Raw genomic sequence first — 71058 nt, 5'->3', positions numbered from 1 at the left:
CGGTGGGCGTTGTTCTTTTCCCGGTTCCAGTTCCGGATCCGCTATATCCCTAGCTCTCAGAACCAGAAGGCAGATGCCCTGTCCCGGAAACCTGAAGACAACGCAGACACGGTACAGCAAGCAGAACCCACCACGATCCTACCTCCAGCTGCGTTCCTGGCCACCCAGGAGGCGGAACCACTGCAGGCTCGGGTGCGGGAACAGCAGCGGGTCGACGCTTGGGCCCAGGAACGACTCCGGGAGCTGGCTGAAGGGTCCAGCCCACAGTATCCGGGGCTGGTCCTGCATCAGGGCCTTCTGCTGCACCACGGCCGTCTGTACATCCCGCCAGGGCCACTGCGGCTGGAGGTTCTCCGGATGGCCCATGATGCCCCAGCAGCGGGGCACTTTGGACGGTATCGGACCACCCATCTGGTCAGTCGTGAGTTTTGGTGGCCCCGCCTGAAGGCCGACGTGGCTCGCTACGTTGCTGGTTGTGATGTCTGCCGGCGCGCCAAGGGTCCTACCGGGCGACCCCCCGGCCTACTTCAGCCATTGCCAGTTCCACCGCGCCCTTGGCACACGGTTTCGTTGGACTTTGTAGTGGACTTACCCCCGTCTCGTGGCTGTACCTGCCTTCTAGTGTTCTCCGACCATTTCACCAAGATGGTGCACTGCACCCCCTGCCCATCTGTACCCACAGCCAAGGAAACCGCTCAGCTGTACCTTCAGCATGTCTTCCGCCTGCATGGCCTACCAGAGCGCGTGGTGTCCGACCGGGGCGTTCAGTTCACATCCCGGTTCTGGCGAGCATTACACCAGACCCTCGGGACAGAGGTCTGCCTCTCGTCAGCCTACCACCCACAGACCGATGGCCAGACGGAACGGGCGAACGCGGTGCTGGAGCAGTACCTCCGGTGTTACTGCAGCTACCAGCAGGATGACTGGGTCGACCACCTGGCATTGGCGGAGTTCGCCTACAACAACGCGGTGAATGCATCCACCCAGCAGACCCCGTTCCAGGCCAGTTACGGTTATCATCCACGGCTGTTTCCAGATGTGCTGCCGGCATCCGCGGTCCCGGCGGTGACGGAGTGGCTTCAAGAGCTCCAGTCCCAGCAACAGCTTTTGGTGGAGCAACTGCACCAGGCCAAGGAAGCGTACAAAGCCCAGGCCGACCGCCACCGCCAGGTGGGGCCGGAACTTCGCGTCGGTGACCTGGTTTGGCTCTCCACTCGCCACCTCCACCCCTCTCGACCTTCGCGGAAGTTGGACGCCCGCTTCACCGGCCCGTTCCCTATCGTGGACCAAGTCTCTCCTGTAGCATTCCGTCTCCGGTTACCCGCAACCCTGAAGGTTCACCCGGTCTTCCACAGGTCCCTGCTGAGTCCGGTGGCCCCACCCGACGAGTTCCACCCGAACCGTCCCCGTCCGCAGCCAGTGTTGGTTCAGGGAGAGCCTGAGTATGAGGTGGAACGCATCCTGGACTCCTGATACCGCAGGGGAAAGCTGCAGTATCTCATTGACTGGAAGGGGTATGGACCGGAGGACCGTTCCTGGGAACCAGCGGCCAACGTCCACGCACCTGCCTGCCTCCGAGAGTTCCATGCGACGTACCCCGGCAAGCCGGGTCCGGACCCTCGGTTGAGGGGGGGGCCTGGGAGGGGGGATGGTGTGATGGCCTGGGATTCCGATTCAGAGGATGAACCAGAGGAATCCCAGCCTGCACAGGAGTCCCCGCCTCCAGGGCCGGCTGAACTGGGGCAAGGCCTAGATGCTGAAGAGCCTGCACCTGTGACAGAGCATCAGGAGCTGGCCCCAGGTGAAGCCCTTCTGGCCCCAGAGGGGCTTGACGACTCAGTGGCCACAGGTGAGCCTCCTCCAGGGCCCAGTAACCCTTCGGCCTCTCCTGATCTGCAGAGGCTTAGGGCAGAGAGGCGAAGGGAACTGGTTGCCCCCAGGAGGAGTGCTCGCCTTAAGGCCAGAGGAGGCGGGGCTCCTGGGGGTCGGGACCGCCCCCGGCCTTAGAAGAGGATAAAAGCCCAGTCAGCCTGGCTCCAGGTTGCGGGAGCAACGTCGTTGTTGGCTTTGGACCTTCCTGTGTTCCTGATCCCTGCTTGGCCTCCTGTTCCTGACTATCCGGTGTTCCAGTTCCCAGCTCGGCCTCCTGTTCCAGCGTACCTGTTCCCCGCCTGGCTCCCCGTCTTGGACCTCGCCCCTCTTCGTGTGGACTCTGCTTACACCCACGGTACCTTCCCCCGGGACCAGCACAGCGCTTGGAACCTCGCGTGCGCGCGCCCCATCAATTTCCATTGGCACCACGTCATCGGAAGGCTGCTTTGGCATCTCAGGAATGCGGTAGTCAGGGCAACGCTCTCCTCTCCCTTCCCGCCTTTCCAAAGCGCACGCTTCCTGGCGAGCACCTATCGCCATAGCAGCTTTTGTCAGCTGATCCATAGTCTCCGGGCGGGGCGCGCGGGAGAGCTCATCTTTAACGGTTGGGGACAACCCCTCCTCAAACAGCATCCGTATGGGGGGGCTATCTAGATCCCATTCGAGCCTGTGTATTAACATCGCAAAGCGGGACCAGTAGTCTCTAACGGAAAGATCCCCCTGTTTGCATCTCATCAGCTCCCTCTGGGTCAGACTCTCCCCCAATTGGCTTGAATACATAGCGTCCATCGCCTGAAGAAACTTCCGGACGTCCTTCATGGCGGGGTTCTGCCATGGGTTCTGCGGGGTTCTGCCATTAGGGGTCTAACCCATTCCCTCGCGCTGCCCTCAAGATGCCCCACAATATACGCCACCTGCGCTGCCTCGTCAGCAAAGTCATCATGCTGCAGCTGCAAGGCGTACTCTATTTCTGTTCGGAATCCATTATATTCCTGGGGCTTCCCCCCAAATTTGTGTACCAGTCCGGGCACCTTTTTTGCTACAGGGGTGGGTCTAACCTGCGCGTCCTGGGTGCGCCTCTCATCCAGCCGCGCCATCAGCAGTGCTGCATGCCGTTCCAGCTCCTGGTTCCTCTTCACTAGGTCCTGCGCCCCCGCAGCTTGCTCCGCTGCCCCGGCGCCTCCAGTCTGGCTCATGTTTCCACTGCTTGCGCACAAGTAACAGCAGGGACTGACGGATTGCTGTAATGGTTGTGAGAGGGTTACTTGTGCGTAAATTGCCTTCAGTTTAGTCAGTTTGTTTGCTCAACCATGTTTAGGGTTAGAGCTCGCCCTCCGTGACCTGTTAGTCACTTGCAGAATCCGTCAGTGGGCGTTTCTTGAACCTCTTCCAGCATAAAAGCTGTTTGACCCCAAGTCTCCTCCTATGTTCCCTGCGTGGAACGTGTCTGCGCAAGTAAGGGGAAGGCAGGGGCGTGCCAGCACTCTCTCCGCTAGATTCGGGTGAAGGGTCTTGGAGCCCTGTCACCGATTCCTCCATCTCCCTCTCTTCTCTATTGGTGTCACGCTGAATTCCTTCCCCCCTGCTGGTCCCCTCTCCGGCATCGCTCTGGAGCCCTGCCTCCGCCTCTCGCTCTGCTCGCTCTGATGTCAGTTCCCTGACACATACACTTCAGGTTACACTCCACCAACCTAGAAATAGTGCTTCAGGTTAAGAACTTTGCTTCAGGATAAGAACAGACATTGGGCTCCGGCAGCGCGGCGGCAGCAGGAGGCCCCATTAGCTAAAGTGGTGCTTCAGGTTAAGAACAGTTTCAGGTTAAGAACGGACCTCTGGAACGAATTAAGTACTTAACCCGAGGTACCACTGTACTGCAACCAGTCATTGACGTGTTCTCAAATCTCTTCACAATCTTTCAATTTTAATTTCCCTTCTATTTCTGGTAAGCCATTTTTCTCTCCTATTTATTTTTTTAATTGATGTTGCTTCTCTTGGTGACAACCACCACAGGGTCTTTTGTTCTAATAAATCTTTATATCTTTCCCAGACTTTTAGAAGGGATCTCCTAATTATATGATTGTAAAATTCTTTATACACTTTCCCTTTATCATACCACAAATAAGCATGCCACCCAAATCTGTTATGTCTTTCGAAGTCTAACAGATCTGTATTTTCTAATTTAATCCAGTCCCAGATCCAAGCAATTCAAGCAGCTTCGTAATATAAGTTAAAATCTGAAAGAGAGAAACCTCCTCCATTTTTGATATCCGTAAGTAATTTATATTTTATACTTGGTTTCTTCCCTTTCCAGATAAATTTTGTAATATCTCTTTGCCATTTCTTGAAGCATGCTGCATTACTTATAACCGGTACTGACTGAAATAAAAATAACATTTTTGGCAATACGTTCATCTTGATCACTGCAATTCTTCCTAACAATGATAAATTCATTCTCCCCCATATTTCTAAATTCCTTTTTATTTCATCCCAATTTTTTTCATAATTGTCTTTAATAATGTTAATGTTTTTGGTTGTCAACCAAATTCCTAAATATTTTGCTTTTTTGTGGATCTCTATTTCTATATTCTGCTGTAGTTCTTTATTATCCTTTTCTGATAGATTTTTCACCAACAGCTTTGTCTTATTTTTATTCAACTTAAAACCTGTTACTTGCCCAATTTTCTGTATTTTTTCTAAAACTTTTGGAAGAGAATTATTAGGGTCCTCAACTGTAATTCCAAGGTCATCTGCATATTCCTCTATGTCTTTTTCCCCACCGTAATTCCTCTAATGGTTTCATCTGCCCTGATGTTTCTTGTCAGGACTTCTAGAATCAAAATAAATTATAAAGGTGATAATGGACATTCCTGTCTTGTTCCTTTCTGTATCTTACAATTATCTGTTACCACCTGATTTACAATTAGTTTGGCTTTTTGATCAGAGTAAATTGCTTGAATCCCTTTCCTAAAGTTTTCTCCAAAATTCATTTCTTCAGGGACATTTTTTCATAAATTCCCATGAAACATTATCAAACACTTTTTCAGCATCTATAAACATCAACGCTGCCTGTTTTTCATTTCTTACTTCCAGGTATTCTATCACATCTATGATATTTCTTATATTATCCTTCATTTGTCTCCCCGGAAGAAAACCTGCCTGATCGTGATGTATAAATTCCTTCAATATTGTTTTCATCCTATTAGCCAATATATTGGCAAACAGTTTATAATCGTTATTTAATAGAGAAGGCGGTCTATAATTTTTTATTGAGGTCAAGTCTGTCTCTTGTTTTGGGATTAGGGTTATATACTCCTCTCTCTTTCATTCAAAACGAATGAAAATTTCATTCATTGTAGCTTGTAATGGTGCTAATAATTGTTTATTTATTTTTAAATAATATTTGGCTGATATTCCATCCAGTCCTGGCGATTTCCCTGTTTTTGTCCAATGAATTACTTCCAATACCTCTGAAGTTGTTATTGGGGCATTTAGAATTACTAATTTCTCATCTGTGATTTTTGGTAATTTGCTTGCTCTCATATATTCCTCTATTTCAATCTTCTTTTCTAGTCCTGTCCTATATAGATCTGTGAAATTTTTGAAAAATTATTTCCTAATCTCCTTTGAGTTATCTTTAAGTTTTTCCTTAACTTTAATTTTACTTATAGTATTTTTCATCTCATTTTTATTTAATTGCCATGCCAACAACTTCCCTGGTTTGTTAGTATTCTCAAAATATTTTTGTTTTATTTTTTAAATTTTCCAGTCTAATTCTTTACTAATGATCATTGAATATTGTGTTTGTAATAATTTAATAGCTTGCTTTGTACTCTCTTTATTTGGTTTGTTTATTAACTCTTTCCATTTTTATCAGAGCCTCTAAAATTTCCCTTTTCTTCTGTTCCCTCACCTTCTTTTGGTATGCATTTTGTTGAATAAAAAACCTCTCATCACAGCCTTACTGGCATCCCTAACAATCTGAAGGTCTGTTCCTTTTTTTATTTTTTATTTTTTAAATAATTTTTATTAAGTTTTCTGACACATCACAACAAAAACCAAACAAACAAAACACAGAACAAAGACATATAAAACATGACTTCCCCTTACCTCCCTTTCCCTGCATCCTTATTTCACAATTCTTTAGCAACCCTTTGATCAATTTCCTTATTAATTCTCTTTAGATTTACTTAAAATTATTGTTTACAGCTGTAATTCTCTAATTCATACCCCTTGACATCTTAACGATCCTCAATTTTACAAGAGTCTTTGAGATATATTTTAAATTTCTTCCAGTCCTCTTCCACTGTCTCTCTCCCCTGGTCGCGGATTCTGCTGGTCATCTCTGCCAATCCCATGAATTCTGTCACCTTTGTCTGCCATTCTTCCAGAGTAGGTAGTTCTTGCATCTTCCAATACTTTGCCAAAAGAATTCTTGCTGCTGCAGTTGCATACATAAAGAATGTCCTATCCTTCCTTGGCACCAATTGGCCAACCATGCCCAAGAGAAAAGCCTCCGGTTTCTTTGAAAAGGTCCACTTAAGGACTTTCTTAATTTCATTATAGATCATTTCCCAAAAGGCTTTAATCTTTGGGCAGGTCCACCAAAGGTGGTAGAAGGTTCCTTCAGACTCATTACATTTCCAGCATTTATTATTGGGCAAATGGTAAATTTTTGCGAGCTTGACTGGGGTCATGTACCACCTGTAGATCATTTTCATTATGTTCTCTTTTAAGGCACTACACGCCGTAAACTTAATACCAGTGGTCCATAACTGTTCCCAGTCAGCAAACATAATGTCATGACCTAAGTCCTGAGCCCATTTAATCATAGCTGATTTAACCGTTTCCTCCTGCGTATTCCATTTCAACAGCAAGTTATACATTCTAGACGAGTTCTTAGTATTGGGTTCTAACAGTTCTGTTTCTAACTTTGACCTCTCCTTCTGAAATCCTAATTTCCTGTCTTGCTTAAATGCCTCATTTATCTGATGGTAATGTAACCAATCTCGAACTTTGAGCTTTAGTTTCTCATAACTCTGAAGTTTAAGCTTTTCACCATCTTGTTCTAGGATTTCACAATATTTTGGCCAATTAGAGTCCATATTAAGTTTTTTCACCGCTTTAGCTTCCATTGGTGACAACCACCTAGGGGTTTTACTTTCCAATAGATCTTTGTATCGATTCCAAACATTATACAATGCTTTCCTGACAATATGGTTTTTAAACCCTTTATGCACCTTTACCTTGTCATACCATAAATATGCATGCCATCCAAAATTGTTATCATACCCTTCTAAGTCCAAAATATCTGCATCTTCAAGAAGTAGCCAGTGTTTCAACCAGCAGAAGGCCGCTGATTCATAATAGAGTCTTAAGTCTGGCAGGGCAAAGCCCCCTCTGTCTTTTGCATCGGTTAAAATCTTAAATTTTATTCTGGGCTTTTTGCCCTGCCAGACAAATTTAGAAATATCTTTCTGCCACTTCTTGAAACAGTCCATTTTGTCTAAAATCTGTAAGGTCTGAAATAAAAATAACATTCTAGGCAGTACATTCATCTTAATAACAGCAATTCGGCCTAACAAGGAAAGTCTCAGTCTAGACCATATTTCTAGATCTTTCTTTACTTCTGTCCAACATTTTTATAGTTATCTTTAAATAAGTTCACATTCTTAGATGTTAAGTTCACCCCTAGGTATTTCACTTTTTTCGTTATTTCCAAACCAGTTTCACTCTGAAATCTCTCTTTTTCTTCCATTGTTAAATTTTTTTCCAACACTTTCGTTTTCTGTTTGTTCAATTTAAATCCTGCTACTTGACCAAATATCTCAATTAATTCTAATACTCTTTTAGTGCTGGTGTCTGGCTGTTGCAAAGTTAACACTAAATCATCTGCAAATGCTCTTAATTTGTAATGTTTAGCTCCAACCTGTATTCCTTTAACCAACTGGTCCTTTCTTATCATGTTTAACAAAACCTCCAGGACAGATATAAAAAGCAAAGGGGATATTGGGCATCCCTGTCGTGTACCTTTTTCTATTGGTATTTCCTCCATTACAACATTATTCACAATTAATTTTGCTTTTTGTTCAGAGTATATTGCGCCTATACCATTTTCAAAACCTTGGCCTACCCCCATCCCTTGGAGATTCTTCTTCGTAAAACTCCAGCAAATATTGTCAAAGGCTTTCTCCGCGTCCACAAAAATCAAAACCACCTTTCTATTGATGTCCACCTCCAACAGCTCCAAAATGTCTATAATGTTCCTCACATTGTCCGACATCTGTCTCCCCGGGAGAAAGCCTGTCTGGTCCTTATGAATCTCCTCTAATAGCACTCTCTTAAATCTTTTTGCTAAAATGTCTGCAAAAATTTTATAATCCACATTCAACAATGATATTGGGCGGTAGTTCTTAACCTGACTTTTTTCAGCCTCTGTTTTCGGTATAAGCGAAATAAATGCCTCTTTCCACGATTCAGGAGCCTTTTTCCCCTCCAGGATTTGATTGCATACTTCTTTCAATGGTTGAATTAACCATTCCTTCAACGCTTTGTAGTATCTAGCAGTTAAGCCGTCTGGTCCTGGTGATTTCCCCAATTGCATATTCTGGATGGCACCCTCTATTTCTTGTTCTGTAATTTTCTCACTCAAAATCATTTTACTTTGTTCTGAAATCTTTGGTAGTCCATATTTTTTAATAAAGTCCTCTATTTCTTGTTCCTTTACTGGCCCTTGCGCATATAGTTTCTTAAAAAAACTTTGGAAGCAATTACTTATCTCATTCGGCTTGTGGATGGTTTTACCGTCCACTTCAAGACCTGTGACAGTGTTCAGTTTTTGTCTCTTTTTCAATTGCCATGACAAAAGTTTCCCACATTTGTCTGCCGATTCAAATGTTTTTTGTCTCATTTGCTTTATTTTCCATTCTATTTCTTGATTCATCAGTTCCATGTATTGCGTCTGATAGTACTTTATTTCCCTCAAAATCTCTTGAGACTTTGGTTTAGATCTCAATTTCTTCTCTCCTTCTTTCATTTTCTCCAGGATCTTTTCTTTCCTCTCATTTTGTTTTTTCCTCTTTATAGAGTTCTGCTGAATTAGAAAACCACGCATCACGGCCTTGCTAGCGTCCCAAATTATTCTTCTTTCCACTTCTGTTCTCAGATTTATCTCGAAGTAATCTTTCAATGCTTTTTGGGCCTTCTTGTAAATTTCTTCATCTCTAAATAAGGTGTCATTCATTCTCCATCTAAAGGATCCAGTTGTTGTTAGTTTTATCTCCATCTTTACCGTGGTCTGTTCCTTTTTTAAAATTTAGCTCAGAATAATCCCCTAATATTTTCTCTGCTTTCTCTAACAGATTCCGATTGTCTAACAAATCTTCATTCAATCTCCATCTCAGAGTGGAATGTTTTTCATTTTGCAATTCTAAAATTAATGGATTGCGTTCCTGGCATTATTTCTTTTTCTTTTCTTTTCTCTTAATTCCAATTCTTTAGAGCAGTGTTTCCCAACCGGTGTTCCGCGGCACACTAGTGTGCCGCAAGACGTTGCCTGGTGTGCCGTGGGAGGGAGGCGGGCGAGTCCGGCGGCGAGAGGCGGGGCGGCGGCGGCGGCCCATGCTCCCTCCCAAATCCCATCGCCGCTCGCTTCGGCCGGCCGCCCCGTGCCGCCGCCCCAAGCCTCGCGCGCCCAGCGGGAGCTCCTGCCGGGCGCGCAAGGCTTGCAGACACTCGCCCGAAGCACGGGGAGCCCTCCGGAGGGCTCCCTGTGCTTCGGGCAACAGGCTGCCGCCCCAAGCCTTGCGCGCCCAGCGGGAGCTCCTGCCGGGCGCGCAAGGCTTGCAGACACTCGCCCGAAGCACGGGGAGCCCTCCGGAGGGCTCCGCGTGCTTCGGGCAACAGGCTGCCGCCCCAAGCCTTGCGCGCCTGGCGGGAGCTCCTGCCGGGCGCGCAAGGCTTGCAGACACTCGCCCGAAGCACGGGGAGCCTTCCGGAGGGCTCCGCGTGCTTCGGGCAACAGGCTGCCGCCCCAAGCCTTGCGCGCCTGGCGGGAGCTCCTGCCAGGCGCTCAAGGCTTGCAGACACTCGCCCGAAGCACGGGGAGCCCTCCGGAGGGCTCCCTGTGCTTCGGGCAACAGGCTGCCGCCCCAAGCCTTGCGCGCCTGGCGGGAGCTCCCGCCGGGCGCGCAAGCCTTGCAGACACTCGCCCGAAGCACGGGGAGCCCTCCGGAGGGCTCCCTGTGCTTCGGGCAACAGGCTGCCGCCCCAAGCCTTGCGCGCTGGGCGGGAGCTCCTGCCGGGCGCGCAAGGCTTGCGGACAGCTTCCTGAAGCTTGGAGAGCAAGAGGGGTCAGTGCACACCGATGCCTCTTGCTCTCCAGGCTTCAGCGAAAGCCTGCATTCGCCCCATAGGACGCACACACATTTCCCCTTTATTTTTGGAGGGGAAAAAGTGTGTCCTATGGGGCGAAAAATACGGTACTTTCTTTGTGTTTATTTGATGCCTATTAAAGAGAGTTACTTTATATATAGTCAATATAGGCACAGAGTTAATTTTTTAAACATTTTCTAATGGTGGTGTGCCTCGAGATTTTTTTCATGAAACAAGTGTGCCTTTGCCCAAAAAAGGTTGGGAAACACTGCTTTAGAGAGCCACATTGCATGACTTCTTGCACTACTTTCATAGACATGTGAAAAGACTGTAAACTCTCTATCTAATGCAGGGGTCGGCAAGGTTTACTGGCCATGGGCCGAATCACTCTCACGGAGATCATCCGTGGGCCAGACTGGCGCAGCACGATGCCAAAAATTGCATTTGCACATGTCCGCGGCAGCAGAAATCAATTCTGCGCATGCCCAGACGCCAAAAAATTGTGCCTGTGCGGAAGCAATTTTTGGTGTCTGGACATGCACAGATGCGATTTCCGGTATCTGTGCATGCACAGGCACAATTTCTGGCGCCGCTTGGTGAGTCCTTGTGCCGCACTGTACAGGTTTAGCGAAGCACGAGGGAGACTCGCCAAGCAGGTGGCTCAGTTCAGGGGTGGCTCATGGGCCGGTAAAATGGTCTTTGTGGGCGGCATCCAGCCCATGGGCTGCATGTTGCTGACCCCTGATCTATTTTTTTCCCCAAATTTTTTTATTGATTTTCCAAAATTTTAAACAGACAAACAAACATAGATCTTAACTGTACTTGATCCATTCTTAGTAACATTGTTAAGTGACTTCCTCAAATCCCCCTGGCTGAATTTCAGTGTACATCATTGTAACAGTTTTACAAAACCAATTTTTCTCATAAAATTAACTTAATCACTTAACATCTTTCTTTTCATTTTAACTTTAAACATATTATTCTCTAACATCACATATTTAAATCCTAAGCCTATCTGATATTTGCAAGTTTTTCCAATTAAATTATCTTAGCATATTTAAGTAAATAGTCTTTGAATTTCATCCATTCCTCCTGGTACTCCTCCTCCTTCGGGTCGCAGATTCTTCTAGTCAGGTCGGCTAGCTCCAAAAAGTCCATCATCTTCATCTGCCATTCCTCTACTGTTGGGACTTCTTGTGATTTCCAATTCTTGGCTAACAAAATTCTAGCTGCAGTTGTGGCATACAAAAACAATCTAACATCTTTTTTGGGCAATTCCATACCTGTTATTCCAATAAGAAAGGCCTCTGGTTTCTTAATAAATGTATATTTCAACATTTTTTTCAATTCATTATAAATCTTCTCCCAGAAATCTTTCACCTTGGTGCAGGTCTACCACATATGATAAAAGGTACCCTCTTTTTCTTTACATTTCCAGCATAGATTATTACTATTATGATATATCTTTGCTAGTTTTACAGGGGTTAAGTACCATCTATACATCATTTTCACAATATTTTCCTTTAACACCGTACATGCAGTGAACTTGACTCCTTTCCTCCACAACCTTTCCCAATTTTCAAACATTATATTATGTCCCACATCTCTTGTCCAATCTATCATCACAGATTTAACTTGTTTATCCTTTGTATGCCACTCCAACAGTAAATTATACATTTTAGACCAATTTTTAACTTTAGAGTCCAACAACTCCGTTTTCAACTTAGTTTTTTCTGAAGCAAAACCATTTTTCTTATCTAATTTGTACAGTTCATTGATCTGGTGGTAGTGTAGCCAATTTATTTTATCTTTAATTTGATCAAATAGTTTTAATTTGTATCCTTTATCTTCCAATAACAGATCAGAGTATCTCAACCACTTGGTTTCCATATTTAACTTTTTCTGGGCCTTTGCCTCCATTGGCGAAAGCCATCTGGGTGTTTTCCTCTCTAAAAGATCTTTGTATTTCATAATAATAATAATAATAATAATAATAATAATAATAATAATAATAAATTTTATTTATATCCCACCCTCCCCAGCCGAAGCCGGGCTCAGGGCGGCTAACAACAATAAAATAGTGCAACATTCTAAAAACATTTCATTATAAAAATTAATTCAAATCAAACTGATGGCAACCATCGCTCCACGAAGATTGCCAAAGGAGGGAGTCAGGCTGTGCCCTGGGCAAAGGCCTGGTGGAACAGCTCTGTCTTGCAGGCCCTGCGGAAAGATGTCAGGTCCCGCAGGGCCCTGGTCTCTTGTGACAGAGCGTTCCACCAGATTGGAGCCACAGCCGAAAAAGCCCTGGCTCTCGTTGAGGCCAGACTAACCTCTCTGTGGCCTGGGACCTTCAGGATGTTTTTATTTGAAGACCGTAAGTTCCTCTGTGGGGCATACCAGGAGAGGCGGTCCCGTAGGTACGAGGGTCCTAGGCTGTATAGGGCTTTGAAGGTTAAAACCAGCACCTTAAACCTGATCCTGTACTCCACCGGGAGCCAGTGCAACTGGTATAGCACCGGATAAATGTGATCTTGCAGCGAAGACCCCGTAAGGAGTCTCGGCGCGGCATTCTGCACCCGCTGGAGTTTCTGGGTCAGTCTCAAGGGCAGCCCCACGTAGTGCGAGTTACAATAATCCAGTCTGGAGGTGACCGTCGCGTAGATCACAGTGGCTAGGTCAGGGCGAGAGAGGTAAGGAGCCAACTGCTTAGCTTGGCGGAGATGAAAAAATGCCGCCTTTGTTATAGCTGTAATCTGTGCCTCCATGGAGAGGGAGGTGTCGAAGATTACACCCAAACTCTTAACGGGTGGTGCTGGCACTAATTGCACCCCCGCAAGAGATGGGAGTTGCCCCCTATCATTCCGTCCCAGCCAGAGGACCTCTGTCTTCAAAGGATTTAACTTCAACCGGCTCTCACGTAACCATCCAGCCACAGCTTCCAAACATCTGATCAGTGTGTCTGGGGCTGAGTCAGGATGGCCATCTATCAACAGATAGAGTTGGGTGTCATCAGCATACTGATGGCAACCCAGCCCAAAACTCCGGACAAACTGGCCGAGGGGGTGCATAAAGATGTTAAAAAGCACCGGGGAGAGTATCACACCCTGAGACACTCCACACACCAAGGAGTGGCGCGATGACAATTCCCCCCCAAGCGCCACCCTCTGTCCCCGACCAGAGAGAAACGAGCGCAGCCATTGAAGGACTGTGCCCTGGATCCCCACGTCGGCAAGGCGGCAAATCTTCGGGGGGGGGGGGGTTGTTAAATTTTCTAATTTATTGCACATTTCTGTGACCATTTTAGTATTTTTTCCCAATTCCACTACCATCATTTCAGACTGTTTTTGCATTTCTTTCAACATGTCTTTTTAAAATTCTGCCAGAAAATCTGCCATTTCTGGAGAGACAGGTCTGTCTGGTGTCTCCTGCATAGATCCCCTTCTGCCTGCAGCAGCCTGTTTTCTGATGTTGTCATTCTAAGTTAGTTTACACTGTTTCTATACTAGCCAGTCTTCTGGTTTATTCTCAAAACAATAATTCTTTCAGCTCAGTCTTATCACTCCTTCAAGGCCACAAGTCACCCCTTGGTTGTTTTCACCACCCAGCCTTAGTTGGGAGCAAGCAAAATAGAAAGCAAAATATGAGACAAAGGGATAGGAGCAATTCGGAAATGGAAATACCCTAAATTAACAAAGACAGTTCCACAAAATAATGACAGAAAATAAAGCTAATGAAGTGGGAAAAGTTAAAAAAATGATACTGTTTACAATGTCTAGATCAGTGTTTCCCAACCTTTGGTCTCCAGCTGTTTTTGGACTACAATTCCCATCATCCCTGACCACTGGTCTTGCTAGCTAGGGATGATGGGAGTTGTAGTCCAAAAACAGCTGGAGACCAAAGGTTGGGAAACATTGGTCTAGATGGTATGCAGTAGTTGTTAATTAGTCCTATCAACATCAATCCAGAACCGTCGGTTGAAGGAAAAGGCCGCAAGGACAAAGAGAAACTTTCCCAAAGTCCAATTAAATGTAGTCTACTTTCTTTTTGTGATCAGTTATTATTTCCTTCCAAAGTTCCAAATACTCTGGTCTTCACCAATCACTTTATTTGGCCTGATTAGTTGCCCAACCTCCAGCTATTTCCAGGCTTTTCCATGGACTTTTTGTCCAAAGTTAGATGAGTGTTCCCCTCCGTAGGTTTGGGTTTGTTTATGAAGTTCCAGGTAGTTCCAAATAATTCCAAATAGTTCAGTAAGGTATTTTCCAAATCAGAAACTGTGCAAGTTTAAGTTAAAGATCAAAATTATATCCAATATTCTATATCACGGTTCAAGTTCAGTGTTCAAGTTCAAGTTAAAGATCAAAGAGTATATCCAGTATTCCAATAAGATAGATATGCTAATGAAGCTCAAAAAAAGGATTTCTTACCAGAGCGATTGAAGTGGCTTGTCAATCTTCCACTTACAAATCTTTCCCCAGCAGTTGGAAAGTAGCCAGAAAATGGAAGTTGACTTCCTTTCTAGTTTCCGTTTTCACTGAATTGAAAGAAAGAAATTTCAAACATTTACAGAAATCTTCTTACTGATATTTTTCGACTTTATAATGTTGGTATGAAAATCCCCTGCTTACAGTGGCAGATTGAGGCTTTGACCCACAGGTTCGCGATGCAGCCATGAGCGCTCTAGACCACTCTTTCCCCGCTACTTGCCTTTCGGTGGTGTTTTTCAGGGGCGGGAGATCAGCGCTCTGCTGGACTTCTCAATGTTCCACAACATAGCGGAATTTGCGGGGGGGGGGCTTGCCTTGGAGCTCTCCCCTCTTTCCCCTGCAGGTCTCAGACTGATCGGACGATCAGATGCACGCTCCCTTCCCGATCGGCAGGAAACCAGAAGAGCAGGTTTTTCATACAGTTCCTAAAAACTTTAGTTCCCCCAAACCATTGCTGGCCACCTCATGCCTAACCCCTTGCCAGCTGGCTGCAAGTTTTTAAGGCTCAGGCAGCACATCTTTAACCCTCCAACCAGGGTTTCTTTGCAGCTGGAACGCACCATAGCTCTGTTCTGGCACCTCTCAGTGGGTTCCATCACCTTCTAGGTGGCCACTATTACCATTCTGAGAGAAAGAGGGAGGTGTTCATGGTGAGTTCTGGCATCTCTTTTTTTGGAAAAATAGCACTGCCTTCAACATTCCTCTGATGAAAATAGGGACATCCTAAGGAAAAGCAGGATATTCCAGGATCAAATCAGAATCCAGGGCAGCTTTTGTAAATCTGGGGCTTTCCCTGGAAAACAGGGACACTTGGAGGGCCTGAGATAGCCCATATGGAATTGCCCAGATGTTGTTAGCTACAGCCAACAGTCAGCAGAGATGGGGTGGTAGTCCTGTGCTGCCGGCCATGGCAGAGCTCAGTGGGGGGAGAAGCCAGCCAACCAGCCGAGTCTCAGGGGAGGGGTTGCCTGACAGCTGAGTCCCTATACAGTGGGACCTTGGTTTAAGAACAGCCCTGTTTATGAACTATTTGGTATATGAACTCCGCAAAACCGGAAGTAGTGTTCCGGTTAGCAAACTTTACCTCAGTCTACGAACGGAAGCCGAACAGTGGAAGGGGCACCTGTGGTGGGAGGCCTCATTAGGGAAAGCACACCTCGGTTTAAGAATGGCTTTGGTTTAAGAACAGACTTCTGGAATGGATTAAGTTCATAAACCGAGGTACCACTGTACAAGGTCCAGTCCAGTCCTAAGTTCAGGAGTATCTCAGTTCACATAGTCAGACGATCCGGGGGTCAAGAAAGCCGAGGGTCCAACGTCACAAGAAGCATAAAGCAGCAAAAGTCTGGTCAGGAATTATGAATGTTGTTTCAGCAACTCACTGAGACTGGAAACCCTGCTTAAGAAAGCTGGAGCCAGCTGGTTCTCATCAAGAGCAAGAAAGTTGATCAGCAGCAGGTAGAGCCACTTCATCTTCTGCTCCTTCAGGCTGCTGCTCAGCAGGTGAAGCCAACTTCTGGCCCATGACAGATGGGAGTTGCATTCCAACAGAATCTGGAGGGCTCCAGGATGGCTGTTCCTGCTCCAAGGCTTTAATTCTGTGCATGTCTTCTTGGAAGCAAGCCCCACAAGGCTCACTGGGATTTACTCCCAGATAAGGGTGTTTAGGATTCTACTCCAAGTCTGTATTAGAATGGTGTGTGCTCCCCTCAATCTGATTTGGGGCCCAATCCAGCACATGAGAGTGGGGACCTGAAATGATCTGGAGCTAACCCAGCCAGGGCCTCAAACCATTGCAGTGGCCTTGTCCAGTGTTCCATAGGGACTTCACACCCACGCTGGCCCACCCATGAGGCAAGGGGAGGCAACCACCGCAGGTGGCAGGATCCACAGGGCCAGCAGATCTGGCCTCCAAGCAATGCATCACCACTGCTGCTGTGGCAGCAACAGCTGCAATGCGCTTGCTGGAGGTCAAATAGAGGTGCTGCTGGTCTCTTCCCACCGTTGTTCCCAACATAGATTTTTATTCCCCGCCCCACTCCCTGTTCCCACTGTAGATCTGCATCACTCACCCCTTCTTCCCTGGTGGAGAGAGGGCATCATCTCGTGGTTTGCCTCAGGTGTCCAAGTGTCTTGGGCCAGTTCAAATTTCTGTGGCCCAAATTTGCATCTCCATCTCCCCCCAAATCACTCTCTCTCTCATCACTTGCACAGGCATTTTTACTATTGAATTTGTTTTAATAAATTGTGGCTTTGCTACATAGATTTTTTTTTTGGGGGGGGGACACACTTTTGCTGTGGCAGATTAATTTGTTCTGCATTAAGTCACTAGACAAGGCAGTATGGAAATATTTTAAACACATAAAACAGACCTCACTCTTTTAAAAGGTCCATGTACACACACACACAAACACACATATTTTTAGAGGGTAAAGGAAGCAGCAAATCAGGAGCAACTGTGTTCCTAAGCGACCATAAAGGTCAAAGGGGGAAACATTCCATTCATTCCATTTGACAGTTGGCCAGAGGAAAGGCTGGTGGTGGTATTGTTCAGTGGTCTCTGAAAGGACGGGATGTTTCTAAGCTCTCTGTTTTTCTCAAGCAGATCTTCCATTGTTTACACCTGCCACAGCTGAATCTCCCATCTGCACATTTGGACAAGATGTCTTCAAGCATCACATTTGTTAGATGAATTCTTACGTAAATACAGGTATGTCCTGTCCTGGGCACCTCTTCAACAAAAGATTACAGGTCACGATTGTTATAATAATAATAATTCAGTCCATAGGAGCCACCTCCTAGGCACTGAGGTCCCTTCAGCCCCCCAAAGTTCATGGGCATTGCCATTCATATGGTGTGGGTGTGCCATGTCATGTGATTGATTATGGGGGGTGGGGCTTACTTGCCCCCCCCCAATATTTTATTCAGGTTGGCACCCCTGATTCAGTCCCTATACTTAAAAACTGGACATTTTAAAGGACATTTCAGATTGCAAGTCAATGCTCAGTCAATGTTCAAGCTGGAAAGTGTGCAAAGGAGGGTGACTAAGGTGATAAAAGGGTCTAGAAGCCAAGCCTGATGAGAAGCAGTTGAGGGAGTTGGGTAGGTTTAGCCTGGAGAAGAGGATATGAAAGCCATCTTCAAATATCTGAAGGGCTGTCACATGGAAGATGGAGCAAACTCATTTTCTGCTGCTCCAGAGGGTGGGATCTGAACTAATAGATTCAGATTACAATAAAGGAGATTCCAACTAAACAGTCTGATTATAAGAGCTGTCCGACAGTGGAACAGGCTCCCATGGAAGGTGGTGGACTCTCCTTCCTTGCAGGTTTTCAACCAGAGGTTGGATGGCCACCTGTCATGAATGCCTTAGCTGAGATTCCTGAATTGAAGGGGGTTGGACTAGATGACCCTTGGAGTCTCTTCCAACTCGACAAAATGATGGTAAATGATGCTCAGTGCAAGCACTAGTGATGGGCAACTCACTTTCCCTTCAGTCTAGGTTGGAGTAGCTCAGAAATCCCCCTCGTCCCAAAAGAAGTTTGGTGTATTTTTGAGTCCAGTCTTCTTTTGGAAGTACATCTTAGGAAAGCTACATTACTCAGGTGCCTTTTTGTGCTATCAGTGCAGTATGATGAATGAAAGATGAATCAGCTGACAATTCTTCCTGGGCGCAGATTTGAATCCAAGCCAGAATTTAGGAACACATGATAGGACTTGATCCCATATAAGTGTGCATATTAATATTATTTAACACTCCTAAAGCACCTTATTTTTTCTATGCACTCTACATATATTAAAAGACAAAGAAAAAGGAATGCAGAGGGAAGAATGCAACCCTGTGCATGCTTTCCTGGGAGTTAGTCCCATTGAATTGAGTGGGACTTACTTCTGAGAAAACAGGCTTGACTTTAGGCCTGAAATCCTACACCCACTACCCCAAGGGTATGTACAACTGACCTCCATGGTAAACACCGAGGAAACATGCATAATTTTGCTTTAAGATTGCAAAGAACTGTGCACTTAATTGACAGTGAAGATCCAAGTATGTGTTATGTTAGCTATGAATCTGTGTCCTAAAGTGCAAGGTTGTTGTTTTTGTTTCCACAAATTGTCAGCAGGAATAGTGGTGCTGATCCAGATTGGGACCCTGATGTGGAGGATGGGTTTTTAAAGTGTTTTTTTAAAAAAGGTTTATGTGTACTGTGTTCCCAAAATGGATCATGGGCAAGGGGGACACACTTGCAATTTGCATTTGGGGAATAGGTACTTTCATATCTCATCATTTCTGAATGTTTTTCCCAATCTACTTCAGCATATCTAAACAAAGGAACCTGAAATGGAGCCTAAAGAGGACAAAAAACCCAACGGGCAGCCCTCAGAGGAGAAGAAGGCTAATGGGCAGCCAGCAGAGGACAAGGCATCCAGTGCCAATTCTGCAGAGAAGCAGCAAGTGGATGGACAAGCAACTGAGGACAAACAAGCTGATGGAAATGCAGTAAGACAACCTCCTTATATTCCATGCATATTCCTTCCTTTAAATCAAAGTTATCCAAGATACCTTTTTATAACATGTCAGCACACTTTCAGAAAACTACTTCTAAACTGCCAGGTCATTCTAGCACTAAGCTCTCTAGATGTTTGATATGAATTGCATTTCACTCCCTCGTGGAAGCCTTTCCTAAATTTCAGATCTGTGCATTCTTGCTCTCTGCTTACTGGGCCAGTTTGAACGGACCTCTCTGCCAAGACAGGCTGCCTGTCACCCGGGCACATGGATCCTATCTCCAAGCTCACAACTGGAGAGCCCTGTGCGGATGTAATGGCAGGAATGCAATGTGGCTCTGAGATGGCTTCATCGCTGCAAGCATTTCTTTGGACTAAACAGAACCATCTCCCCTCTCCTACTCCCTCCCATGCACTGTTTTGGGGGTTCTCTTGACCCCCCAGAGCAGGCCTGGGGAAGACACATGGGACACATGGGAAGGGGGCAGGAGAGTTGCACCAGCAGCAGTCCTTGTGCTGGCTTCCACTAGCAGAACAATGTACCCCAGTAGGTTGTATCCAGCAAAGTGTTACTCAGAGTAGACCAATTGAAATCAATGTACCTGAATAATTTTTATTTAGTTTACATTCTTCCCAAAGGAGCCTACAGTGGCAATTTTGAAATTAGTCATGTTCATTTATTTCAAGGGGTCTGCTCGGAGTACGACTGACTTTGGAAACATCCTAATATTTCTGAAGGATTTGCACACATAACATTCAGTCAGCCTCCCCCCTCAACACACCACTAATGCCCTGCAGATATTTTGAGTACAACCCCCATTTATTTATTTTAACTATTAAATTCATATACTGCCCATCCAAAGATCACAGGGCAGATTACAACATAAAACAAAAATTAAAAACTGTTGTTGTTGGCATCCGTCTGTCTCGGGAGACAATGGAGGACTGCATTTTCAGAGCTAAAGTCAAACCAATGGAGAGTTACGGTGCCTGCTGTGGCTATAGAGGAGGAGACAGGTTTTGTTGCAGCTGGGGAAGAGGAAGGCTGCTGCAGATGCACCTTGGCACTTTTTCTTCTCTCTGCACTCCTCCCAGCGCTCATTCCTCCTCTAGTCCCTGCTGTGGATACGCAGCCTGACCGATTGTCTCCAGGCACTGCGATTAAATCATAACAAAAAAGCAATTCCCCTCCCTGCAAACACATCTTAAAGGCTGTAGATGGTTTAATCAGCCATCAGCTCCAGCTGTTGTCCCAAAACATCTGGAGGGCACCAAGTTGAGGAAGGCTCGTCCTAACAATGCAATTTGTTTCCAAATTGTGTGTCATGAGCTTTGGACTTACATGCATTTGGTGCTGCATGCACAAAACCTTTCCATTGGTTTTCATCCACTGATCTGACCACTTCTGGTCAGGGCAGTGACCTTCTTGCCCCATTGCCTTCTTGAGGTGGCTCAGAAGTGACAGTCCTCACTCAGCCCTGAAAACTGGGAAGATGCCCAGGACAATGCTCAAAAAAGCCTTCTGTGTGCAAGGGAGTCCAGCTTTAAACTGCAGTCCTATGCTCTCACTTGTCCATCAAACCTGACCAATGCATGGTACGATTGCATTGTAAGGCTGCAGTCCTTTCTCAATGGGGCTTGCTTCTGATTAAACACATCTATAATTGCATTGCAAAAGAGGGAGGGGTGATGTGTATTGCTGATTTGTAGTTTTGACCACTGCTGCTTTCAAGGAAACCTTTATTTTGTATCATGAATATTTTTAGTTTTATTATTCTGAAGTGTATATATTTCCACTCTGGAACCTTCAGGTAAAGGGCAGATCATTAATCAACCCTTTTCAGGCTTACTCAGTCATAAGCCTTGCTTAACTTCACAAGACGTACTCCTAAGTAACTGCGGGAGGGGAGGTGTTCGTTTGTTTTTTAACTGTTTTACCTATTTATTTATTTTCAATGGTCAGCTTCTTTGGATATCTCGTTGAGATATCCAACAAAATATTGGATATATCAATATATCCAATATAGAGAACAAATGTTTAATACATTTTAAAATATGGATGTTTGCTTGGAATTGCATCTCATGGAGCTCAATGGAGTTGAGTCTCATCTCGAATTTTGTTTTAATTTGCTTATTTATTATGTTTGTATCTGACCCTTTCTCCAAGGAGCTCCAGGTGGCCTACATGGTACCCCCTTCCCAATTTTACCTTCACAACCACAGGGCTGTGAGGTAGATTAAGCTGAGAGGCAGAGAGTGACCCAAGCTCTCCAAGCAAGTATCACAGCTGAGTGGTGATTGGAATTCGGTTTTATCCACCCCTTGTTATCCGTGCAATTCTATATCTGACCTATGTGGGGTGGTGAGAGTGTCAGGTGAGGACCTGGGAGAAAACCCCCCCCCCCAGCTATGGGTGACCTTGGGCTGCTTCTCAGCCTAGCCTACCTCACAGGGTTGTTGTGGGGGTTAAATGAGGAGCTCCACCTGGAGCTCCATGGAGAAAAAAGGGGCAAGATAAATGCATTAAAATAAACCAACCAGCAATTTTTTTTGGCCTGGCTTTCCAGATCCTTATGGTAGTGTAGCCTTTTTAGCCTCGGGTGAGAAGAGCTTTGCACCCGGGACGGGGAAATGGGAGTCAACAGACACTCAAGAAATAGTTTCAGAGAAAAAGCTTTAATTCTACCATCCAGGCTGGTAGAAGGAGCAAGTGTGATAGATTCACAAAGCAAGCACGAGTTCACAGCCATTTGCACAGAGCATATATTCCCCTTCAGTTCCCTCCCCTTTCTCCTCCTCCTCCGGAGTCCTGCCCCATGTTGAGTTTCCTGAGCATGAACAGAAAGCTCCTGTCTTGGGGACTTCTGGGTTGGTGCCTCCGGTAATGGCGGAATTCCTCTGATCGGGAGGAATTTGCCCTGTGGGAATTTGGGTCTGGCCGTCATGGCAAAGGCGGAGACCCACAAAAAATCACAGGCGGGAGAAGCCTGTGAGCGTGGGATTCGGTGGGCACCTTTTGCGCCTCCCCTACTCGCGGGGAAACCCAGTTTCGGGGGTCCAGAGCGACGTGGGGTGAGTGGCGTGGTGCTTCAAATTGTCTGCTTATTCCACGGAGCAAAGCCGCATAGCTGTTGCCGGAGAGCGCTGACTTTTTCCTGTGGACAATTTGATTTTAAAGTAATTACCCGTGAGTAGAGCTGAAGCGGGAGAATTGGATTTCTAAAAGTTTAATTTGGTATCATAACGGGGAGGTTCAATACAGGAAGTCCGCCTTCCCCTTTTGTAAATAGACTGAAGCACTGAGGCTGCAAGCTGAAGCCTTGGAAAGCCTATTGTAAAGGACTAAATTTCCATCGGTAAAGAACATTAACCCCCCCCCTTGGAGGCAGGAGAAGAGGGGGGGAAGTAGTGAACTGAATATGCCTGCAGGAGAGAGCGAAGAGAGTTAAAATACCACCGCTCAGACCCTGGAAACGGGCTGCTAGCAGGACTGACGTTCTTTGGAAGGCTCACTGACAGCGATTAGAACTTTCGTTGACAGCTAGCTAATAAGAGAAATACATTGTTTCTACTGTCTCCATCTGCTTTTAAAAAGGAGTAAAAGTAACTGAAAATTGAAACTAACTTCATTGTTTGAGCTGTGTTTAAAAGAGGACATTATTGACTAATATAAACAGAAACTGTTTCCCCCTAGAGGAAGCTTTTGAAACTGTTACAAGAGCTGATCTGGGGGAATTTCCAGCTGCAAGATAAAAAGCTGTGAGACTCTGGGACTGACCTTGAATCGGTTAAGTGTTATGGCAAATGGAAAGGAAAAAATGGACTAGTTAATTCCTGAAAAAAACATTAAGGTCTGGGAGGACTTGGCAGCAATCTAGGAGAGCCTCAATATCAGCCCCCCCCTGCTACTTCCGCTATTGCTTTTGTAACAGTATATTCAAAATCAAGAGGAATGTTGACAGAAGAGGCCTTAGTGGTTGCATTAAGTAAGATAAGTGATTCACTGGAACAGCTTAACAAGAAAATAGATGTGACAAATGCGAAAGTGGACGCTGCAACTATTAAAATTGACTTAAATACAGAAAGTATAAATAATCTGGGACAAAAGGTGAATATCAATACAGAAACAATCCAGAAATTGATACAGGAAGCTACTTTGATACGGCAGACTGCGGAGGAAGCTAGGGAGAAAGCCGTTGCTGCTGAATGTAAAGTAACACAATTGGTGAGAGAGAGAGTCCCAGCCTTACAGAGGCAACTTGATGACCATAAGTCGACGCTTGCTATGATTGAATTTAGAGGAAAAACAGACGAATTGGAGGATCAGAGCCCTACCTGAATTGGAGAAGGAAAGTTTGATAGACTTCTTCACACAGGAATTTGCTGATTTTGGGGACTTGGATCTGGGTCAAGAAGAGTTTAAAACTGTGAGGGCCTTCAGATTTGGAAGAGGAGGGAAAAAAGAGAAGAACAGAATAAGAGACTGTTGGCACTACCAGAAGAACCTAGAAGTACAACAGCCAAGAGTGGAAATTTTTAAAGACGTCCCGAAATACCTTTTCGATATTAGGTCTAACTACGGAGATTTGGTTGCCCTGCTGAGAAGGAATAAAATCATCTTTAGGTGGGAGTTTCCCCAAGGTCTATTCTTCAGCTTTAAAGGAAGGAAAATAAAAATAAGATCAGTAGAAGACAAAGTAAAGTTTTTGTATAAATACGAAGAAGATCTGCAGAAGGGACTTGGAAAAGAGCTAAGAGCATCGGACAGAAGATCACCAGGTTGATGGACTATATGGAATTGGCAGAAATGACTGGCAGAATCCGAGACCAGGGAGAAGAGTCGGTGGAAGAAGATTGGAAAAAAGTTTAAAGACTATTTATAGAAATATTGTAAAATTAATGAATGTTAGAAAAATGTTGGAATGAAGTTATATGGCTTTAGTAGAAATGTTATAAGGAATTAGGTATAAATAGATTATTAGAGTATTAAAGGAAAAATAAGGTTAGAAGGACTTCCGGGTTGGCGCCTCTGATTGGGAGGAATTTACTCCGTGAAAAACAGGGTCTGACCGCCACAGCAAAGGCGGAGACCCATTGAAATCACAAGCGGGAGAAGCTTGTGAACCTGGGATTCGGCTGGCACCTTTTGCGCCTCCCCTACTCGCGGGGAAACCCTGTTTTGGAGATCCGGAGCGACGTGGGGTGAGTGGCGCGGTGCTTTGAATTGACTGCTTCTTTCACGGAGTGAAGCCGCATTGCTGTTGCTGGAGAGCGCTGACTTTTTCCTGTGGACAATTGGATTTTAAACAACTACCCGTGAGCAGAACGGAAAATTGGATCTTTAAGTACCTTAATTTGGCGCCGAAGCGGGAAGGTCATAAACAGGAAGTCCGCCTTCTGCTTTTGTAAATAGCTGAAGCAAAGACATTACAAGCTAAAGTCTTTGAAAGCTTTTGACAAAGGATTAAATCTCCACCGGTTAAAAATACAAAACCCCCCTTGGAAGCAGGTGAAGAGGGGGGAAATTTTGAACTTAGTAAGCCTGCAGGAGTGAGGGGAAAATCAAATCACCACAGCTCTGAACCTGGGAACGGGCTGCCAGATGACGCTTGGGGAAAGTTTATTGACAGAACGGATTTGACAGCTAGCTAAAATAAGAGTAAGATACTGTTTCCATTGTCCTCTTCTGCATTTAAAATGGAGGAAAAAGTAACTGAAAATCGAAACTATGTTTATTGCTTGAATTGTGCTTGAAAGAACTGATACAAGTGGAGACTGTTTCCCTCTAGAGGGAGCCTTTGAAATTCTTATAGGAGTGTAACTGGCAGGTCTCCAGCTGCAAGATAAGGATTCTGAGAACCAGAGATTGACCTTGGACCATTCAAAATGTTGATAGGAGAAGTTATTGTGACTGCATTATGTAAGATAAACTATTTGCTGGAAGAGCTTCATAAAAAGACGGATGACATGACTTTTAAAATTGATAATTTGGAACAGAAAGTGACTAATTTGAGACAAAAAGTGAGCACCAACACAGAAATAATTCAGGACCTGGCACAGGAACCTACTTTGGCAGAACAAATGATGGAGGAAAAGGAGAAAGTCATTGTTTTTGAACCTAAAATAACACAAGCGGGATCCTTAGTTCTACAGAAGCAAATTGAGGACTATAAATTGAGGCCTTTTATGATTGACTCTAGAAAAAGCCAGATTTTGAGGATTGGATCCCGGCTTGGACTGAAGAAGGAAAGTTGGAAAGATCCCTCTATCCAGGGATTAATTGACTTTTGGGACATGGACTTGGATTTGGAGGAGATTGAAGTTTTGGGGGCCATTGGATTTGGAGGAATCTTGAAATACGTCCTGAAACACTGTATAGACCCTAGCTTCAACTATGGAAATTTGGCTGAACTGTCCAGAAGGAATAAAAGTATTGTTAGGATGTTCTCTCGAGATTTGCTCTCTAGCATTAAAGAATATGAAGAAGATCTGCAGAAGGGACCTGGAAAAGAGTTAAGAGCCTCAGACATAAGATCTCCAGGTTGATGGACTATATGGAATTGACGGAAAGGACTGGCAGAATCCGAAACCAGGGAGAGGAGTTGATGGAAGAAGATTGGAAAATTTAAAGTTTATATATAGAAATATCGCAAAATTAATGAGTGATAGAAAAATGGTGGATTGATATTTTATGGATTTAGCAGAAATGTTATAAGGAGTTAAGCATATATAAGTATTTTAGTTTTAATGTTAAAATAAGGTTAAAAAAATATGTTATTTATAATATGATAGAGAATAGAGAAAGATGGAAAGGATTTGCTGAAATAACTAGTAGAAGTGGAATACAAAAAGGGAGGTGAGAGGAGGTCGAGGAAACAAGGGAATGAAAGAAAGAGTATCGAAAAGGGGGGATGTATTTTTTTAAAAGTTTTTGTTTTGTTTTATTTAGGGTTAGGGTTAGGGAGTAGGTTTGGTTTAGTTTAATTTGATGTGTTTAGTTTAATGGGTTTAGGTTGTGTTTTGTATTGTTTATATATTGTATTGTATTGTCTTTTTTTCCCTTTTTTTTCCTCTTCTGTCTTTTTTCCTTTTAAAAGTAATAAATATTATTTAAAAAAGAAGAAAAATAAGGTTAGAATATGTTAATATAATTATAGGACAGAAAATAGAGTAAGACGGAAAGGAATTGCTGAAACAATTAATAGAAGTGGAATACAAAAAGGGAGGTGTGAGGAGGTCGTTGAAACAAGTGAATGAAAGATAAGATACTGAAATTGTATGATGTGTGTTAAACTGTTTGTTTTGTTTTGTTTAGTTTATTGCGTTAGTGTTGTGTAATCTTTTTATATTGTATTGTATTTTCTTTTTTTCTTTTTTCTTTGCTTTTTTGTAGTGTTTAAAAGTAATAAATATATTTATTTATTTTTAAAAAAAAGAAAGCTCCTGTCTTGGGACTCTTTTGGACTCTTCCCAGGAAAAGGGGACGAGAAGCCTTGCGTTCAGCGTGTCCAAGATATGTTTCTTTTCTCTTGCTCTATTGGCACAGGTCCTGGAAAGAAAAGTTGCAAGTTGAATGTACTTTTTTTTGGCAAGATCAGCTAGCCTGAGAAGCAAAAAGGCATTGTTCTATTCAGCTACCTTTGTTACAGCAGAGCGAAATGCTTCTAACTACTGAGAAAGTAATTTTGGAAAAAATATTGAGGCTTGAGGCCTGATTTGGGGGGGGGGTGACTTCGGGTCTAGGTGGGGCACCTGTCCTCACCTCCTTCAGTAGGGGGGTGGGGTGGGGTGACAGCTTTAGCAAGCGAGTGGGACGATTACATCTTCTGATGTAATTCTGACACCAGGTGATTGACACCTGCCAGAGGTTGCAGGTCAACCACGTGAGCCTAGGTTCTAGCTTGCAAGCCGCTATGCCTTGGGCCATAACAGGAGACTAATACATTTAATAAATAAACGGTAAGAAATAAGCAGGGCAGTCTCCTGCCCGCCCGGAGCCCCGGGGGACCAGCCGGGCGCGCCCCGCCGGGGCAGGTTCCCTCTCCAGCCAGTCCCACGCGGGAGGCCCCGGGGCTTCAGCTCCTCCGAGAGGAATCCTGGCTTGGTGGGATCGGAAGGGACCCCGCGGGGGAGGCGGAAAGGGAAGGACGAATCGCAAGGCAGCTGTGCAAAACCGGAACTCGTAGAGGGAGCAGCGCTGCCGCCGTCCTCCTGGGCGGAGACTGGGCACTGGGGCGCCCAGAAGCAACGAGAAAGCGGCAGAATCCGGGAGGCGCTCGGCCGCCGGCTGCCATCTAAGGCAAGAGGCGGGGCCTCATGCTCCGCCCTCCTCGCGCACGGCGCCGGCCCGATTGCGGCGGCCGTCGCTTAGCAACTCCGCGCGGCCGAGGCGCCCTTTCCGTCCTCGTCTCCCCTCTGAATGGGCGCGGAAAGGAGGGGGCGGAGCCTCCGCCCTCCCGGCGCTCGCCGATTGGTCCCGCTAGGTTTGTCGAGGCTTTAGTCGTGACGTCGCGGCGGCGTCGTTCCAGAAAGTTCGCGGAGGCGGCGCCTATAAAAGGCTCTCGGTCGAGGCGCCGCTCGCCGGGTCGGAGCGCGCGAGGGAGACGCGAGAGAAGCGCCGGCGAGGCTGAGGTGCGGGCGCGGGCCGAAAATGCGGGCGGAGGGCGGAGGGCGGGCCGAGGAAGGACCGCCTTCAGAGCGGCAGGCGCAGCCCTGGGGCTGGGGGCGGGCTGGATGATCCCCGGCGCCGGGGCGCTCCGGGGCTGCCGCGAAGGGGCTCGGCGGGGCCGCCTCTCGCCCCTGCCGCCTCAGGCGTCGCTCTGGGCTGGGAACGGAGAGGCGTTTGTTTGCGTCGCGGATGCCAATAGGCGCCAACACGGTTTTCCGTGGAGAAGAGTATTATAAAAATAGAGATGAATGAAGAAACAAGAATTAGCATCAAGCAGAACTTGTTATTGGTACCATGCGATAATTTCTAATACGCATTTTGGAAATGTTGGGGGAACACAGTGTTTCCGTTGTGTTTTTGAGTGTCCAGAGGGTTTTCTGTAAGTTGCCTTGTAGTAGTTAAGGCAAACACTGTGAGGTAGGTGGGTCCACGCTGTTCCCCTCCTGTGGCGGCCCTGGGGTTAAAAGAGGACACCTGGAGCCCTCTTGGTATTGCCTTGCATTTACATCAGATATATATATATATATATATATATATATATATATATATATATTTGACAACCCAGCGAGGTAGGTCAGTACTAATGTGACAAATGGGGACTGATAAAAGAATGAACTGGTGGCTATAGGGATTGTCAAACTGGAGACCTTCAGTTTTTATCTCCCATTTCTAGGAGATGGAGAACAACCCTGGCCTATTTCTAATGTTCAAGAGTGCTTCATTTTTGTTACCATGTCATAATTTATTTTAGCTTACGGCCTTGCAGTTCTCTGTGCAAGCTAGGCCAGCATTGTCGTCCCCATTTGCGGGTTGAGTGAAGTGGCTGAAGCCAAGTGTCTCATCTAAGGCCTTCTAGAAAACTCCAGGCTGAGACCTGAGACATGATCTGAAGAAGCTGCCTTGCAGCAAGTCAGCCCATGGGTCCATCTAGGGCAGCACATTGACTGGCATCAGTTTTCCAGGGTTTCAGGCGGCAGTCTTTCCATAACACCAGCTGGAGATGCCCAGGGTTGGAGAATTAAGGACTCTGCAGGCAAAAACAAGTGCTCTGTCATTGAGCTAAAGGCCTCAGTGTCTTAGATACTAGAATACTCTTTAAAAAAGGAGAGCAGCAAACTGATTTTGTCATTTTTAGGTCGTTTCTGTGTCTAGTGGTGTGGGCCTTCTGTTGGATTTTTTCTGCTCTAAGTTGATCGGAATTTGTTTTTCCATAGTTATTTAACCTATAAACAAAACTTTAAAAATCTGTGCGGTATTGCTATTATGTTCTCTTATCAATGTTTGGAAAAAAAATTCCAGTTCCCTCAAGTAGATGAAATGAAATAATGCATTAGATGAAGATGCCGAAATATTTTTAATGTGACTGAAAACAGCATGCAAAATGCATAGTCGCATATCAACAGCCAATAACCCTGTCAGTGGACTTCCCCTTCTCTGTTCCCCCACCATCCTCAAACCTGCTGCAGAGGTTCTCCCCCCATCCTAAGCAGAGTTTGGGGGAGGGAGGAGTTTGGCTGCAGGGAGGAGGAGTGGAAGGGTGAATCCTGTTGTACCAGAGGATATCTGTTCTGATAATTGAAGAAAGTAAGGACTGTCTGGGACAATTTTTGTGCTTGTTTAATGTGTTCATTCAATTGCATTCATTTTGGATTAATTTGTTAAAGTATACGTTTACATAATACAGTAGTTCTGAAGAAAGCATGTTTTGTGTTTAGACAATGAAATGTATGTAGAAAATAATGAAGCATTTACTTTGTGTGTAAGGAAAGAGCATACCTCTTCTAAAATGGTTCTTGCCATTTGTATTTTTACAAGTTCTTCTGTCTTAAACCCCAGCTTAAAAAGGGAACATTTGATTAATTGGCAGTATCCAGTTCTGGTTTTTACCATATACAAAGCTTTCTTAGTGCCTTCCAACATATTTGATGACAACCTGCATTGCAGGATGGGAAATTCTTTAGCAAAATGAGGAAAATTTGATGAAGAAAAACCTGAGTGCTGTCTTCATTCCTTCTGTTTCTTTCATCCTCTCAGGCTGCTGCCATGGTGAAGGAAACGGGCTACTATGATACGCTGGGGGTGAAGCCAAGTGCCACCTCGGATGAGATCAAGCGGGCCTACCGCAAGTTAGCCCTGAAGTTCCATCCGGACAAGAATCCCAGCGAGGGCGAGCGGGTATGGACTTCGGTTGGAGAGGGTGAAGTGGGGGTCTTAGGGAGGCAACTGCAGGTGGGCCAATTGAGACACCAGCTAGGAGGCACATGTTTTATTTTTTAGTTCATGAAAGCAAGTGGCTGGTCTTTTGCAGAAGGAAGTAAACCACTGTGCTTAGTTATTGTAGTGGGAATGACCAACATTTGACACTTAGTAGTCCTAAAAAGAAGACCAGAGTGCCTGACGTGCTCTGGTCCATGGGGTCACAAAGAGTCGGGCACAACTAAACGACTAAACAGTCCTAAAACAGGTACTCTATGCACAGGAGTACAGTGGGTGTCCATACAGAGTATCCACACACACACTGTATTCCGGAGATCCTTGCAATATAGATTACATTTTATCCATCAAAATGATTGGCATTTTGTTAGTAATTTCTTGGGTTCCATTTGAACCCAGGGATGGGAAGTCTTGCAGGCAATAGAGCATTTTCCTCAGTGAGTAATGCTGTATATCTGTTTTATTTTCCGTGGCATACTGTGAACATTTCTTATGCTGATCAATAATATTATATTATATTGATATAATTTCCTTTACAGCATATATTTTGGTCTGGCTTTTTCTTATATTAACCACTGCGGGGGGGGGGGAATACTCTAAAATAGGTGGACGACTGCTTTTGCTGGGTATATATTTACTGAATAGTCTCTTGATGGATGTTCAGGAGTTTTCTTAATCACTTGTATGAAACTTAACTATTGTTGTCTGCTAGCCAGCTATTTAGAGGGTCTCTTTCTCTTCTTAGTTTAAACTCATATCCCAGGCTTATGAAGTTCTGTCAGACCCAAAGAAAAGAGACCTCTATGACCAGGGTGGGGAGCAAGCTATTAAAGAAGGAGGCCTAAGTGGCGGCAATTTCTCTTCACCCATGGACATCTTTGACATGTTCTTTGGTGGTGGAGGCAGAATGAATAGAGAAAGAAGAGGTATGCATGTGTGTTTTAAATACTGCATCAGTTAAATTCTAGTGTGAGACCAAAATGTAGAATGCTACTGTAGTATTGTGTCCAAAGCGTAAAATACTTACACTGGTACCTTGGTTCTCGAATGTAATCTGTTCCGGAAGTCTGTTCAACTTCCAAAACATTCGAAAACCAAGGCTTTGCTTCTGATTGGCGTGGGTTCCCTGAAAACAATAGCTGACAGCCGCATCTGATGTTTGGCTTCTGAAAAAGAGTTCAAAAACCAGAACACTTACTTCCGGGCTTTCGGCGTTTGGGAGCTGAAATGTTTGAGTACCTAGGCGTTGGAGAACCAAGGTTCCACTGTAGTTACCAATGGGAACTGCAACTGAAGGTTTCATTCATGAGGCAGCTCTCTTGGCCTTACTGTAAGGCAAAGCTACTATTATTATTGATTGACTTTTGTTGGCCCTGTTGCACCTGTTTTTTCCATTCTGGGAATATGGCAACAATATCTTACTTAGCATTACTGCAGAAATGGCAGTGTGGTTTATCTGAAGCACTGTAACTTGAGGTTATCTTTGGAAATGCTTAGATTCAGGTGATAGACCTCAGAACCAAATAATTTGGGGGGTGGGGTTGAACAAAAAAAATGCAAAATTCAAACCAGGATAGTTTAATCACTTCTTTGGTTTCATATCCAGGAAACATACTAATTTTGAGAGTTTCACCTTGGGGGTTTTTTGGGGGGGAGGGTTTGTTCTGTACTTAGAATAGTGTTTAGAATTTGAGGGCTATAACTATTAATACAATGCATTTGAAAACTGGTTGGTTTAGGGATACATATTTCAGCACTGCCCAGTAGTGTCTAAACAAGGAAGTGGATAGAGGTAAGTTGTCCAGAGGACCAACTTTATTCTGGTCAATAGCCTCTGCTCAACCTTCCCAAGTACAATTTTTTAAATTATATCTTGCCATGGTTGCTGGCAGCCCTGGCTGTTTTTTCAAGAAAATTGCCTTTGAGAGGGAGGAACTGCCATGGCCGCCTGCTTTGCCTAGGATGCATATATGATAAAGCCAGATGAGGGGGATTTCAACTTGGTTTTGTCCATGTGTGGCATTACAGATAAGTTAAAAAGAAAAAAAAATTAAATAGCTATATAGGAAGCTAACTTTACAAAATTCTGAAAAGCTAAGCCGTATTGCAGAAACAGAGCTGTTGTGTTCCAGAAGCAGTTTCCTCTTAGTAAAAGGTACACATTCCATTCTGGAGGATTGTTAGGCTTGCAGGGAGGTAGGATAAAAAGCTTAAAATGAACATTGGAAATGGGGATCTTGTGTTAAGCATCTGACCTTCATTTTCATTAAGGAAAGAACGTTGTCCATCAGTTGAGTATATCCCTTGAAGACTTGTACAATGGAGCCACAAGAAAGCTGGCGCTTCAGAAGAATGTAATTTGTGATAAGTGCAAAGGTAATGACTCAGTGAACTTGAATATAGAAGTTGGGCTGTGCCCAAAAAGTGCTCTAAAGGCCACTACAGTAACCTCAAGTGAAAATGCTGAACATTATATGCAGGGATATTTGAAGGCACCAGCTGCCTTGAATACATTAAAGTCAGACACAGAATCATTTTGTGGGTGTGATTACTCAGGACGTACTTGCGGTGCTCACCAAACCATTCTTAAATCTAAAATCAAGAATGTGCCATTACGTTCTTTCAAATTCACAAACCTTTATTGACGTTTATACAAGATTCCAGTATGGTTCAGTACAATAAAATCACTCATCAGAAACCTGCATCTAACACTTGAGTTAACATTGTACAGTGGTACCTCGGGTTAAGTACCGAATTTTTCGCTCTATAGGACACATTTTTCCCCCTCCAAAAATGAAGGGGAAATGTGTGTGCATCCTATGGAGCGAATGCAGGGGGGAGGCAGGCAGGAAAAGCCCCCAAAAGCCGCACACAAGCTCCGCGCGGCTCTTGCGGGCTTTTCCTCAGGAGGGACAAGGGACTGACGCGGCCAGTCACTCCCTTCTCCCTCCTTGTAGAAAAGCCCACAGGAGCCGTGCGCTCCTTAAAGGGTGCGCAGCTCCTGTGGGCTTTTGCGGGAGGTGCGGTATCGCCATAGCCGCGCACCACCTCACCAGCCGGGAGAGGTGACGCGCGGCTAGGGCAGCAGCTTCTTTAGCCGCGCGCCACCTCACCAGCCGGGAGAGCGTGCGCGGGGCTAAAGAAGCCATAGCCCTGGGCTTCCCCGGCAGCCCTGAGAAGCTCGCGGAGCAACGGGAAGGCCTTTCCGCTGCTCCCCAACCTGCTCTTCGGGGCTGGCGGTGGGCTTCCCCCCGCCAGCCCCAAAGAGCAGGTCGAAAGCAACCTGAAGCCTGGAGAGTGAGAGGGGTCAGTGCGCCCCGACCCCTCTCGCTCTCCAGGCTTCCAAGGTAGCCGCCTGAAGGCGGCTGAATGCACCTTGAACGACACCTTGTTTTAGAGGGGGAAAACGGGGGGGATTCTCCTCTCTGCGCAGCGCCTCCTGCCGCTTCGCTGGAGGGGCGCTGGGCAGAGAGGGGGAGATTTTTTTTTCTTGTTCTCCCCCCTCTAAAACAAGGTGCGTCCTATGGTCGGGTGTGTCCTATAGAGCGAAAAATATGGTACTTAATTTGTTCCGGGGGTCTGTTCTTAACCCGAAACTGTTCTTAACCTGAAGCACCACTTTAGCTAATGGGGCCTCCTGCTACCGCTGCGCCACCAGAGCACAATTTCTGTTCTCATCCTGAAGCAAAGTTCTTAACCTGAGGTACTATTTCTGGGTTAGTGGAGTCTGTAACCTGAAGCGTATGTAACCCAAGGTACCACTGTATAAGAATTCATGAGTCCTCATTGCATGGTGCAGAAACCTGGCTACTATCTCCATCTTATCCCCATCCTGAGTAAACATAAAGAAGGCTACATTAAATCCATGTGAATACCACTCCCTACTAACAACCAACCGATTATGCGCAGCGGATTCTATTTGTCTGTGCACAGAGGCATAGTCTTTCTACAAGTGGTATTTTCTAGAATTTCCCTTTTCTTGACCTTAAAGGAGCATTTGACTCTATCTCTAGAAATCACTTTTGGGACAAACTTCTCAGGATGGGAATGGAGAAAAATATACTTTACCTAATTAGGAAGCTTGTATTCTTCTACAAGCTGCCAAGTTAAATTCACTCCCCAAGGGAACTTAAGATCCAAAATCTCAATCCACAAAGGGGTGAAACGGGAAACTTTCTGTTTTAGACGTATTTGCCTCTGAAACAGGCAAACGGCTAATTTTCTTAACAGCAAACATTCTTTTTAATGACAAAACAAGAATGATTGATATAAAAAAAATGAGTCCATAGTAAAAGTGGCCATGATCCTCTTTAAAAAGGTGTTCATCTCTGGTTGATGATACAGGTCAGTTGTGGATTGATAAGTGTATATCACATAAATTGTGAACTGATGGGATTCCAACTGATCTCCACTTCTCAAGGCTATTGTCAATTATTTGGCAGTCTTATGAAAAGTCATGAGAAGTGAACAGATTGTTCTGTTCAAAGAGTGCACTGGAAACTGTTGAGCAGCCTAGCAATGTTTGCGGACTTAATCAAATAGTTTCCTTGCTGTTGTCCAAACTGTACATAAATATGCTTAGACTTGTTCATTATTTTGAATAATTATGCCAGACCCAGGAAGACGCAGAGCTCAGAGAGAGTAATGTTTGGCACTGAATTCGTAGATAAGATGTAGTCAAAGCCCTGTTTGCTTGGTACGAGAGCTATACACAGATGTTGAGATTGGTAACGAGAGCTTGGTGAGTTGCTGTCTGCCATCAGGGAACTTTAGGAGTTACTGTGTGTGTGCTTATGTATTTCCTTCCAAGGCCTCGGTGGAAAGAAAGGTGCTGTGGAAAAGTGTCCTACATGCAAAGGAAGAGGAGTGCAGGTGCTTGTTCAGCAGATCGCACCTGGAATGGTGCAGCAAATCCAGACTGTTTGTCCAGACTGTAAAGGCCAAGGGGAACGAATAAATCCCAAAGACAGATGCACCACCTGCAATGGCAACAAGGTGGTTAGAGAGAAAAAAATAATAGAAATACACATTGACAAAGGTAAGGATTTCATCACACCCAACCTTCCCAGGCAGCTAGCTACCCAAATTGGCAGCTCACGAGGGAATATCTCTTTGCTCATACCCAAAGCCTGGCCCTCCTGCACATGCCCATTGCTTTCTTTTTCAAGCGCGACATTCATGGCAAGGCTTCACTACCACAAGGCACTAAGGTATCCTAGTGATCTTTGAGGACTGGAATTTCATTGCTCAAGTAACTACATAGTGATGAAAGGAAGGCAGACACATAGGCATGCAATAATTTTTATCTTGCTGTTTGCCTCGTAGGGAACCCACAGCAGATTAAAATAAGTCATAAACAGTATCTCAAATATTAGATACAGGTAGGTAGCTGTGTTGGTCTGCCGTAGTTTAAACAAACAAACAAAAAATCCTTCCAGTAGCACCTTAGAGAACAACTAAGTTTGTCATTGGTATGAACTTTCGTGTATCTGAAGATAGCTGAAGAAGTGTGCATGAACACGAAAGCTCATACCAATGACAAACTTAGTTGGTCTCTAAGGTGCCTACTGGAAGGATTTTTTAAATTTTGTTTCAAATATTAGAGATACTTTCAAAATTGTCAGTTTTGGAATTTTGATCCTATACAGTATGTTTCAGTTGTTTCAGAAGGCAGTAACAGAGTAGCATGGCACTAAGCGATGGACGGATTTCCCCTGTTCCTCCACATTTTGAAGCTTTGCTGTGCTTTGTTGCTTAAGTTACAACTTAACTAGGATAATTAATCCCAGTGTATATAGTTGGCTGCATTTTAATTTGCAGCACACCCTCTTCCTCACACACAGAATCATAGAATCATAGAGTTGGAAGAGACCACAAGGGCCATCGAGTCCAACCCCCTGCCAAGCAGGAAACACCACGTTTATAAACACACTGCAGAGTAAGCAGTCTTCATGCAATCATACTTAACGTTGCATTGTGATTGTGCTAGGATTGTAGTGGTTTTTATCAATACGTATGATTTGTTATAAGGGAAAAGAAGCAAAAGGACAAGGCTGTTGAAACCCTTGGTCAGAAACTTAAAAAGAATCATTCCTAATGCATCAGTTTTACTTTGGAAATAAGGCCACATAATTTGGAACTTTTGGAAGTATTCCTAACTTGCCATAGGCTAGAAGTTACAGGATATCCATTAATCAGGTTGCTGGCACTGTTTTGACAAATCTTCTGAATGTGATTTCTTTTATGTGTGTGTATATGTTGCTTCATAGGTATGAAAGATGGTCAGAAAATAGTATTTCACGGAGAAGGTGACCAGGAACCTGATTTGGAGCCTGGAGATGTCATCATTGTGCTAGATCAGAAAGACCACCCAGTGTTTCAGAGAAGAGGCAACGACTTAATTATGAAAATGAAAATTCAGCTCACGGAAGCCTTGTGTGGCTTCAAAAAGACAATTGATACCTTGGATGACAGAGTCCTTGTAATAACTTCCAAAGCAGGTAGGTGTTGCATCTACCTTGTTAAAGAAAAAAATGCTTAGCAAATGCTATTTAATTAGCAGCTTGCATGTTTCCATTAAGATACTGATTTTAATGAGTTTCTGCTGCAAACCAGTTTAGATCATCCACTGGAGCTGATGATTGGAGACAGAGGATGGACAAAAAGACGAGCTGGTTTCCATGAGATGTGATGCCCACAAACTTAGATGGCTTTAAAAGGGATTGTCTCTCAGAACCCATTGCAGGGAACAACAGTGGGAAAGGGCTATAGCTCCTCATGTTCTGCTTTTTGTGGTTTTTTAAAATAATTTTTATTAAGTTTACATTTTACCATGATCACAATCCATTAAATAATCTCATCACCAAAAACATTTCTCAAACTGAGCTTCGACTCCCCCCCCCCCCAATCCCACTCTCTGGCTTTCATAAATATTCACTTACATCTTTGCATTTCTATAACCACCTATTTACCTTCTTTCTATCTTAATAAAACTTACCTTATTTATTGTAAACCAGCTCCAAATATTAGCATTACAAAATATTTTAACTCAAACCTACAAACATTTTCAGATGTTTACAGTGTTCTTTCATATATTGTATAAATATACTCCATTTTCTGCTTTTGAGCTTTCCAAATATCTGATTGGCTGTGTGGAAGTAGAATGCTGAACCACGCTGAGCTTTTTAGCCCAAAGGGCCAGATTGTCTCCCCTACCCACCCATCTTGAGCAAAGTTGGACAGGAGAGCAGAGTCAATCACCTGTCAGGTACCTGATGTCACAATGACATCTTGCCCGTTTTTTTGTTTTGTCCAGATTGTCAGAAGCCCTTTTCAAAACGTTATTCTCTACAGAGCTTTGAAAGGCTCAAAGCCTGCAACACACTTTGAGCTGAGACAGAACCTACCTAATTAGGCCAGTGGGCCTCAGGTTCCTCACCACCAAGATAGAGACCTTTGTCTGATCCAGTAGGGTTTCATGTATCAATTTGCTGTTGAGGGGTTTCGGAAAGCTAACGAACTTAACTGTGTGTAATCGCTATTCAAACAGGTGAAGTGATAAAGCATGGAGATGTCAAATGCATCATAAATGAGGGAATGCCAATTTACAAGTCACCATTGGAAAAAGGTTCCCTAATAATTCAGTTCTTGGTAAGTAAGTTAGTTGCTTTTAAACAGTTGTTTGAATCTATCTGCCTACAAGCTGGATGAAGTGCATTTCCAACTGAATGGGCAGTTGTAAAGTCAGCAGCATGGGCTGTGCCCTGTAGGTGCCACACAAGCAGCAAAGCGTTCTTGAAACACACTGAACTGCAAGCTCATGAGGCACCTCAACTGCTTCCTGCTTCAGGGTTTGTGCACATGAAGCAGTAGAAGATTTGTAAAAATGGGAGGGATGTGCCAAAATGTGTTGTTCCGAGGTGAGGTAGGGAGGTGCACAAAGGAATTCCCTCTCCAGCCATGTTATCTAAAAACTACTCATTGTTCAGTGTCAAATGAGCATCACCCTGTTTTCTTGTTTTAATGGCATCTGGGATCCTTTGAATAGCTTTTTAGCAAAGTTTTCACCTAGCTCTGCCACTTAATCTGCTCTTATTTTGGGATTGCTGGCTTGTTTTATATTGTAAGCTATCTTGAGAAAGCCAAGCTGTGTGTCATCTTGGTAGAAAGCAGCTGAAGGACAAAACGAGGGAGAGTGCTGGATTTTGTCTGACCCCTCCACACACCAGATTGCCTACCCTGCCATCTATGCAAGACAGTGGCAATAATTCCTGATGGTAGTTAACAAAATCAGCCTTAAGGTATTTGCTTGTGTTCAAGGAGCTGCTGTTCCAAATGCAGGATGTGAGCATAGCTCCACACTAGTTACATTAATGCTGCCTTTTTATTATAGGTTGCATTCCCAGAGCATCAGTGGCTTTCCAAGGAACAGCTACCCTTGTTAGAAGCTCTGCTTCCTCCAAGAGAAGAAGTAATGATTTCAGAAGACATGGATCAAGTTGATCTTGTTGAATTTGATCCAAGAGAGCGAGCTTTCCGTAATCATGGGGAAGCCTATGAGGAGGATGACGAAGGTCCTAGAACTGGTGTGCAGTGTCAGGCATCTTGAACTGGAGGTGTAACTGGACTGCTAGTGACAGATTCAAAAATTGGCTTTTGAAGCCACTTGTCATGTTCAGCACAGAGATGCTGAGTATCATTTTTGTAACTATATATTTAAGCGTTCATGCAAAAAAACCAACAACCCCACACCAAAAAAATCCCTCTGTAGCAAGACTTGAGTATACTGCAACTTGGTTGAATAAGCACTCCCAGTTTCTCTAAAAATCCCTAATGTAGAAATAATTTTCAGAACACTATTTACATAAAACAGCTATAGTTTCAGCTTAATGGGCTGTTCTCTAAACCTGTTTGCTGTAAAACTGAATTATTGCTTCAAATAAAACAGGACCATTCTGTGTGGTGTGAGGACTCTTAACCAAGAGGGCAACTCTCTCACCCCATCCCTCTGGAATGGGAACTAAATGCTTTCTTGGCTTAGGGAGCTAGGACGTACAATAGAAATTCACCAGCTAAAAGCTTAAGAACTTGCATGCAAGCAGCATCTTTTTCTGATTTTTTTATGCTTGGGTGCCCCCTGCTGGAAAGAAACTCTTTGTATATTGCATATATTTGCAAATTGCAGGGCTCCCCTGAGCACATGCACAGCCTTTATTCTTGTTTGTAGTCACACCTGTGCCGTCCATGACAAGCACTGCCACCCCAAAAACAGAAAAATAGGGGAAATGATACTCCAGTAGCCCAGTTGGCAAATTAAGTAATTTAAAGTAACAAATACATTTATAAACATCAATAGCAAAATTCATACAAACTTAGATATTGATTATTTGCATTTGTCAAAATCTAAAGGTTTTCTTGACACCTTTTGAAAGTTCCACAGCTTTCAAAAGGAACCCAAATTGATTTAGGTACATTTAAATTGGACAGTCATAAATATGGATTTCTTGATCATCACCAACTGATACAATTTTAGAACCATTTCCGTTGTATTGCACTCCCCAGACCTGTGAACAAACCAAAAATCTGTTAAGATTGATTGCATAGAGTTGGGCAATAGCTTATAACAGACATTTAAAAAATTATAATGATCACACGTCCTTTTCTTTAAAGGTAATTTATATATGCTGTGTACCGCCCACTGCACAAGAGAAAACCAACCCAATGGGACCTCAGATGTTGGGCTGCAACTCCACTGTGCCTGACTATGGCTGATAGGAGTCAAACAGTGACAATCGTAAAACTGAAACACAAGCTGCCTCATATCGAGTAGCAGCAACTCATAGTCTGAGGTAGAGCTTACCCATCGCTTGCTCCTTGATGTGGAGATGCCAAGCATTGGACCTGCATTCTTTGCATGCCAGGCATATACTGCCACCAAGCTATGGCCCCTCTGCCAGCAAAAGCACACTCATTCTGCTAAAAAGGCAGGCCAATGGGATTGTACTTTCAGTCTCTCACACCCCTGTTACCAGCACTTTGCACAGAGGCAAGCTGAGTGGTTCAAGCATCTTGAATTAAAATGCCAGTTTTATTTGGGGGTGGGAGGGTGGAAATCTTCCGTTTCAGGTGTTAAGAGAACTCAGTAGACAGCACTAATAGACAATTAATTGGACACACTTCACATTTATTTTATGAAACAAAATTTATATACTACTTTTGTAAGAAAACTCCACAAATATAGCAGGAAGTAACCCTTCAAATTTTGGAACGTCTCAAGACTAGTTATATGCAGCCTGAACTAAAGGTTTTAATGTAAGGAAAGTTTCCTAGGCTGCCACAACCGACAGCCACAAAGTTCTATATACCTGATCTTGATGATCAAAGAAGGTATGAGCACAGGTCTTGGAAGGTACATCCCACACTTTCACAGTTTTGTCTGATGAACTGGAAAAGAACAATGATCAACAATTTTGTTCCCTGTTAATGCCAACCCACCAGAAATAGGAAATGGCCTCTGCTTCCTGGAATCACCATTTGTGCAGTCCACTGGTGTGAGCCTCCAACCCTGAGCTCGCCCTTCCCTCTTTGGGGAATTAAAAAATTGCAAGTCACATCTCTCACTTCATCTATCCTGAAGCCACGGTATTCACTATTTTGTCATGTTTATTTAGGATATTTCATTGAAAAGTTCCAGGCCTGGTGTACAAAAGTGTGACTAACACCTCCAACCCCAAAGAAAAGCAGAACAGAGCAAGCAAAAACAAAACCACCATCTGAATTGTCTGGGCAAAAAGGTCTTCCCCTGGTATTGAAAAAGGTGCCAGTGTTGGCACCAGACGTGTCCCTTGAGCGGACGCAGAAAAGGTCCTCTTTTAAGAGTGTAGCATACTAAAGATGATGCTTGGAGCAGGGACTCTGCAGAAAATCTGAAGACTGGCATTAGAATTGTTTTTGTTTCCCTAAGTGTTTATTTGCCATGCATAATGTTCAGTCCATGTGTTGTGCAAGACAGCACAAAGCAGAAGCTGCCATGCTACATAAAGATAAAGGACCCCTGACAGTTAAGTCCAGTTGCGAGTGACTCTGGGGTTGTGGCACTCATCTCTCTTTACTGGCCGAGGGAGCCGAAATTTGTCCGCAGACAGTTTTTTCAGGTCATGTGACCAGCATGACTAAGTCACTTCCGGTGAAACCACAGCAGTGCATAGAAACACTGTTTACCTTCCCACCGGAGCAGTACCTATTTATCTACTTGCACTTTGACGTGCTTTCGAACTGCTAGGTTGGCAGGAACAGGGACCGAGCAACGGGAGCTCACCCTGTTGTGGGGATTTGAACTGCCAACCTTCCGATAGGCAAGCCCAAGGCTCAGTGGTTTACACCACAGCACCACAAAAACTAAGCAGATGAGTAAAGAGTAACTAACTGACCTTAGCAATACAAGATTAAAGACTGCAGTGCATTTAGTTTCCAACCGAGACCAAACTTGCAGAACTCACTGGCCTGACCCAACAAGGCAGCTGAAAGTTCAAGCATCCATGTTCCTTCACCACAGCAAAATGCAGTTCACACATTCCACTCGCTGTACACTTGATGACTGGCAGCTATCCAGTTACCAAACAGCATGCAATAAAGTGAGCCCACAGCTTGCAACTGTGTCTAATGCAGAACCTAGCTCAGTGGTGCGGCATCTGTCTTCACTTGCAGAAAGGGCTGCCAGTCAGTGTAGGGAACCCTAAGCTAAGATAGATCAATGGTGTGAGTCAGCGTAAGGCAATTCCTTTGTCCTGCACAACCCCGCAAGACAAGTGTGGCTCAATGCAGCTGTCAGAAAAATTCTGCACGGCTCATACCCCTGCAATAGATGCCCCTCATTTTGCCATGCTTGAAGATGACACCAACAGTTATTTTCCACTCACACAAACAAACCCAGGAGAACAAGGGCAAGAGCTTAGGCATGCTGCTAACACCTTGCTGTTTATGGGGAAAGCCACACACTGAAATGAGCAGGAAAGTAGACTGATAAAGTACATTGCAGCAGAGTAGAGCAAACCCACACTCAGTAGAGCAAGATCAGCAAGGTAAAGAAATGGAATGCCTCATACACGTTTCTCTGGGCAGCAGACCCCATTTGAGAATTTTTCCTTAGGAATTCTTTGTCATTTATCCCAGTACACTCTTAATCAGACTTCTTTTAACGTCAACACATATTTTTCCGTGTAGAAGATGATGTTTTTTTAGTGGGTCGTCTTAAACACGGATAGGGCAGAGGGGGGATGGGCAATTGGTTGCAGGTGCGAGTAGGAGATTGTCAGTGGCAATTGGGTGGGTGATTGGTGGCTGCTGGCAATTGGGAGTGTTGGTCAGGCGGGGGAGCGATTGTTGGCAACCCCCCGCCTCAAAAAAGCTGAACAACTCTGGGCAACACCCCCCCCCCAAATACAGTATATTCATTTGTGAGAAACTCATCTTAAAAATAGGGGAAGCAGTTGCATAGGTTGTATTCAACTAACTTTTACTCAATAGTAGACCTATGATTGTAATTAACTGGCCATGACTTAGGTCCATAATTTTTAAGGAGTCTATCTGAGTATAAGTTAGTTGAATACAATCCTACAGTTACTTGGCACCTTTTGAAAATAAGGCTGCTAATTCTTAGTTCTGCCCAATTAAGAAAATCATGCACTCAGTTTTACAACTATGTGAATTTTACTCTATGAAGCTCCATTTATAAACAGGCCTTCCTCTCCACATCCCATCCACATAAATGAACGGTGATGCTGTAATGTCATAGGTTCAGGTGGCAAGTTCAAATCCACACTGAGCCTTGAAGTTCACCAGATGACGAGGGACCAGAGTCTATCTCAGCCTAGCCTGCTTTACAAGGGTGCTCTACTTACCTCTGTTGTAATTCTGGGGATTCCTCTCATGTGTTATGTGTTTGTAGTCTTGCCCCTTATAAAATTAGTGATTTAAAAAGAATGGCTTGGGGGGAGGCAGAAGAGAGTAAACCCAGCATAGGCCTGCAGCAGGCAACCACATACAAGCAACAGGGGTGGAAAGGTCAAAGCCCAGTGTGGGTCACCACTTCTCTCTCTCTCTCTCTGCACCACCTCCTTTCCCCTCTCCTTGCTACCCACATGAAATTAGGCTAAGTGCTGCTCAACAATGAACCCACCAGTGACATACTCCTTTCTAGAGTTCCATGAAGAAAGTACAAGATGAACATGTAACTCATAACCCAACCAAATCAGGTCATGTCAACATTCTACATACCTAGAAACGAAATGGGTGTCGTCAGGACAAAACGCTACATTTAGGACCCAAGATGCGTGACCGCTCAGGGTGCCTGCCAGGTTCGCATGCTGCCTGCAGAATTCAAAAACAGGCTCCAGTTTAGAAATGCACCCTAACAACAGGCTCTTCAAAATAATATTCCAGGGAACGTCTGAGTTTCTTCAGATGTTTATCAGAGGATTCTCAATGAAAAGTTGGAGCAATTGTGGACAAGTATGACAAAATGGTTGCTTCTCATGAATCTTCCTTGCAATTCTCAGCTACCTGGGAGTGATGGGTCCGTTTTACCACATGCTTCATTCAAGCTCCAAGAGATTAGCATTCCGAAAGAATAAAATGTATGTACTAGACTGCATCCCATATTTCCTGCCATGTGAAAGGGTTCACACTTCATGGAAACACAACCAACATCATCACTTAGCAGGATATGACTTATCCCTTAATTTAACCTTCCCCAACCTGGTGCCCTCCAGATGTCTGGCTCCAACCCCCATCATCTCTAACTAGTTGCCATGCAGCCTGGGGCTTATGGGAGATGGGGTTCAACAGCCACTGGAGGGCAAGAGGCTGGGGAAGGCTGCCTTTATCAGTCACATTAATTACAACCTTCGTCTTCCAAAGGAAAAGGGCAAACAACATCAAAAGATGCTTCTTTGCAGAAGCCAAATGGATGAAGGTAAATATTTTTATGGTGGTCCAGGGGGAAAATGGGCTCGATGAACCAATACCACCTGGTATAAAGGCAGCTTCCTAGGGGCTGATGGCCGGATGGGAACAAAACAAATCCAAGGAAAAAGAGGTTTTTTGTAGCTATTAGACATGTCAACCAAATAGAACTTCCACATTCAGACATAGAAGGCTGCTCTTGCAGGATACCCAAAGGCATCTGGGTGGCCACCAGTGTTTGAAACTAACTGGGCACCAGGCACCTCCTGTAACAGAGAATGGGCTGATTGTGAGGAATTTCTTATGTCTTGTCACCATGTATTGCAACTAATTTAAATTGCTGGCGCTTCTAAGAGGCTGTTGCCTGTTGCTGGCTGCCGCTTGGATCTACTTGCACACGTGAATGCTAATGCCACCCTACATTAGAAAGACATGAGAAAGAAGAAGAAGAGAAGGAGTTTGGATTTGATATCCTGCTTTATCACTACCCGAAGGAGTCTCAAATCAGCTAACATTCTCCTTTCCCTTCCTCCCCCACAACAAACACTCTGTGAGGTGAGCGGGGCTGAGAGACTTCAGAGAAGTGTGACTGGCCCAAGGTCACCCAGCAGCTGCAGGTGGAGGAGCAGAGACGCGAACCTGGTTCCCCAGATTACGAGACTAGCACTCTTAACCACTACACCACAGTGGCTCTCTAGAGAGAAGGCGGCTGGCTGCCTGCTGCTGGTGTGTCTCTGCTGCTCAGCTGCATTTGAGTGTGTTTCTCCACCAGACACAGGAGGCTGAGAAAGAACAAGCAAGGGTGGGAGGGCGCCATAGGGGAGGCTTTTATTCAGGATTAAATCTGCACTTAAGAGAGCCTGTCTGAGTGCTGGGAGGGAAGGAGCCACCACTGTGGGAGGAGGGACGGAGGTTGAGATCTCTCTGATGGCAGAGGGAGGGAGGGAGGGAGGGAGAAGAGGTATGCATGTGTGTGCCATTTGGAGAAAAGGGTTGTTTCCATCCCTGATCTGGTGTTTGTCTTCTACTTGCAACAGAACTCCATGGGGCTTCCTCCAAAGTAAAACGTGCATGGGTTGCCTGTGCTTGAATGGCTGAAGCCGTGTGTGACTGTGTTAAGGCTGGAGTGAACATATGAAGGTAACGTCTCCTCCAGGGTCAGTGCTGCCTGGCCGGCTAGGGGTTGTGTATGTTTTAAAGTATACCATGTTCACTCTACTGCCTCCTGCAGTTTATCTTGCCCATTCACCACCCCACAGTTTCTGCCTTTGGGGAGGAATCCCAGCTTTCTCATGACCTCTTCCTCCCCCCGCCCCACCCCATTCTCCTTTTCATTGTCTGGATATTTCCCCCATTTCTTCCCTTCTGACCACCCAGACCCCTTCTAAAGAGACAGTGTTCTGTGTTTGAATCCTCTCTGCAGGCTCCATTCTGCTCTCCTCCTTCCTTCCTCCTTTATCTTAAAATGCAATGGCCCCCTTTTTCCCCTCATCTCCCCAACTCTTGTAAGATCCTTCCCATTTTCTTTCAAATCTAGGCCACCAAACCTACCCTATCATGGTGATGGCCTATTTCGTTTTTCTTTCTTTCTTTTTGACTTTTCTGCACCCTAAATTTGGCCTGGCCAGCTTTGTAGGTGAAAATTTAACACAGCCTTTCTTTAGTGGAGGAAGCCATGGGAAGCATGCAGATTTCCTTGCCATTGCCATTGTCAGGGAAGAGTTAGAAGTTTCCAGTTTCTCAGAGGGAGAAAGCATTCCCCAAGGGGGGAAGGAGAGCAGTGAATCTAATAGGAGAGAACAGGAGGAACAACAGGGAGGGACTGGCTGTTCCCAGGAAAGGCAAGGGTTCAGTTCTAGCTCAGATTGGGAGGAGGGGAGATACAGGCCAGCTCTAGCCAGGAGGGTAGGAAAAAGGGGGGGAAAGCGAAGGGAAGGGCGCCTTCGCCATTTTGAGGGTGGCTGGTCACGGAGAAGCAGAGCTCAGAAGGGATCTGAAAGAAGTGACTCCGAGGAAGAATAGTTAAGAACCGTTTATAAGATTGTTTTGTTAATACGCAATAAAAAGTTTTATAAAAGAACAAGAAGCGTTTGTGTGGTGATCTGAAGAGGACAACGACCAGGCCTGACAGAATACCTTCTGCTCTGCGCCTCTTCACTATAAGTAAAGGAGAAGCCAAAATGGAGGGAGCTGTGGCGCCAGTTGGGCAAGGAGAAACCCCAGCGCTCCAGCTAACATTACAGGACTTAGGGCAACAGAACTTACAGTTGAAAAGTCAAGTCGACATACTATCAGCAGCACTGGGAGAACATAGAACATGCTGCAAGCGACGTGGGGAGATAGAGGGAGTAAAACATTTACTGTACGTCCACGTAGCTTCAAGGGAGAAACCTCTGAATACATGGCTTTCAAGACAGAAATTTCTTACATAATTGAGATAAAGGATAAAGAAGTTCAATCTGAGCAAGAGAAGGTTGCTTATGTGATTAATTTCTTGGAAGGGAAGGCTAAGGACTGTGTTATACCCCTAATATCTCGGAGGGATGCCGCCCTAGGAAATCTACAAATGTTTCTGCAGTATCTAGACACGATTTTCTTAGACCCTGCGCATTAAATAACCACAGCTAGGCAGTTGTTGAGAATGAGACAAGGAAAAGACACTGTGGGAGTTTATTGGTCCAACTTTAGTTTGCTGGTGCAGAAATTAAAATGGGATCTGAATTCCCCAACAGTTGCAGCCCCTTTTAGGGAAGGACTGAATAATGAGATTTTAGACCAATTGGCCCAAATGCCAGAACCTAGTTCCTTGGACTCTCTGGTCCGAACGTGGCTGCAATTGAGCCTACGCGTGGAACGCAGGGCTAGTGAAAAGAAGGAACAATGGCGACCACGGTGGCGGAAAAACAATATTATTGAAAGTACAGAAAGCAGTGCGGGCAACGTGCCAGGACGAGAGCGGCCAGAGCCCATGGAATTAGGAGCAGCCAGACCCCTCCCAGTTACTACCTCTTCCATGGTAAGAGGAAATGCAGGGAGAGGAAGAGACACGAGACGTTGCTTTGTCTGTGGAAAACCAGGGCATCTGGCATGACAATGTTGCAATCGTAAAGGATTGTCTCTATCTGGAGCAGACATGTGAGAAGACAATTGCCCGAAGGAACTGCATCAGGGAAACGAAGGTCCCCGGCTGGAAATGGGAGCTTGCAGCCGGGTGGAGGAGCAATAGAAGGCTCTCACGCGGAACCACCTATTCCAGGACTAACGGTGAAGGTGCAACTACAACTACCCAATGGACACAGGGTCCAGGTAGAGGCGCTGTTAGACTCAGGAGCGTCAGCAGATTTCATAGACCAGAAGTTGGTACAGGAACACAAAATTGCTTTGTTACCTTTGAATTTCCCACTGCGAGTGAAAACAATCGATGGCAGACCACTACTTTCAGGAGAAGTGACTTACGAGACTCCACCAATGAGAATGGATATGGGTAATCACTCAGAGACCAGGGCATTTCATGTGACCAAACTAGCTGGGCACCCAATGGTGCTGGGCATGAGTTGGCTCAATCGTCATAATCCGGTGATTGCCTGGCATCAAAGGTCTTTGGTTTTTGGTTCAATATATTGTATGACACATTGTTTGGGGCAAAAGGGAAAAATCTTGGTGGAAGTAATGGGAACAGAGGTAGCAGGGAAGTTGATGGGGAATGAAAGTGAGATTCCATCACAATATATTGCTTATCGGGATGTTTTTTGTGAAAAAGAAGCGGATAAACTTCCACCACATAGGCCCTATGATTGCAAGATAGATCTAGTCCCTGGGGCACAGTTGCCACCAAGCAAGATATATGCCATGTCGGAAGTAGAATCTGCAGCATTGAGGGAGTTCCTGCAAAAGAATTTGTAGAGAGGTTTTATTAGAGAGTCCACAGCCTCGGGGGGTGCTCCCGTATTTTTTTCAAAAAGAAAGGGGAGGAAGGGGCACCAAGATTAGTATGTGACTTCAGAATCCTTAACAGCCAAATGAAGCCTTGCGTGTGCCCACTGCCACGTATAGATGACCTCTTAGAGAGAGTAAGGTCAGCCAAAGTCTTTACCAAGCTTGATCTACAAGGAGCATATAATCTGATAAGGGTCAGAGAAGGGGATGAGTGGAAAACCAGTTTTTATACTAAGTATGGTGCATTTGAATTCTTGGTAATGGCTTTTGGCTTGCAAAATGGCTCAGGGGTATTTCAAACCTTCATCAATCACGTCTTAGAAGGTATACTGGATCAGTTCTGTGTCTCCTATTTAGATGACCTCTTAATATATAGTGAAAGTATGGAGGAACATGTAAAACATGTCACGCTGGTGTTAAAGATTGAGGACCAACAGGTTATATGTGAAGTTTGAAAAGTGTAAGTTCCACACACAAAAGGTGGAGTTCCTGGGATATTGCATTTCCCACGAAGGGGTGCACATGGACCCCAGTAAAGTTCAGGCAGTGGTGGAATGGGAGGCACCTAAAACTAAGAAAGATCTACAGAGGTTTTTAGGATTTGCTAATTTCTATTGTAAATTCATAGGTAATTACTCCAAAATCACAACGCCACTGACTGATTGTCTAAGAGGCAAGGGGCCATTCAGATGGTCTGAGGAAGCACAGAAGGCCTTTGATAAAGTAAAGGTGGTGTTTGCTTCAGAAAAATATCTTATGCACTTAGATCCCAGTAGACGTATAAAGGTAGAAACTGACGCCTCTGATAGGGCTATTGGGGCCATTCTGCTGCAACAGGACAAGGGAGGGGACTGGAGACCCTGTGCATTCTACTCTAGAAAATTAAATCAATCAGAACAAAACTACACCATATTTGATAAGGAACTTTTAGCTGTGCATGCTGCCTTTAAAGTGTGGAGACATTTTTTGGAAGGGGCGTCACATCAGGTGGTGGTACAAACAGATCATAAGAATTTAGAGTATTGGAGAACTGCTAGACAGCTAAACCAAAGGCAAATTAGGTGGGCGGAGTTTTTTGCTGGGTTTAATTTTAGGATTGAGTACAGTACATACCTGGGCATCAAAACGTTCGTGCAGACGCGCTATTGTGCAAACCTGAGTATATGGAAGGGGAAGCACCTCCCAAGTTGCAAGAAATGCTGAGATCGGATCAGTGGGGGTGTGCAGCCATAGTAGTGGACGGCAGGGAATTCTAGCGATAGACAGTAACAGATGAGTTTGCTCAAAAGAAAATGGAGGAACTGAGAAAAGGTAGAGGGGAAGAGGAAGGTTTCAAGGAAAAAGGTGGATTGTGGTACAGGAGAGGGGTGCTGTATGTACCTGCAGGTGAATTAAGAGGTAAAGTGTTGAGGCAACATCATGATAACCCGACTGCAGGACATTTTGGTAGAGAAAAGACCCTGTATCAGATCACACGGCAGTTCTGGTGGCCAAAGTTGAGGGAGGAGGTAACGCAATATGTAAGAGGTTGTGAAGTATGTCAACGAGCCAAGGCACCCAGAGCAGCTCCCGCAGGGTTGTTGCAACCTATGCCAACGCCGGGAAGGCCTTGGGATGTGGTGTCTATGGATTTTATAACGGATCTACCGTCATTGCATAGGCAAACAGTGATCTTTGTGGTGGTTGACATGCTAACCAAGATGGCACATTTCATACCATGTGCCAAAATTCCGACCGCGCAGGAAACTGCAAATATGTTTTTAGATAATATTTTTAGGTTGCATGGTATGCCATCACAAATCATTTCAGATAGAGGGGCCCAATTTACATCACAATTTTGGAGGAGGTTAATGCAGTTTCTAGATGTGGAGCTAAGCCTCACGTCGGCGAGACACCCACAAACCAATGGGGAAGCTGAAAGAATGAATGCAACACTACAACAATATCTGAGGTGTTATGTTGGTTATCAGCAGAGTGGGTGGTTAGAGAAGTTGAGTCTAGCAGAGTTTGCGTATAATAATGCAATGCATGTGTCTACGGGCAGAGCCCCATTTGTGGCAAACTATGGCTTGCACCCAAGGGCATTCCCAGGTCAAGAGGGGCAGTTAGCAGTACCAGCAGCAGAACAAATGATAGAGGAGTTGAGGTGCATTCATGAGATATTGAAAGAGGATTTGGAAGAAGCTAAAGAGGCTTACAAGAGAGCTGCAGACAGGCACCGGCGAGTTGGGGAAGAAATCCAAGTAGGGAGCTGGGTATGGCTGTCTAGCAAGGGACTACCAATACGAGGGAGGTGTAAAAAGCTAGAACCAAGGAGATTGGGACCTTTCCAGGTAAAGGCTCAAATTAACCCAGTCGCTTTCAAGCTTCATTTGCCTGAAAATATGAGAATACACCCTGTATTTCATAGATCTTTATTGTCAGTGTTTGTACCAGCACATAAGTATCAAATTTCAAGGGAACCACCTCCTTTTCCCACCATGATGGGGGAAGAGGAGACCAAAGTGGAAGAGATATTAGACTCAAGAATAAGGAGGAGGAAATTACAGTATTTGGTTGCATGGAAAGGGTTAGATGAGTCTGAGAACTCATGGGAACCAGCAGAAAAAATTAACGTTCCAGAATTGCAGAGAGAATTTCATAGAAAATATCCCCACAAGCCAAAACCCCATAACTGGCATCTTCAAGAAATTTTTGAAGAGACAGATAGCGAGGAAGAAGAGTTCATAGGGTTCGGTCCTTCAGAAACAGAGGAGAGCGAGGAGGAGGAGGAAGGGGGGCTTAGGGGAGGGGGTGATGTCAGGGAACAGTTAGAAGTTTCCAGTTTCTCAGAGGGAGAAAGCATTCCCCAAGGGGGGAAGGAGAGCAGTGAATCTAATAGAAGAGAACAGGAGGAACAACAGGGAGGGACCGGCTGTTCCCAGGAAAGGCAAGGGTTCAGTTCTAGCTCAGATTGGGAGGAGGGGAGATATAGGCCAGCTCTAGCCAGGAGGGTAGAAAAAAGGGGGGGAAAGCGAAGGGAAGGGCGCCTTCGCCATTTTGAGGGTGGCTGGTCATGGAGAAGCAGAGCTCAGAAGGGATCTGAAAGAAGTGACTCCGAGGAAGAATAGTTAAGAACCGTTTATAAGATTGTTTTGTTAATACGCAATAAAAAGTTTTATAAAAGAACAAGAAGCGTTTGTGTGGTGATCTGAAGAGGACAACGACCAGGCCTGACAGCCATCGCCATCTAACAATCTGAAGAATGGCCCGCTTCCATATTGATTCTATTGATACTTGTTTTATTTGGTAGTTTTTCTGATGATGTTCTGGCTCGCTTATAATTGTTTGTCTCAATTGTAAACTAACTTGTGAGTCCATTGGATTAAAAAGCTAGCAAGCAATACATGCACATGCACATGCATGCATTGGGCCTCTCTGCCATCAGTTGCGTAGGCTGTAATAAGTGGTGTTGTTGGTTAGAACAGAATCAGGAAATGGTAGTTACTCTGGATTTATTTGCCCAAAACACAAAGGTATGGTCTGGGGTGCTCATTTTATTTTTGATGCTTTCTTTTTAGAATGGTTAATTGCTTCCATTGTTCAAAAGGCCACAAAAGACACCTGGAATAACCCAAAGGAATCAAAACAGCAGCAAAAAGGTGGGGAACCACCACTGTTAAATTTGATTCTGCTTGATGATATACACAATTCATTTTCAGCTTTGTAATCGGGGGGGGGGTGGCTAGACTTTCCATTGTTGTGACCATAACCTAGGCTTAAGGTGCCATGTGATGCCTAGTTTGTATATCTGAGTTTCTAACTCTGTTGGCCACTGCAAGAAACTGGTAACACTAGATTAGGGTTGTCTTCTGGGGCTGTTTGCTCTTTTCTATGCAAGCCAAAGTTTGTCACCGACGTAAGTGATTCAGACAGCCTTCCTCATCCTGGTGCCTTCCAGATGTTGTTGGATTATAACTCCCACCGGTCCTGACCATTGGCCTTGCAGGCTGGTGCTGACACAGGAATTGGAGTCCAACAACCTCTGAAGGACATGCTATCAACATACATCCTGGCAAGTTTGGAAACTTCCTGTTGGTTTGGGAAACTGAGGAGCAGTTAAGAGGAGATACAAGGAGGTAGAAAGGTGTACAAGAGTCAAGGGAAAATTGACTTTTTTATCTCCAAAAGGTAAGATTTTACCATTACATTACCACTGAATCAGTTTTGAGAGACATTGCCATGCTCTGGACAGAGAAGGATTAGCACTTACACGTCATAAATCTTGATGTAGCCATCATCTGAAGCTGTGACAAGTAATTGGGAGTCTGGGGAGAATGTCAAGGAACGGATTGGCATAGCGTGCCCTGAAATATAAAAGAATCCCACTTTCATCCATGAAGGCCTGAATATATCACATCTTGTACTGCCCCCACCCCTGCAACCCTGTTTGACCAGCTCCTTTCCTGAACTGTTTCTGGAAGCATGGGCAGGAGAAGCTCTGCTGGGAACCTGAAAACGAGGGAAGAAAGCAAAGCACAGCCTCTGTATTTGGAGGCTTCAGACCACTTCCCAGAGATGGAGAGCAATCTGCTGCAAGCATTCCAAGCCTTACCTTCCAACGTGTGAAGAAGTTTTCCAGTCGCAATATCAAAGATATTGATAATTCCATCTATAGCTCCACTGGCAAGATATTTTCCATCCGGGCTCTGCAAATAACAGAGAATTTGCTATTTAAAAAAAAATATGCTATCTTCCTCCATCCCCAAGTGCAAGCAGGCATAAAGGGAAAACATATTCTATTTAGAGAAATTTACAGACTACCTAATCAAAACCACCACCACTAAGTTGAAATAAAAAGTTTTTTGAAAGCATCTAGAACAGCATAGAAAAGACGCCTGCCTGTGTTCATGTTAGGAAGGTTGCTCCAAAGCATAGACTGGATGAGTCCAAACAGATGAGGAATGAACATTATGTGGCATTTTGTGAAAGTGCAAGTTCCACAGATCAAAGTGGTCAAGTACGCAGGTAAGGGGTAAGGTGATCTTTCATGTAAACTGGTCTGAAGTTCTCAACAGCTTTATGTAATAAGAGTAAACCTTGAACTTGTCTGAGTAACAAACTGGCATCCAGTGCAAATTTTGAGCTATAATATGCTGCTCTCAACAACTGCAGTATTCAAACCAATGGCAAGGACCCCCCGCCCCGAGTTCTTTGCAGTAATCCAACCTTGAAGTCACCAATGCCTTGAATACTGTGGTCACGTTATAAGAACATTACGTCAAAAGAGCACAGTTGCATCAGACCACAGTCTAATCAAGTCCAGCATCTTGTTCTGACAATGGCCCATCAGGTGCCTATGGGAAGCCTGAGAGCAGCAGCACTCTCCCCAGCAACAGGGATTCAGACCAGAGGTTGTGGAACCCAGAAAAAGTCAGCTATACCTAAGCCTCGCCAACATCAGCCAATTTCTTTCTGGGACAAAGATGAGAAAGGCAGCCCTCTCTGCACGAAGATTAAATATGCCTGTGGGTATATCAAGCAGATCCAGTGATGGGAAAGGCTTCAAGCTGCAGCTTGACATTGCAGGTCTCTTACAAATCATCCTGCTTGGGGCTAGTTTGGCAGCTTAGGCAAGTCTGCAGAGCACTAGATGCTTTGCAGTACTGGTCTACACTCCACCAGAGGATATCAGTCTCACTTCAACAAGGCTCTGATTTTCCTGCAAGAAAACCCAGAGGTGGATCCCTAATCCCTAATCCCTAATCAAGTGCACCAATTGGTCCGGGGCATAAAATTTGCCAACTGCTGATTTCAGGCTATATCACAAGGGTGGTGAACCTTTTTGGCGGTATGGGCCAGATCCTTATCAAGATCAGCCTCACTGGGCTGCCCATACGCCAATCACATGTCATCAAAATGACATAATGTACAAAGTGCTGTTAAAAGGAAGGTTCCCCCCCCCCACTTCTGTTTCAGTTGGGGTTCCATGCAAAGCCCTTGAATCAGGAATTGGGGGAAACAGCCTTGGCCAGCTTAGAGCCTTTGGTGGGCAACGACTAGCTGGCAAGACAAAGGCTCCCCACCAGAACATATTCTAGGATCAGCTAGTGGGGACACACCTATAAATCCCATGAAAAAACAAACACTGATTGTAGAAAAGTACACAGTTATATTCTTGTCACATTCAATTTATCTGGGCCTGTGTTTTAATGTCTCTGGGCACCCATACAATTTTCCTACTGTGGGCCCCATATAGTGTGAAAGCATAGCATTTTATCTGGTTTAGATTTGCACACACAGCCTTGTGAAGAAGAAAACGGAGTAAGAGGTGCTGGATTTCACAGAATCATAGAGTTGGAAGAGACCACAAGGGCCATCGAGTCCAACCCCCTGCCAAGCAGGAAACACCATCAGAGCACTCCTGACATATGGTTGTCAAGCCTCTGCTTAAAGACCTCCAAAGAAGGAGACTCCACCACACTCCTTGGCAGCAAATTCCACTGTTGAACAGCTCTTACTGTCAGGAAGTTCTTCCTAATGTTTAGGTGGAATCTTCTTTCTTGTAGTTTGGAACCATTGCTCTGTGTCCGCTTCTCTGGAGCAGCAGAAAACAACCTTTCTCCCTCCTCTATGTGACATCCTTTTATATATTTGAAAATCTTCTTAAGCAGCACTTATTGATCAGCATTTTGAAACCATTAATGACCTAGCACAGCGGAGGTCTGGGGCCTGGTCATCTCTCCCTTGGCACCACTTTTCAAATGCTAGCAAAACACAGGGCATTCAGGACAAATTAGTAAGTGGTGGAGACAGTAAAAGAGATTGCACCAAAGGCCAATTAACAGACAGGATTCTTACATATGCAATACTCAGGATGAATTTGCCTCTTGTATCCAAGGAATATTCTTTTTTTCCAGTCTCGACACCAAAAATGTTCACTTTCCCTATGTGGCTTCCTGTTGCAACATACTGGGAGTCAGGCGAAAAAGCAAGTGACCAGGCATCCACTGTGAGAGAAGGAGGGAAAAGTTAGTGCTCTAAACTCCAGATTAAATATCCAACACTGATTGAACTGTTCTTATAAGTGCACAGCAATGTTGATGTATGACTAGCTGTGCATGAAAGCAGATATTAGAAGGTGCATCCCATTGCGAGCCATTATCATCGTTCACATGCTATTGTGCTCAATATCCTGGTGATGATGTTGAAGATTATATCTGTGTAATGCTTTGAATCATTCAAAGTGATTTATATTAATAATTTAACAACAACAACAACTTATTATTATTTATATAATAATATAAATAATATTATTATTTATACCCTGCCCATCTGGCTGGGTTTCTCCAGTCACTCTGGGCAGCTCCCAACTGAATATTAAAAATACAATACAGCATTAAACATTAAAAAATTCCTTAAACAGGGCTGCCTTCAGATGCCTTTTAAAAGTAAGATACAGTGGTACCTCCAGCTGCGGACAGGATGCGTTCCGGAGCTCCAGTTGGATCCTGAGGTTTTCACAACCGGAGGTGCCTGCTCTGTGCATGTGCACATGGCGAAACCTGGGAAAATACTTCCGGGTTTGCCACGTGCGTAACCCTAGGATTCGTATCCAGAGGTGCACGCAACTAGAGGTACCACTGTAGTTGCTCACTTTCTTGACATCTGACAGGAGGGCGTTCCACAGGGCCGGCGCCACTACCGAGAAGGCCCTCTGCCTGGTTTCCTATAACCTCACTTCTTGCAAGACGGGAACCACCAGAAGGCCCTGGGAGCTGGACCTCAGTGTCCGGGCAGAAGGAGACAGGGATACAGGACCAAGGCCATTTAGAGCTTTAAAGGTCAGCACCAACACTTTGAATTCTGCTCGGAAACGACTGGGAACCAATGTAGGTCTTTCAGGACCAGTGTTATGTGGTCTTGTTGGCCACTCCCAGTCACCAGTCTAGCTGCAGTCTAGCCGCATTCTGGATTAATTGCAGTTTCCGAGTCACCTTCAAAGGTAGCCCCACGTAAAGCACATTTGTAGTAGTCCAAGCGGGAGATAACTAGAGCATGCACCACTCTGGCAAGACAGTCCACAGGCAGGTAGGGTCTCAGCCTGTGTACCAGATGGAGCTTGTAATCCTTACAAACAATCCAATAAGGTGAGTCAGGATTAGTGATGCTAAATTCTTGAGAAAAATCTTTTGTTGTTCATAGAATCATAGAATCATAGAGTTGGAAGAGACCACAAGGGCCATCAAGTCCAACCCCCTGCCAAGCAGGAAACACCATCAGAGCACTCCTGACATATGGTTGTCAAGCCTCTGCTTAAAGACCTCCAAAGAAGGAGACTCCACCACACTCCTTGGCAGCAAATTCCACTGTTGAACAGCTCTTACTGTCAGAAAGTTCTTCCTAATGTTTAGGTGGAATCTTTTTTCTTGTAGTTTGGAACCATTGCTCCGTGTCCGCTTCTCTGGAGCAGCAGAAAACAACCTTTCTCCCTCCTCTATGTGACATCCTTTTATATATTTGAACATGGCTATCATATCACCCCTTAACCTCCTCTTCTCCAGGCTAAACATGCCCAGCTCCCTTAGCCGTTCTTCATAAGGCATCGTTTCCAGGCCTTTGACCATTTTGGTTGCCCTCCTCTGGACACGTTCCAGTTTGTCAGTGTCCTTCCAGTTTGTCAGTGTCCTTCTTGAACTGTGGTGCCCAGAACTGAATATTCTCGAGAATATTCTTGATTAATGAGAATATTAGAGAATTTTCATTTAAAATAGAATATTCATTATAATTAAAGTTAAACCATTCTAAGGTGATGGCACCAGTAATGGTCATGTTAAGGTTTGGTATAAGGAAACTCAGTAGTTAAATCATATTTTATTCTTCCATTAGAACACGTATTGTATATGTTACAGGACTAGTCAAAAAATCTAATTGGCATATTAAGGTTTGATACAAGTAAATTCATTAATAGGCTATCTTGTGATTCTAATAGCTCTAACACTTAATAACTGTTTTGGTGACTAAAACACAGCTTGATAAACAAAACTATATGCATACATATAAAAATGATAATATATTTCAGTAAGTCAATCCCTGGTAAATGGCACCTTGTACCATTGAATGGCACTGCAAAAACCAGTTACTGGCACTAAATAAAAATATAGAAACACCAACTGTTTAAATCAAAGCCACCTCACATGCTGTTACACAGAATTGTATAAGCCTAGGTACTTTTAAGTGTATAAAGCATTAAAGCTACTTTCTGTAAAAAAAATAACACTGTATGGCCATGGGTACAGAATTGTTAAGAATAAGGTCACACCAAAATAGAAAAAAAGGCTATTACATGTAGTTGAAATGCATACAAATTAAAATGCACATCAGATTAAATGAATAGCATTTTTAAAAATAAAAAATAAATAAAAAATGCTCACATTTCAGAACTGCCAGTGGTGAATGACACAATGCCCAGTAATGTAACTGGATCAAAAAAACCATTATTCATTACTTACACTGGCTTGACTATTTATTAGATTTTTAAAATGTGGGTTGTAAAACTGGTTCTTACATTCAAACTTATAATTTGAGGAGAATATTCCCCAGAGAATTTTCTAGCAGAGAATACAGTGGTACCTTGGGTTAAGTACTTAATTCATTCCGGAGGTCCGTTCTTAACCTGAAGCACCACTTTAGCTAATGGGGCCTCCCGCTGCTGCCGCAGCATGATTTCTGTTCTCATCCTGAAGCAAAGTTCTTAACCCAAGGTAATATTTCTGGGTTAGCGGAGTCTGTAACCTGAAGCGTCTGTAACCTGAAGCGTCTGTAACCCGAGGTACCACTGTGTTCTCATTCTCGATAATATTCTCCGGAGAATATTCTCACCTCACATCACTAGTCAGGATTACTATCCTCCATTCTGAAGATGGAGAAAAAGAAGCTGAGAAGAAGTGGCTTACCTGAAATTCAGCTAGTGAACTTCATCACAGTGACAAGGTTAAAACTGGGGCCCCTTACTGAATCATCACCAGCTCAGTCACCTTGGAACTGTCCCAATGAACAAACCATCTGAGCAAACATGCAGAGCTCTACTTCCTAATGGAACAAATTACTAACTAACTCCCCATTGACTTCTATGGGATCCACAGCCTGATCCTGTGTCGTTATTCAGAAGTCAGTCCTGAAGAGTTTAATGTGATGAACTACAGTCAGCATGCATATGATTGCAGTTAGTTGTGACTAGATTTTTATGGAACATATGACCCTTAAAGTCTTCAACACCAAAATTATAGCTCAATTGCTCTATGGAATTCCAATCTGGCTGCTAGGGTTTACCCAGATGGTTGAACAAGTGCAGGCAGCTTTCCTTTTTAAGATTTTTGCTGTCCCACGCTGTGTACCCTATGCAGCCTTGTGTCTAGAGGGAGGTCAACACAAGGTAGAGACCATAGCCTGGACGAGATTTCTTCTATGCTGGTTAAACATCTGCCTCACAACAGATAAAGATCCTCTCCTTAGTGAAGTGTTGCTAGATCCCTTTCTTTCCCTAGGGCTACAACAGTTTAACACAAAGGTACAGCAACTTGGGCTGTCAATGGAACTTCTGTGTTCAATGTCCTACCATCTGCCAAGGCTAGGTTGTGGGACAATGAAAGCCAGATCTAACAGTAGCAGCACAAAAAACATGCTTCCCTCTTTACTTTCTTGGGCACATGAAACTAACCACAACTATCTCAAATTTTTGTTTAACCCTCAAGAAAGAAGGGCATTTTCGCTGGCCAGGTTCAACTCAAACCCATCAAACCTCCTTTGGAGAAACGTTCTCGGGCAAGGCAGAGTGAGGTAGAATCTGCCCATGGGATGACCACCTGGTGGAAACTCTTACTTATATGGTTCTTAAATGTAAACTATATGCTGATCTCCACCAGCAATTCCTAGAGCAACTCTGCATCCCCAAATGGAAACCAGAGTCAGTGGTCATACACTTTCTACTATTGGGGAATGACCAGGAGCTCACCAAGTTAGTGGCCAAATATCTTTATCTGGTATTCTGTTGTTGAAACACATTGCAGACGACTGATCTCCCTGGAGACCTAGATGTGTGACAATAGTTTGCTCTGCCTCTCCTTTTTTTTTGGTAAATGTTTTGTGCCACGGGGGAAGTGGTAACTCTGTACTGTTATGCTATGGATGTTTGTATGTGATGCCAACAAAAGGTTTGATGATGATATGTTCACCTTGTAATCCGCCACAAGGTCCTCTTTTATGAAAATAGCAAATACATACATAAAGCTTTAGTTAATGTTTTAAATTAAATATCAACAATAAATCAATAACCTATTAATTACCTTCCTCTCAAAGGGTTCAGAGCAATGTATAACTCTCATATAAATTTCATAACACAAATACTAGAAACAGTATGCGAAAAATAAATATTAACTACTCATTAGAACACTTGCAGCCCTTGAACCGTATATTCTTAGTAGTCAGAGAACTTTTGAACTTTACCAGGTCCAGCATCTATTGACTTGATCTGTTTGCCAGTGTCTAAATCCCAAATACGAATGTGAGCATCTAAAGAACTTGACGCAGCAATGGTACCCGTGTGACTAATATCCACCGAAACTACACCCAGCTGATGACCTTCTAATGTCCACTTGAGATCCAGCTTCTCTCCGTTCCTTTGCAAAATAAAAGGAAACTAAAATTTAAAAACAATACATGTTTCTTCATATGGCACACCTATCACCACATTCTGAAATTCTGTTCTGCATATTTTTCCATTTCCATATTAATTTTGGTTTTCACAATCCATTGCCCTCCCCAAATTTCAGTCTTCCATATGAAAAGGAGATGAAATAATTATGCACATAGAAGTCCCAAGAAAGTCAATGGGAAAGGCCTTAGCTCAGTGGCAAGGATCCCACATTCAATCTCTGGCATTTCCAGGAAGGAAACACCCTTGTCTGAAACCCACTGTCAACACTTTCGAAACCACAAGTTACTAACAGCACAATGAAAACAATTTTTTGCAAGGCTTGCTTGGGTAAATCAAACCACAGCTTAAAAATCAAATCTGAATTTGTGTTGAACTACAGCGTGTATACACAGGAAACCAAATTATATCAGAGCTAAAAGAAAAAGGATTAGACAAGTTCACAGAAGTTATATCAGCAGCAACTAGCTATGATGCCAAACAGACCAGCACATGTTTACATCATGCTCCTGGCTTCTCGAGAATTCAGTTTAACCAATTCTTTTTCTTTCTTTCTTTTTTGGAACTCACCATTTCCAGACTTTCACCATGTCATCCAAAGAGCCTGAGATGACTGTTTCTGAGCCATCATTTCTATTCTTCCCCCAGGCCACTGACCAGATGGCGTCGTCATGTGCTGGGAAAGAAAATAACTGATTGAAAGATGAATGCAAGATGATTCCAAAAAGGAATGCAGTTTAACAGCTGTGGTTATCTTAAGTTTTACTGGATAACAGCAAGGTGTCACAGATAGTATCAATTCTGCCCTAATATCCATTAGTCCACTCTGGACACAATTTAAAAGTAGATATATTTCTCCTTTGTTTTACTCAGCTAGTGAGGTGGGGTAGGGGTGGATGGAATAACAGACAATCTGGCTCCATATCCAAAGTGTCTTTAAGTTAACATCTTACATTAAAAACCTGATAGTACCAAATTATCGAAGGCTTTTCACCAAAGCCAGACTAAACGTCTTTCCTTCTGCAGTGTCGGATGGCAGGTTGAGAGGAGTTCCCTACCAGGACAGACTTTGCTCGTGTGCTCAAGACATCAATTCCATAAAACATATTTTGTTGCACTGTGCAAAATATGAGCAAGCCAGGGCTGAACTGATTATTACCCTTGCTGGTACCTTTCCTGGGAAAATCAGAGGCTTACTATATCAGGTTCCTATTGGAAGACCGGACAAACGCTAGAACATTAGCAGTGTCAAAGTTTTTATCAGTGGTTGCAAGAACCAATGATCCCTATATTCTGAACAAAATGCTTGTTTAACTTGGAGGTAGGCTGTATGAATTGTGTATTGCCTTGTAACGATTTGTTGAGTCTCTGGACTGTAATAAAGGTTGATGATGATATCCAAAGTGACTAGGTCTGACACACTATCATTGCTCTAGGAAACTGGTTCCATTGTCAAACTGCTCGTTCTCAAGAACGGTACAACCAAAATCTACTCTCCTGCAATTTAAGCCCATTAGATCTAATCATGTCCTCTTTGCCAGCTTTTATTTAGGAAGCCATTTGAAGAGTGTTAGGATGTCTCTCCCACCATTCCGTTTGTCTCTTCTCAAGACTGTACATAACTTCTCCAACCTAGAGACTACAAATCCCATCATCCTGACCAGTGACCATGCTGACTGGGACTGAAGGGAATTGGAGACCAAGAACATGTGATGGGCCAAAGGTACCCTATCCCTATGGTATCAGAAATTATGACAGCTGGATACAAATTGGATTCATTTTTCATACTTTTCCCTTTTCTGATCCTTAATTTTGTGTCTTCATATTTCAAACAAACCAGAAATCACGACAACTAGAACATTTCTTTCATAAATTCTTTCTTTCTTTGAACAGTTAAGATGGAATTCATAACTTCTCACCTTGTTCTTGCTTGAAGAGAATACTGTACTAGGGGAGAAAAAGGAATATCCCTGTTATAAAGTAATACAATTTAAATCATAAAATTAAAAGTTGTGGCTCTGATACACTTACTTGCGTAGTCATTTCTTCATACAAACTGAGGACACACAGAATTGGTCTGGGGAAAGAAAGAGGGGTAGTCAAACCAAGGTAGAAACATTCCCAGTGAAGAAATAAATGTGTGTAAGATCAAGTTACAAGGAAAGCAATAAAATAATAAACAATGTAGAGAGCAAGAAAACAAGCTACATGTTCTAATTTCACCTCTGCCATAAATTCACTAGGTCATGATTTCCAAGTCCTAAAAGGTTGGTGCTGTGATGTTTTTACTATAATGATCTGTATGTTCTCATATATCAGATAGAGAGATAGATACTGTAGCTTCAATTTTATTGTTTAATTGCTTTTTAATGGCTCTTCCCACCCACCCCTCTTTATTTTCAGCTGTTTCTATTTTATCTGTAAGCCGCCTGGAGTTCCTGTCATGGAAAAAAGGAGAGTCCAAAGAAATATAAAAATAGCAGCCGAGGGAGCCGCCGCCGAGGTCGCTCTCTCCCCGAGGTGGCGGAAGGGGAGGCCTTTCCCCTCGGCTTCCCATCCCAGCCAATGGCCCAAAGTTTGCCCCAAGGCGCCCGAGGCAGCAGCGCAAGGGCGGCCGCATCCAGCGCCTCCCCGGGCAAGAGGCCCACCCTGGGGGGGGGGGGAGAGACCCTTCCTCGCTCTGCAGAGGGAGCCCCCGAGGGAGGCGAAAGGAATGTTGCTATGGAAACGCGGCCTAGCAAACCCCGCCCCCCACGGCCGCCCCCCCTCGCCTTCCCCGCGCGACCCCCACGCAGTGCTCGCCTCTAATTCAGAGATCTTTGTCTCCACGGATATAGCGATAGTTCAATCCGTCTCCAAGGCGCCCCGCAGCACTTCCGGCGCCTCCTGGTGACACAGACGATGACGCGCCGCCCGCCGCCAGGAGGTCGTGGAGGAGGGCGGGGAAGTCCTGGCAGGCCCCGAGAGGGGCTTCTCTGCCGCCACCTGGTGGGCAGGAGGCCGTTTGCCGGGCGGCGTCCTTTGCGCTTTCCGCTCGCTGCTGCCCCTTGTGGCTGCGGAGAGGGCGTCGGGCTGCTGGCGCCCCGGGGCGCGTGGGGGCTCCGTCGCCAGGCTGGGTCGCCAAGCAACTCTTGGCCGGGGGGGCGGGCAGCGCGCTTCTGCAAACACAAAAAGGAATATGGGGGCCTCACACGTCCCATATCCTTTTGCACTGACTTTGCTAAGACCATCAAACGTGGTTTTCACCCTCCTTTCGTTTCATTGCCTTCCTGGGAACTTCCAAAACTCCAACCATCAGCCACTCTTTTCCTTTCTTTTCTGCGCAACCGCTAAGCTGAAAAGGTTTGGGGGACAAGCGTCCTACTTTATTTCCAAACACTGCATGTTCTGCAGCTTCACACACTTCTAGTGCATGCCCCCCACCCCCTCCCAAAAATGAATGCTGGGAATGCTGGTAGTTTGCCAAGGGTGGTGTTTCTGCAGCCCTCGTGCTGGTTCCCAGGATTCTTTGGAGAAAGTCACATGTTTCCCTCTCAGAGCTACAAATCCTAGCACCCTTAACCAAAGACTGTTCTCAAGATTATTGGGGGTGGGGATCATATGGCTTAACTGTTTGTTGGGTGTGCATTAAATGTACAGTTGTGATCTGCCCTTAATGTCAGTTGCTGTGATTTCCTGAAGGCATAAGTATTGTCTTATTAACAAATCAATTCATATCTTATTTTTCTTAGGAGAAAGAAAGTGGGCGATGCTCCTAATACGGGACTGGCAATTCTCCCCACAAAATATATGAGTGATAGCCAACTAAGTCGGGGAGGGGCAGCCTGCTCCCCTCCCAATGCTGTCAGACCCCAACTCCTCTTGTACCTAAGCAGTGGACATGCTGGCAGAGGCAGATGGACACTGGGCTCCAACAACATCGAGAGGGCCAGAGTTTTCCTGCCCCTAAATGAAGACATACTCCGAGTAAAACCATTTAAATCAAGGCACAGAAGAAGTGCATTTAATTTGGATATATGTTTCTGTGTGTACACTTGTGAACTTGCTAACCCTGGCACAGTTTAGCTCTTCCCTGGACGCTGTAAGTGGGAAGCCCAACAGAGTGCAGACTGATACTCCAGCTCAGTCACTGAGGACATCTGCAGAAGCTTCTTTGGTCATTTCCCAAGTTGGTGAGGCTCCTTTGACAACATCAAAAAACTGAGCCTTTAGTGTCACTGGCCCAGTCCTGTGGAACTCTCTGCCAGTAGATTCAGTAGGTGCTTTCTGTGCTAACTTTAAAATGCTTGCTGAAAACTTTTTTTATTCTGCCACACCCATGCAGAGAATTACAAACACATCCTTCCACAATAGTTAATTGATGTCTGCTTTTAACTGTTTGTAGGTTGTATTGTATGCTTTTATGTTTATATTACTGTAAACCGCTTTGATATCTTTTTAAATGATGTACTGGTTTGACTTCACCCTATGTGCACCCACTCTCACTCACACTAACACACTTGCTGTCATCAGTCTTTGTTTGGTGTTTTGTTTTCCCCTATGGAAACTTTAGCCTTAAAAGAAGTTCATCATTGTGTTTTGGGATGTGCTGAGTGAGAGCGGAGGCCAGTTCCTACATCTTTTATGACTCAGTTCATCTTTCAGAGTTCCTGAGAAGCCAGGCTTAATTTCATCCCACCCAGAGGGAAGCGAGGTGCCAGGCAGGGGGAGGCAGCGTCTCAGGGGCCAAACATCTGCTCTGCACACAAGAAAACCCAATCCCTGCATCTCCCAGTAATATCCTCTGTCTGAAACCTTCTGTGCTAAGAGCGATACGGGATCACTGGATTGAGGGCCTCACTTGGGATGGGTTGCTTCCTCCTTGTGCAGTGGATCAGACCTGGAGGACATGAACTGGGAACAAGGAAGGGCGTTTTGCAGGGCCTTGGTTCAAGCAAGCAGAGCTCAGCCCCTCGACTCCAGCATCCGGCTCTCGCAGTGGCCGACCACATCCTCTCCAAAGAACCTGTGTGAGGCTTGATAGGCGAAGGCTGAGCCTCTGAAGCGGGGGGAGGGGGAATTCCTGCGCTTGAGCAGGCCTGATATACCCCCAGGACAAGCTGCTGTAGAAGGCAAAGCCGTCGCCGTGTGGAAAAGCCCCAGAAGCATTTAGCTCCACTTTTCCAGGTCATTTCAACACATCCAAAGAAGGCCCAGCTAGGAATCAGGAGGCACTACTCTTGCGGTTCTGAAAGCAGGTACATTGGCTGCATCCACACCAGGCACCAAAAGCACTATGATGCCACTTTAAACAGTTAGGGCTTCCCCCAGAGAATTCTAGGAGCCGCTGTTTGTTAAAGATTCTGAACGTTCTTAAAGGTAAAGGGACCCCTGTCCATTAGGTCCAGTCGTGGCTGACTCGGGGGTTGCGGCGCTCATCTCGCTTTATTGGCCAAGGGGCCCGGTGTACAGCTTCCGGGTCATGTGGCCAGCATGAGTAAGCCGCTTCTGGTGAACCAGAGCAGCACACGGAAACACCGTTTACCTTCCCGCCGGAGCGGTACCTATTTATCTACTTGCACTTTGACGTGCTTTCGAACTGCTAAGTTGGAAGGAGCAGGGACCGAGCAACGGGAGCTCACCCCATCACAGGGATTCGAACCGCCAACCTTCTGATCGGCAAGTCCTAGGCTCTGTGGTTTAATCCACAGTGCCACCTGCATCCCTTCTTAGGAAGCCCCTATTCCCTCTCACAGAGCTGTTTAACCATTAATCTCTCTTCCTAGGGAATGGCAGCTCTGTGAGAGGGAATAGGGGCTTCCTAAGAATGCTCCGTACCCTTAACAGCCTAACAGCTGATGTACAGCATAGCGCAGCAGCCACAGCAGCCCTTTCCCTGCACATCCTCCAGCCGACTCCAGAGCTTCAACTCCAGTTGTGTGGAGAGAGAGAGCAGGGGAGAGAGCTGGAGAGCAGGGTCAAAATGGGTGTTTGGAGGCTTTTTAGAGGGTGCTCCCCACTTACATGATTTTTGCTTCTGCTTGGGGGCCCAGAATGTGACCCCTGTGTCAGTGGGGGGGGGTGCATGTATCCCAAACAAATAACATGCTGTGGTGTCTGCAGTTTACAGCTCCTCTATTCCAAGTTATGAGGGCGCTCATGATCCTTGGTGGGTGGCTGTTCCTTGTGGTGTTCCTCAGACAAGCAGCAAAATCCTACACATGTTTGCTCAGAAATTGGTCTCCCTGAGCAGAATGGAGCTTGCTTCCTAGTCAACATGTTTAGGATCACAGCTAAAATTGTTTGCTGTGGCTGAATAGGGGGAATGGCACTGCTGAGTTTTGAAGCTGAATGTTTGGAGATTCGGGACACATAAAAGGAAGCCCTTCTTCATGCAGCACATAACTAAACGAGGGAACTTACTCCCCAGGAGGCAGGGGTGGCCACCAACCTAGGTGGCTTTAAAGGAGAATTAGACCAATTCATGGCTGACAAGAGGGCTATTGATGGCCACTAGCCAGGATGGCTCTGCTCTGCTTCCAATGTTGGAAGCATCAATGCTTCTGAATTTCAGTTGCTGGAAACCATGGCAGGGGTGAGAGTGCTCTTGTGCCCAGGGGATCCCATTGGGGTATCTGGCTGGCCACTGTGAGAACAGGAGGCTGGACTAGATGGGCCACTGGCTGGATCCAGCAGGCTCTTTTTTGTGCTGTTATGTTCTTATGAGTTTGTCAACATGACCCAGTTTCCCTCAGCCGCAGACTTTGCAGAGGCTGCATGAAGCCCTGCAGAGCGACCTGGCTGGGATGACACCTGGGGATTTCCAGAAGCGAAAGGATCCAAACTAAGTCATGCATCAAGCCTCCTTTGGCATGAAAGCAAAACAAAAATAGACAACCTCTAAGCAGAAAAATCAACAGTGAACTTTATGCAACCTCTCAGAAATGCACGCAATGTTATCCTCAAGAGTAAGAGAACCATTTTTAGAAGAGTTACAGATAGGTAGCCGTGTTGGTCTGCCATAGTCAAAACAAAACAAATTCCTTCCAGTAGCACCTTAAAGACCAACTAAGTCAGTTCTTGGTATGAGCTTTCGTGTGCATTCGGTGCAGTTCTTGGTATGAGCTTTCGTGTGCATTCGGTATCTGAAGAAGTGTGCATGCACACGAAAGCTCATACCAAGAACTGACTTAGTTGGTCTTTAAGGTGCTACTGGAAGGAATTTGTTTCATTTTTAGAAGACTTACTCCTTCTCCCCACACCCCAAATGTCATTTATTACTTTTTCCCCATGCTTTCTCCAAGGACCTCCAGGCAGCAGATGTTCCTCTTCCCTGCCCTGCTAAAATACTCACAACAACCCTGCAAGGTAGATTAGGCTGAGAAATGCTAGGCCGTATCTGGAGTTCTTGGTCCATGACATAGGAATCCAATGCAACAGTTACTCTAGTGGAAGTCTGCTGCCCAACAGCTAACCCTTGGTGTGGTATCAGTTGCCCAGCCATCTTCTGGAATGTGCTTGTCTTTACTTTTGTACCACAATGGTCCACTAGTGCAACAACTATACTGCTAAATGACTTGAAAGTAGTGCTACACTGAATGCAAACCAGTGATCAATCCAGAGTCACCCGCTGAGCTTTATGACTGACTGGGGATTTGAACTCAGTCTTTCACAACCTGGTGCCATTCAGAAGTTATTGGATGCCAGGTTACAGCAGCCTCAGCAGCCAGTGTGGCCAATGGTCAGAAATGAAGGGTGCTGTGAAAGCTGCTCTAACCACTGGGCAGTCTCAACTATGTTTTAACACAAAATTATGCTTTGGTGTTGTCTGAGTGACCATATCCTCCCAGAACAAAATAAAAAAATTCCTTCCAGTAGCACCTTAAAGACCAACTAAGTTAGTTATTGGTATGAGCTTTCGTGTGCATGCACACTTCTTCAGATAAATTTTTTTAATTTTGTTTTGACTATGGCAGACCAACACAGCTAACTATCTGTAACATATCCTCCCAGGCTCACCTTCTCCTCCTCTTCTCTCCATTTCCTGTACAGTAAGGAGGAGGAGTTTGGAAGCTTAATTCACAATTTTTTGTTTCATCTAAACCACAGTTCCTTGAGTTTGACATAACAAGGAACTGTGGTTAGTTCAAACTCAGGAGTGTGAGCTGTTGATTCCCTCCTTGCACAAAGAAGAAGAAAGGAAGCTTGAAATCTAAGAATCAAGGTTGGTTTGCATGCAATGGGTTCCATAGTTTAGCAATAACTATAGCTAGTTTCACCAAGTCAGCTCCATGATGCCTGATTTGAAACTGGCTTGTTTTGAAACTACCCAAAGCTCCTGTTAAATGATGGTCCCCAGTTTGGATGAAAATGACAAGATGCATTTAAGGGAAAGCAAACCCCAAACCTTCCAAACTCCCCTTCCAAGTCAGGTGGGAGAGAGAGCAAAGAGGGGAGCCCAGCAAAGGGTCATTCATTCACATACTACTAAACTCAATAAGTTCCTTGTCAATAAGTTGGGAATTGGGAGGAGGCCCTTCAGATGTTGGTGGACCATCACTTTCATCAGCCCCAGTCAGCCTGGGACCAGGGAGAATGAGAGGGCACCACACGGCCTGCCTCTGGTGAGAGGTGAATAAAATGTGATGTCTCTGGAAGAGCACTTGCTTTGCCTGCACAAGCTCCCATGTTCAATCTTTGGCATCTTCAGGTAGGTCTGGAACTGTCCCTTTCCTGAGACCCTGGAGAGATGCTGCCAGTCAGTGTAGACGATACAGAGTTGGGTGGGGCAGTGGTGTGGCTCAGTTTAAGCCAGCCCCCTTTGTTGCTACCTGAAAATAATCCATCCATTCACTTCCCATGCCTCAGCAAGGTAGGCAGCTTTGCACAGCAAACTTACATTTCTATTTCTGCTTAATGTGTTGGAGCAGACCTTGCTTTAGGAGGCAACAGACGGCATTTTCCTTTCTGAGTCATGTCACATTATGACGTTGCCATCCAACCTGATGCGACAAGTCCCAGAGTTGCTGCATGCTCTGCCAGAGCCATCTCTTCCCTTGAAGGAATGAAATCATATGGAAAATTATTTCTTCCACTATTTGAATATGCTTCAACACCTGAATTTTCAGCAGTGTCAGAAAGATAATCTGGATGCATTTGCTTTCATTTCATCCCATTCCCCAGCTAATGGCCCAGTTTACACTGGTTTTCCATTGTAAAAACAAGCTAATGTGAGCTTAGACACTTCAAGTATGCAAGAAAAAGATTGGAACATTCTGTTTTTGAACTAACCACCATACTCTGTTACATCATATTTCAAGGAACTGTGATTATTTAAAACAAGCTAGGATCAAACCATGGTGTGATATTCTAGTTTGTTAACTAATTATGGTTGGAACAAACCACAGTTCCTCAAGCTTGGATGTAACAGGGAACTGGGCCAATGACCTGTCTGGCTATAATTCCAAGACTCAGGGCAAGTTCATTACTGTGATGTAGATGATGTAGCTACCTCTTGCATCGGAAATAGCCAGATGTGTTGAGCTGCTGTGGTAGCCAGGTATCTGCATTTCTATCATTCTGCCATTGAATGGTTTTGAAATGCCCCCCTTTTCTTTGTTGTAAGCAGCTTTGAGCATGTTTGTTTTGTGGGAAAGTGGCATACAAATAAAATGGTTAGGTTGGTGGGTGAATTAGAGGATGAGTCCCCTGGAGTACCTCAGTCTCTCCAGCCTTGCAAAGCCAAAGACTGCAAAATGATGTGAAGACCCTTTAGCCTGGTGTAATATGCGGTTACTGACTCCTACTTGCCTGCATAAACAGACTTAACCTGAACCCTGAGTTCATGCTGCTAGTGAGGGTGGCCTAACTGGTTTCCAGTAGCTTTTACCTCTTTGCCCTTTTTCCCCTGTTTGTGCTTCCTAGAACAAGCAAGGAGTCAGGCGGCCAATGACTCCCAGCTGCAAGAAAAGCCAAGTGAACAGAACTCCCCAAATGGAGATTTTAAAGCCTGTATCTTTGCCAACCCAAAGATGGCACGATCCTTTTTGTAAGGAAACCAAACTTTTCTTTTTAAGTCATTTAGAACCTGTTTCCATCCTTGTTATACTGCCAGCAGATGGAGACTTGTTTGCTGTAACTTCTGGAAACTATCTGATTAAAGCATTCACTTATTTGCAAAACTTAGTGTCTGTGATGTGTATTCTAGCCCAAGTATTTTCATGGGGAACATTAGTTTCAAGGTGGGTGAGGGCAGATGTAAATCTAAGTTTTCATATGCTTGGAGCAATCACCATTGTGCTTAACTCTGCAAATGGAGAGTAGGGATCTGTCTTCCAAGCCTCTCTCTCCAACATTGCCACCTAGGCAGCTCTTCCAGGACGGTGGAGTCCAGCCCCTCTAGGTCTGGACAGTGCGCTCAAGGCTTTTGTTGCCTCTAGATCACTGCAGAAGAAACAGCTCTGGCAGATGCCTCTGGCAGGGTCCCTTTGAGCTGTCCAAGGTCCTGCGCCTGCATGCTCTCCTCTTGACTTTGAATCATCGAATCATAGAATCATAGAAGAGTTGGAAGAGACCACAAGGGCCACCGAGTCCAACCCCCTGCCAAGCAGGAAACACCATCAGAGCACTCCTGACATATGGTTGTCAAGCCTCTGCTTAAAGACCTCCAAAGAAGGAGACTCCACCACACTCCTTGGCAGCAAATTCCACTGTCGAACAGCTCTTACTGTCAGGAAGTTCTTCCTAATGTTTAGGTGGAATCTTCTTTCTTGTAGTTTGGAGCCATTGCTCCGTGTCCACTTCTCTGGAGCAGCAGAAAACAACCTTTCTCCCTCCTCTATGTGACATCCTTTTATATATTTGAACATGGCTATCATATCACCCCTTAACCTCCTCTTCTCCAGGCTAAACATGCCCAGCTCCCTTAGCCGTTCCTCATAAGGCATCGTTTCCAGGCCTTTGACCATTTTGGTTGCCCTCTTCTGGACACGTTCCAGTTTGTCAGTGTCCTTCTTGAACTGTGGTGCCCAGAACTGGACACAGTACTCCAGGTGAGGTCTGACCAGAGCAGAATACAGTGGCACTATTCCTTCCCTTGATCTAGATGCTATACTCCTATTGATGCAGCCCAGAATTGCACTGGCTTTTTTAGCTGCCGCGTCACACTGTTGGCTCATGTCAAGTTTGTGGTCAACCAAGACTCCTAGATCCTTTTCACATGTACTGCTCTCAAGCCAGGTGTCACCCATCTTGTATTCGTGCCTCTCATTCTTTTTGCACAAGTGCAATACTTTACATTTCTCCCTGTTAAAATTCATCTTGTTTGTTTTGGCCCAGTTCTCTAATCTGTCAAGGTTGTTTTGAAGTGT

General features: G+C 44.7%; 2 protein-coding genes and 1 long non-coding RNA gene across 4 annotated transcripts; 2 read left to right on the top strand and 1 right to left on the bottom strand.

The window, feature by feature from the left end:
• The first annotated feature begins 17248 nt into the window (after positions 1–17248).
• On the top strand, positions 17249–39075 carry DNAJA4 (DnaJ heat shock protein family (Hsp40) member A4). Of its 2 annotated transcripts, XM_081839068.1 has the most exons (9): positions 17249–17442; positions 19048–19230; positions 29941–30081; positions 30866–31046; positions 32392–32496; positions 34931–35158; positions 36390–36620; positions 37670–37770; positions 38513–39075. In XM_081839068.1, exons 2-9 carry the CDS (start codon positions 19072–19074, stop codon positions 38726–38728), a joined length of 1362 nt encoding a protein of 453 aa, XP_081695194.1. In that variant the 5' UTR covers positions 17249–17442; positions 19048–19071; the 3' UTR covers positions 38729–39075. The 2 variants fall into 2 exon arrangements, with proteins under 2 accessions (XP_081695194.1, XP_081695193.1); XM_081839067.1 differs by lacking the exons at positions 17249–17442; positions 19048–19230 and adding an exon at positions 27721–27869.
• LOC309328982 lies at positions 32503–34924 on the top strand. Its single transcript, XR_014150984.1, has 3 exons — positions 32503–33185; positions 33246–33426; positions 33472–34924. It is a non-coding gene; the product is annotated as an uncharacterized lncRNA (long non-coding RNA).
• A 211-nt stretch (positions 39076–39286) lies between the features above and the next one.
• Positions 39287–62613, bottom strand: SKIC8 (SKI8 subunit of superkiller complex). The gene is made up of 11 exons (XM_081839284.1): positions 62513–62613; positions 61742–61787; positions 61630–61657; positions 60281–60386; positions 59503–59675; positions 54859–55007; positions 52613–52706; positions 52271–52364; positions 43396–43488; positions 40485–40563; positions 39287–39683 (listed from the first exon to the last, which is right to left on the bottom strand). The coding sequence occupies exons 2-11, from the start codon at positions 61751–61753 to the stop codon at positions 39594–39596; spliced, it is 918 nt and encodes a 305-aa protein (XP_081695410.1). The 5' UTR covers positions 61754–61787; positions 62513–62613; the 3' UTR covers positions 39287–39593.
• Positions 62614–71058: the final 8445 nt, after the last annotated feature.

This window comes from Podarcis erhardii (genome assembly GCF_964252035.2).
Source record: "Podarcis erhardii genome assembly, chromosome: 14".
In the NCBI taxonomy this organism is placed as follows: Eukaryota; Metazoa; Chordata; class Lepidosauria; order Squamata; family Lacertidae; genus Podarcis; species Podarcis erhardii.
Note: the sequence above shows the minus strand (reverse complement) of the source record. Positions and strands in the feature narration are given on the sequence as shown.

Excerpts from the sequence above, each read along its gene's own strand:
- DNAJA4 (XM_081839068.1), top strand. The coding sequence starts at position 19,072 with ATGGAGCCTAAAGAGGACAAAAAACCCAACGGGCAGCCCTCAGAGGAG. Across the intron at positions 30,082-30,865 it reads ATCCCAGCGAGGGCGAGCGG|TTTAAACTCATATCCCAGGC; the intron begins GTATGGACTTCG and ends TTCTCTTCTTAG. Across the intron at positions 36,621-37,669 it reads TGTAATAACTTCCAAAGCAG|GTGAAGTGATAAAGCATGGA; the intron begins GTAGGTGTTGCA and ends CTATTCAAACAG.
- SKIC8 (XM_081839284.1), bottom strand. Across the intron at positions 60,387-61,629 it reads TCTCTTCAAGCAAGAACAAG|CACATGACGACGCCATCTGG; the intron begins GTGAGAAGTTAT and ends TTTCTTTCCCAG. Across the intron at positions 59,676-60,280 it reads ATGGTGAAAGTCTGGAAATG|GAACGGAGAGAAGCTGGATC; the intron begins GTGAGTTCCAAA and ends TATTTTGCAAAG.